The sequence below is a fragment of the Durio zibethinus genome, chromosome 23, assembly GCF_047325235.1.
Source record: "Durio zibethinus cultivar Kanyao isolate XHJ-2024 chromosome 23, ASM4732523v1, whole genome shotgun sequence".
In the NCBI taxonomy this organism is placed as follows: Eukaryota; Viridiplantae; Streptophyta; class Magnoliopsida; order Malvales; family Malvaceae; genus Durio; species Durio zibethinus.
The window spans coordinates 15,202,070-15,273,975 of NC_143184.1; the positions used below are offsets into that span (position 1 = coordinate 15,202,070).

The window sequence follows — 71,906 nt, forward strand, 5'->3', positions numbered from 1 at the left end:
AAAGGGTAGGGACGTAGTCAATGCAAGCTGATGACTCACGCTTACTAGGAGTTCCTCGTTGAAGACCAACAATTGCAATGATCTATCCCCATCATGATGAAATTTCAAAGATTACCTGGGCCTGTCGACCAAGGCTATAGACTCATTGAATACATCAGTGTAACGCGCGTGCGGCCCAAAACATCTAAGGGCATCACAGACTTGTTATTGCCTCAAACTTCCTTAGCCTAAGCGGCCATAGTCCCTCTAAGATGCTAGCCATGAAGGATCACCTCCGCGTAGCTAGTTAGCAGCTGAGGTCTCGTTCATTAACGGAATTAACCAGACAAATCGCTCCACCAACTAAGAACGACCATATACCACCACCCATAGAATCAAGAAAGAACTCTCAGTCAGTCAATCCTTACTATGTCTGGACCTGGTAAGTTTCCCCGTGTTAGGTCAAATTAAGCCACAAACTCCACTCCTAGTGGTGCCCTTCCGTCAATTCTTTTAAGTTTCAGCCTTGCGACCATACTCCCCCCGAAACCCGAAGACTTTGATTTCTCATAAGGTGTCGGTGGAATCCTAAAAGTAACATTCGTCGATCCTTGGTTGGCATCGTTTATGGTTGAGACTACGATGGTATCTGATCGTCTTCGAGCCCTCAACTTTCGTTCTTGATTAATGAAAACATCCTTGGCAAATGCTTTCGTAGTTGTTCAACTTTCATAAATCCAAGAATTTCACCTTTGACTATGTAATATGAATGCCCCTGACTGTCCCTATTAATCATTACTCCGATCCCGAAAGCCAACACAATAGGACCGAAATCCTATGATGTTATCCCATGCTAATGTATACAAGCGTAGGCCTGCTTTCAGCACTTTAATTTCTTCAAAGTAACAGTGCTGGAGGAATGACCCGAGCAATTAAGTCCATGAACGCATCGTCGGTAGTAGGGAGGAGTAGATCGATGCTCATTGTGAGGTGGACTGGACGACCCAACCCTAGTTCCAACTACGAGCTTTTTAACTGCAACAACTTAAATATACACTATTGGAGCTGGAATTACCGCGGTTGCTGGCACCGGACTTGCCCTCCAATGGATCTTCGTTAAGGGATTTAGATTGTAGTCATTCCAATTACCAGACTCATAGAGCCCGATATTGTTATTTATTGTCACTACCTCCCCGTGTCAAGATTGGGTAATTTGCACGCATGCTACCTTTCTTGGATGTGGTAGCCGTTTCTCAGGCTCCCTCTTCGGAATTGAACCCTAATTCTCCGTCACCCGTCACCACCATAGTAGGCCACTCTCCTACCATCGAAAGTTGATAGGGTAAAAATTTGAATGGTGCGTCACCGACACAAAGGTCGTGTGATCTGTCGAGTTATCATGAATCATCAGAGCAACAGGCATAGCCTGCGTCGACCTTTTATCTAATAAATGCATCCCTTCCAGAAGTCAAGGTTTGTTGCATGTATTAGCTCTAGAATTACTACGGTTATCGGAGTAGTAGATACCATCAAACAAACTATAACTGATTTAATGAGCCATTCACAGTTTCACAGTCTGAATTAGTTCGTACTTACACATGCATGGCTTAATCTTTGAGACAAGCATATGACTACTGGCAGGATCAACCAGGTAGCATTCCTTCAGGATGTTGGCACCACGTGGGCCTCGACGCATCGATCGAGCAGCGGAGAGAGCCCAACGCGAAGCATAAGCATCGTGCATGTCGAGCACGTAAAATGCATAGCATCGGACGAACGGGGGTTGAGAGCCCGCCCCCGCTAAACGTTTCACATCCAAGAGCACGATCGAACACCGATGCACCAATGCGGCCATGAAGGATTGGGTGGCACGCTTGGAACACCGGCCACAATTGGTGTCCGACCCGTGGCCCCTCGAGACACGAGACAAATGAGGGATGGCGAGACATCTGGTTTCCATCGATTCAGGTATGCAACACAGGATCCCGATCATGCCTCCTGGGTACGACGATCGCATGGGGGGAGATTGAAGAGTATGACGGGTTGACAGTTCGATGGATTGAGCACGGAGCCTGCCAACACTTACAACCATGGCACCACTCATATACCCATTGCGTACAAGTGGCAGCATCCACGTGTGCTGGTCCACAACCCACCCCATCGATTACTCGACGAGCGAGCAAAAGAAACGACGTGCGAGGCCACACCACAACCGCTTGGCACGAGAAAAACATTAGCAAGGGCCACGAGACTGCCCCTGCCATCCGACAAGCAACAACAAAGCGACACCACCAATGCTTGGCTTGGTCGAGACCGCCCGCATGAGCTCCGCTGACACCACCCGATGGGGACGTTACCCAATTCAAGGACTTGTTCCTGGGGTCTCGGGTAGCGTTGGCTGCGTGCACGACCTCATCGAGGCCTAGGCATTTTTGTGGTCGATGAGAAGGGATCGCGAGATCACCAAATACCGAGAGACCTGGCCGAGCCTAGCCCGCAATCGTGGCTTCTGCTTGCACCACCCCAATGAGCCGTTGCTCGATTCAAGGACTTGGTCTGGGGTCTAGGGCCTCATCCATCGTCTGCACGAGCTCGAGCTTAGCTCCCCTTTTTTGTATGCACGCCAACCGGTCGAGGCCATGGGTGCCTGCCAGTCACTGGAGCAACCAGTCGTCGGATAAAATGGTCGAAAAGCATGCACGCCCTGTTTTCGCTCGAGGGACATTACCCTAGGTGTACGCAATGGAAGGCCCATCATGCACACCTAATCCCCCCGTAGGAAGGGGAGAGGGGATGTCGGACCACCACCCCCTAAAGAGCATTAGAGATTTTATAGATATACTACCAGTAGAAGTCAAAGTGTCTGAAACGGGGACACTTTTTTGAAACAGGCATATCCCACACTGAAGGTGAGCAGGTGCCGATGGTGGTTGGGGCATGTGCCCCCACCAAGGGCCAGCGCGTGTCGATGGTGGTCAATGCGACTGCTCGCACCAAGGGCGAGCGTGTGTCGATGGTGGTCGAGGTAACCGCCCACACCAGATTGAGGCATGTGCCCACACCAAGGCCCGACATGTGCCGATGGTGTTCGAGGCAATCGCCCGCACCAAGGCCCTACATGTGCTGATGGTGTTCGACGTAACCGCCCGCACTAGGGGCCATCTTCTACCGATGGTGGTCGAGGCAAGAGCCCGCACCAAGGGTCAGCTTGTGTTGATGGTGCTCGAGACAACCGCCCACACCAAGGGCCATCTTCTGCCGATGGTGGTCAAGGCAACCGCCCGCACCAAGGCCCAGCACGTATCGATGGTGTTCGAGGCAACTGCCTGCACCTGAGGCCAACATGTGCCGATGGTGTTTGAGGTAGCTGCCCACACCAGGGGCCATCTTCTATCGATGGTGGTCGAGGCAAGAGCCTGTACCAAGGACTGGCTTGTGTCGATGGTATTCGAGGTAACCGTCTGCACCAAGGCTCGACATGTGCCGATGGTGGTTGAGGCAACCGCTCGCACCACAGCCCAGCATGTGCCGATGGTGTTTGATGCAACCACCCGTAATAGGGGCCATCTAAAGCCAATGGAGATTGAGGCAACTGTTCGCACCATGGCCCAGCTTGTGCCGATGGTGGTCGAGGCATGTGCCCATACCAAAAGGTAGCCTGTGCCGATGATGGTCGATGCATATGCCATCACCATGCACCATCATGTGCCATTGATGGTCGAGGCCTTGGTCGAAGTTTGATTTTGAGCCACGGTGCACATGCTGGGCTCGGGCATGTGCTGGTGCCATATTTTTTTCGCCCGGGGCACCATCGTTGGAGCATCGTCGGAGCATCGCCAGAGAACCTAACCGACGGCATTGGGGGTTCCAACGATTGGGGGGGTCGGGGGTGCGCAAATGATGTGCAATGGGTGCACGTAGAAAGAGGCATGGGCTAATCCTCGGCTTGCGCATTCTGGCTCTTCGGTCGGCTGAGCGCCCGCACGCTTGTTTCATGGGTTGACTTAGGCATACGTAGTTCATTCCTGGTCTCGACCAACCAAGGGCCAGAGGCTATCGAGAACCTATCCCTTATATTGGCCCCTTATCCCTCATCAAACCTTGAGAACTCACACCCCCTTAAAGAGCATTTGAGATTTTATAGGTTTGCTGCCCGTAGCCATTAAAGTGTCTAAAATGGGGACACTTTTTTCAAACGGTCACAAAATCTTTTCCACTTCGAGTTTTTAGCTGAATGTTTTTGTGCATGCCAAAAAAAATACAAGGATCATGTCTACCAAATTTGGGGCCAAAACTCCTTCTAAAAAAATTTTAAAAAATCCTAAACCGTAAAAAGTTTTAAAAATCGTGAAAAACAGAAAACGAGTCGTCTTGCCACGAAACTTCACATGAAGGCTTAGGGGACCATTGTATGAATTTAGAAGCCATAAAAATGGCATTGGCATGGCAGAAATATGAAGATGTGCTTGAACCCACCTATCACTCGATCGATCCACGGCTTGCGCATCCCGCCTCTTTGGCCGGCGTAGTGCCTGTCCGCTCGTTTCGTGGGTTGACTTAGGCATACGGAGTTCATTCCCAATATAAGATCAGACCGGATCAAGGGTTACGACAGTAGGACCTGCAGCGGGATCGGTAGCACACAGAGGGGAATCAGGTCGATCCTCGGCTTGCACATTCTGCCTCTCTGGCTGCTGAGCGCTCACAAGCTCATTTTATGGGTTGACTTAGGCATACGGAGTTCATCCCCAGTCTAAGCAAGTCTCGTTCATTCCCAATCTAAGATCGAACCGGATCGAGGGTTGCGGCAGTAGGACCAGCAGCAAGATCGACAGCACGCAGGGGGGACCAGGCCCATCCCCGACTTGCGCATTCTGCCTCTCCGATCGGTTGAGCACCCGCATGCTCGTTTCATGGGTTGGCTTAGGCATACCGAGTTCATTCCATGTCTAAGTTCCAGTCCGATCAAGGGTTGTGGTAGCGGGACCGACAGCGGGATCGACAGCACGTAGAGGGGGACCGGGCCGATCCTCGACTTACGCATTATGCCTCTCCGATCGGCTCAGCGCCTGTACACTCGTTTCATGGGTTAACTTAGGCATGCTGAGTTCATTCCCAGTCTAAGCATATGGAGTTCATTTCCAGTCTAAGATCGAACTACCATCGAGATCGGTAGCAAAACGTAGAGGGGGATCGGGCCGATCCTCGACTTACGTATCCTGCCTCTCCGACCGGCTGAGCTCTCGTACGCTCATTTCGTGGGTTGACTTAGGCATGCGGAGTTCATTCTCATTCTAAGCCCCAACCGGACTGAGGGACCCGTAGCGAGATCGACAGCACGTCGAGGGGGGTCAGGTCGATCCTCGGCTTGCGCATTCTAGCTCTGCGGCCAGCTGAGCACTCACACGCTCGTTTCATGGGTTGACTTAGGCATACGTAGTGCGTTCTCGATCTCGACCAACCAAGGGCCAGAGGTTATCGAGAACCAATCCCTTATATTGGCCCCCTATCCCTCATCAAACCTCGAGAACTCACACCACCTTAAAGAGCATTTGAGATTTTATAGGTTTACTGCCCGTAGCCATTAAAGTGTCTAAAATGGGGATACTTTTTTCAAACAGTCACAAAATCTTCTCCACTTCGAGTTTTTAGATGAATTTTTTTGTGCATGCCAACATAAATAAAAGGATCATGTCTACCAAATTTGGGGCCAAAACTCCTTCTAAAAATTTTTTAAAAAATCCTGAACCGCAAAAAGATTTAAAAATCGTGAAAAACAGAAAACGGGTCGTCTTGCCATGAAACTTCACATGAAGGCTTAGGGGACCATTGTATGAATTTACAAGCCATAAAAATGGCATTGGCATGGCAGAAATATGAAGATGTGCTTGAACCCACCTATCACCCGATCGATCCACGGCTTGCGCATCCCGTCTCTTTGGCCGGCGTAGTGCCTGTCCGCTCATTTCATGGGTTGACTTAGGCATACGGAGTTCATTCCCAGTATAAGATCAGATCGGATCGAGGGTTTCAGTAGCAGGACCCGTAGCGAGATCGGTAGCACGTAGAGGGGGATCGAGCCGATCTTGGCTTACACATTCTACCTCTCTGGCCGGCTGAGCACCCACACGCTCGTTTTGTGGGTTGGCTTAGGCATACGGAGTTCGTCCCCAGTCTAAGCAAGTGTCGTTCATTCCCAATCTAAGATCAGACCGGATCGAGGGTTGTGGCAGCAAGACCAGCAACAGGATCGACAGCACGTAGGAGGGGACCAAGCCCATCCCTGACTTGCGCATTCTACCTCTCCGACCGGTTGAGCACTTGCACGCTCGTTTCTTGGGTTGCCTTAGGCATACCGAGTTCATTCCATGTCTAAGTTCCAGCTCGATCGAGGGTTGTGGTAGCGGGACCGACAGTGGGATCGACAGCACGCAGATGGGGATCGAGCCGATCTTTGACTTACGCATTATGCCTCTCCGACCGGTTCAACACCCGCACGCTTGTTTCATGGGTTAACTTAGGCATACGGAGTTCATTCTCAATCTAAGATCGAACTGACAGCGGGATCGACAGCAGCATGCAGAGAAGGACCGGGCTGATCCTTGACTTGCACATCCTGCCTCTTCGGTCGACTGAGCGTCCGTACGCTCATTTCGTGGGTTGACTTAAGCATACGGAGTTCATTCCTGGTCTAAGCCCCAACTGGATCGAGAGACCCGTAGCGAGATTGACAGCATGTCGAGAAGGGTCAGGCCGATCCTCGGCTTACGCATTTTGGCTCTCCGGCCAGCTGAGCGCTCGCACGCTCGTTTCATGGGTTGACTTAGGCATACGTAGTGCGTTCTCGGTCTCGACCAACCAAGGGCCAGAGGCTATCAAGAACCAATCCCTTATATTGGCCCCCTATCCCTCATCAATCCTCGAGAACTCACACCCCATTAAAGAGCATTTGAGATTTTATAGGTTTGCTGCTAGTAGCCATTGAAGTGTCTGAAATGGGGATACTTTTTTCAAACGGTCACAAAATCATCTCCGCTTTGAGTTTTTCGCTGAATATTTTTATGCATGCGAACAAAAATACGAGGATCATGTCTACCAAATTTTGGGCCAAAACTCCTTCTAAAAAATTTTAAAAAAATCTCAAACCGTAAAAAGTTTTAAAAATCGTGAAAAATAGAAAGCGGGTTGTCTTGCCACAAAACTACACATGAAGGCTTAGGGGACCATTGTATGAATGTACAAGCCATAAAAATGGCATTGGCATGACAGAAATATGAAGATGTGCCTAAACCCGCTTATCACCAGACCGATCCATGGCTTGCGCATCCCGCCTCTCTGGGCGACGTAGTGCCCGTCCGTTCGTTTCGTGGGTCGACTTAGGCAACAAAGTTCATTCCTAGTCTAAGATCGAATTGGATCAAAGGTTGCGGTAGTAGGACCCGCAGCGGGATCAGTAGCACGCAGAGGGGGACCGAACCGATCCTCAGCTTGCACATTCTACCTCTCTGGCAGGCTGAGCATCCGCACGCTCGTTTCATGGGTTGACTTAGGCATACGGAGTTCATTCTCAGTCTAAGATCAGACCAAACTGAAAGTTGCGGTAGCAGGACCAGCAGTAGGATCGGTAGCACGTAGGCGGGACCCGGGCCGATCCCCGACTTACGCATTCTTCCTCTCTGGCCGGTTAAGTGCCCGCATGCTCGTTTTGTGGGTTGGCTTGGCATATGAAGTTCATTCCATGTCTAAGCCCTAGTCGAACTGAGGGTTGTGCTAGTGGGACCGGTAGCGGGATTGGCAGCACGCAAAGGGGGATCGGGTCGATCCTCAGCTTACGCATTATGCCTCTTCGACCGACTCAACGCCCGTACGCTCGTTTCGTGGGTTGACTTAAGCATACTGAGTTCATTCCCAGTCTAAGCATACGAAGTTTATTCCCAGTCTAAGATCGGACCGACAGCAGGATCTACAGCAGCACGCAGAGGGGGATCGGATCGATCCTCAGCTTACGCATCCTGCCTCTCAGGTCGATTGAGCGCCTGCACGCTCGTTTCGTGGGTTGACTTAGGCTTGCAGAGTTCATTCTCGGTCTAAGCCCCAACTGGATCGAGGGACCCACAGCGGGATCGGTAGCACGCAGAGGGGGGCCGAGTCGATCCTCGACTTGTGCATTCTTGCTGTTCGATCGGTTGAGCACTCGCATGCTCGTTTCATGGGTTGACTTAGGCATACGTAGTGCATTCTCAGTCTCGACCAACCAAGGGCCAGAGGCTATCGAGAACCTATCTCTTATATTGGCCCCTAATCCCTGATCAAACCTCGAGAACTCACACCCTGTTAAAGAGCATTTGAGATTTTGTAGGTTTGCTGCCAGTAGCCATTAAAGTGTTTGAAATGGAGACACTTTTTTCAAACGCTCACAAAAGCTTCTCCACTTCGAGTTTTTAGCTAAATGTTTTTGTGCATGTGAACAAAAATACAAGGATCATGTCTACCAAATTTGGGCCAAAACTCCTTCTAAAAAAATTTTAAAAAATCTCGAACCGTAAAAAGTTTCAAAAATCGTGAAAAATAGAAAACGGGTCTTCTTGCCATGAAACTACACATGAAGGCTTAGGGGACCATTGCATGAATTTACAAGCCATAAAAATGGCATTGGCACGGCAAAAATATGAAGATGTGCCTGAACCCACCTATCACCCGATCGATCCACTGCTTGCACATCCCGTCTCTCTGACCGGGTCGTTCCTCGACTTACGCATTCTACCTCTCCGGTCGGTTGAGCGCCCGCACGCTCATTTTGAGGGGTTGGCTTAGGCATACTAAGTTCATTCCATGTCTAAGCCCTAGCCGGACCGAGGGTTGTGGCAGCGGGATCGATAGCACGCAGAGGGGAACCAGGCCGATCTCCGGCTTGCGCATTATGCCTCTCCGATCGGTTCAATGCCCGTACGCTCGTATCGTGGGTTGACTTAGGCATACGAAGTTCATTCCCATTCTAAGCATACGAAGTTCATTCCCAGTCTAAGATCGGACAGGCAGTGGGATCGACAGCAGCACGCAGAGGGGGACTGGGCTGATCCTAGGCTTACACATCCTGCCTCTCCAACCGACTGAGTGCCCGCACGCTCATTTCGTGGGTTGACTTAGGCATACAGAGTTCATTCCTGGTCTAAGCCCCGGTCGGACCGAGGGACCCGCAGTGGGATCGATAGCACACAGAGGAGGGGTGAGCCAATCCTCGACTTGGGCATTCTGGCTCTCCGATCGGCTGAGTGCCCGCACGCTCGCTTCATGGGTTGACTTAGGTATACATAGTGCACTCCCAGACTCGACCAACCAAGGCTCAGAGGCTATCGAAAACCTATCCCTTATATTGGCCCCCTATCCCTCATCAAACCTCGAGAACTTACACCCCCTTAAAGAGCATTCAAGATTTTATAGGTTTGCTGCCAGTAGCCATTAAAGTGTCTGAAATAAGGACACTTTTTTCAAACGGTCACAAAATCTCCTTCACTTCGAGTTTTTAGCTGAATGTTTTTGTGCATGCCAACAAAAATACAAGGATCATGTCTACCAAAATTGGGACCAAAACTCCTTCTAAAAAAATTTAAAAAAATCCTGAACCGTAAAAAGTTTTGAAAATCGTGAAAAATAGAAAACGGGTCGTCTTGCCACGAAACTTCACATGAAGGCTTAGGGGACCAATGTATGAATTTACAAGCCATAAAAATGGCATTGGCATGGCAAAAATATGAAGATGTGCCTGAACCCACCTATCACCCGATCGATCATGGCTTGCGCATCCTGCCTCTCTAGTCGGCGTAGTGCCCGTCCGTTAATTTCGTGGGTTGACTTAGGCATACGAAGTTCATTCCCTATCTAAGATTAGATCGGATCGAGGGTTGCGATAGCAGGACCCACAGTGGGATCGGTAGCATGTAGAGGGGAATCGGGCCAAACCCTAGATTGAACATTCTGCCTCTCTGGCTGGCTGAGCACCCGCACGCTCGTTTCATGGGTTGACTTAGGCATACGGAGTTCATCCCCAATCTAAGCAAGTCTCGTTCATTCCTAGTCTAAGATCAGATCGGACCGAGGGTTGCGGCAGCAGGACCAGCAGTAGGATCGACAGCACGCAGGGGGGACCGGATTGATCCTCGACTTACGCATTCTACTTCGGCCGGTTGAGCACCCACACTCTCACTTCATGGGTTTGCTTAGGCATACGGAGTTCATTTCATGTCTAAGCCCCAGCCAGACCGAGGGTTGTGGCAGCAGGACCGACAGTGGGATTGACAGCACGCAAAAGGGGACCGAGCCAATCCCCGGCTTGCACATTATGCCTCTCCGACCGACTCAGTGCCCGCACGCTCATTTCGTGGGTTGACTTAGGTGTGCGGAGTTCATTCCTAGTCTAATATCGGATTGGTAACGAGATCGGTAGCAGCACGCAGAGGGGGATCGAGTCGATCCTTGACTTGCGCATCCTGCCTCTTCGGCTGACTGAGCATCCGTACGCTCGTTTTGTGGGTTGACTTAGGCATGCGGAGTTCATTCTCGATCTAAACCCTAACTGAATCGAGGGACCCGCAGCGGGATTGGCAACACGCAGAGGGGGGTTGGGTTGATCCTCGGCTTGTGCATTCTGGTTCTCCGAGCGACTGAATGCCCGTTCGCTTGTTTCATTGGTTGACTTAGGCATACAGAGTTCATCCCTAGTCTAAGCAAGTCTCGTTCATTCCTAGTCTAAGATCGGATCGGACTGAGGGTTGCGGCAGCAGGATCGGTAGCACGCAGGGGGGACCGGGCCGATACCCGACTTGCGCATTCTCTGCCTCTCCAGTCGGTTGAGCCCCCTCACGCTTGTTTCGTGGGTTGGCTTAGGCATACGGAGTTCATTCCATGTCTAAGCCCCAACCGGACCAAGGGTTGTGGCAGCGGGGTCGACAGCACGCAAAGGGGGACCGGGTCAATCCCTGACTTACGCATCCTACAACTCCGGCTGACTGAGAGCCCGCACGCTCGTTTCGTGTATTGACTTAGGCATGCGGAGTTCATTCCCGATCAAAGCCCCAACGCAGAGGGGGGCCGAACGGATCCTTGGCTTGCGCATTCTGGCTCTCCGGTCGGTTGACCGCCCGTACGCTTGTTTCATGGGTTGACTTAAGCATACGTAGTGCATTCCCGATCACGACCAACCAAGGGCCAGAGGCTATCGAGAACCTATCCCTTATATTGGCACCCTATCGCTCATCAAACCTCAAGAACTCACACCCCTTTAAAGAGCATTTGAGATTTTATAGGTTTGCTACCAGTAGCCATTAAAGTGTCTAAAATGGGGACACTTTTTTCAAATGGTCACAAAATCTTCTCCACATCGAGGTTTTAGCTGAATTTTTTTGTGCATGCCAACAAAAATACAAGGATCTTGTCTACCAAATTTGGGGCTAAAACTCCTTCTAAAACAATTTTAAAAAATCTCGAACCATAAAAAGTTTTAAAAATCGTGAAAAATAGAAAATGGGTCGTCTTGCCACAAAACTTCACATGAAGGCTTAGGGGACCATTGTATGAATTTACAAGCCAGAAAAATGGCATTGGCATGGTAAAAATATGAAGATGTGCCTGAACCCACCTATCACCCGATTGATCCACGGCTTACGCATCCCACCTTTCTGGCCGGTGTAGTGCCCGTCCACTCGTTTTGTGGGGTGACTTAGGCATACGGAGTTCATTCCCAGTCTAAGATTGGATCGAATTGAGGGTTACGGCAACAAGACCCGTAGCGGGATTGACAGAACGCAGAGGGAGATTGAGCCGATCTCTGACTTGCACATTCTGCCTCTCTGGCCAGCTGAGCGCCTGCACGCTCGTTTCGTGGGTTGACTTAGGCATACGAAGTTCATCCCCAATCTAAGCAAGTCTCGTTCACTCCCAGTCTAAGATCGGACCGGACCGAGGGTTGTGACAGCAGGATCGACAGCTCGTAGAGGGGACCGAGCCGATCCCCGACTTATGCATTCTGCCTGTCCGGCCAGTTGAGCTCCCATACGCTCGTTTCGTGGGTTGCCTTAGGCATACGGAGTTCATTCCATGTCTAAGCCCTAGCCGGATCGAGGGTTGTGGTAGCAGGACCGGCAGCGGGATCAACAGCATATAGAGCGAGATCGGGCCGATCCCCAGCTTACGCATTATGCCTCTCCGACCGGTTCAGCGCCCGCACGCTCGTTTCATGGGTTGACTTAGGCATACAGAGTTTCATTCCCAGTCTAAGCATACGAAGTTCATTCCCAGTCTAAGATCGAACGGACAGCAGGATCGACAGTAGCACACAAAGGGGGACCAGATCGATCCTCGGGTTACGCATCCTACCTCTCCAATCGGCTGAGCGCTCGTACGCTCGTTTCGTGGGTTGACTTAGGCATGTGGAGTTCATTCTCGATCTAAGCCCCAATCAGATCGAGAGGCCCACAACGGGATCGACAGTACGCAGAGGGGGGTCGGGCTGATCCTCGGCTTGCGCATTCTGGTTTTTTGATCTACTGAGTGCTCCTACGCTCGTTTCATGGGTTGACTTAGGCATACATAGCGCATTCCCGATCTCGACCAACCAAGGGCCAGAGGCTATCTAGAACCTATCCCTTATATTGGCCCCCTATCCCTCATCAAACCTCGAGAACTTACACCCCCTTAAAGAGCATTTGAGATTTTATAGGTTTGCTGTCAGTAGCCATTAAAGTGTCTGAAATAGGGACACTTTTTTCATACGGTCACAAAATCTTCTCCACTTCATGTTTTTAGTTGAATTTGTTTGTGCATGCCAACAAAAATACAAGGATCGTGTCTACCAAATTTGGGGCCAAAACTCTTTACCGTAAAAAGTTTCAAAAATCATGAAAAATAGAAAACGAGTCATCTTGCCACGAAACTTCACATGAAGGCTTAGAGGACCATTGTAGGAGTTTACAAGCCATAAAAATGGCATTGGCATGGTAGAAGTATGAAGATGTGCCTGAACCCACCTATCACCCGATCAATCCATGACTTACGCATCCCGCCTCTCTGGCCGGCGTAGTGCCGGTCCGTTCGTTTCATGGGTTGACTTAGGCATACGGAGTTGATTTCCAGTCTATGATCAGACCAGATCGAGGGTTGCGACAGCAGGACCCGTAGCGGGATCGACAACATGCAGAAGGGGATCGGTCCGATCCCCAGCTTGCATATTCTACCCCTCTGGCCGGCTGAGCGCCCGCACGCTCGTTTCGTTGGTTGACTTAGGCATACGGAGTTCATCCCTAGTCTAAGCAAGTCTTAGTCATTCCTAGTCTAAGATCGAACCGGACCAAGGGTTGTGACAGTAGGACCAGCAGCAGAATCGACAGCACGCAGGGGGGATTTTAGGTTGGCTTAGGCATATAGAGTTCATTCTATGTCTAAGCCCCAGTCGGATTGAGAGATGTGGCAGTGGGACCAGCAACGGGATCGGTAGCATACAAAAAGGGATCGGGCCGATCCCCGGCTTGCTCATTATACCTCTCCGACCGGCTCAGTGCCCGCACGCTCGTTTCGTGGGTTGACTTAGGCATACGGAGTTCATTCCTAGTCTTAGCATATGGAGTTCATTCCTAGTCTAAGATCGGACTGACAGCGGGATCGACAGCAGCACGCAGAGGGGGACCGAGCCGATCCTCAGCTTGCGCATTCTGCCTCTCCAATCGATTGAGTGCCCGCATGCTCATTTCATGGGTTGACTGAGGCATCCGGAGTTTATTCCTAGTCTAAGCCCCAACAGGACCAAGGGACCCACAACAGGATCAGTAGCATGTAGAGGGGGGTCGAGCTGATCCTCGGCTTGCGTATTCTGGCTTTCTGATCGAGTGAGCGCCCGCACGCTCGTTTTATGGGTTAACTTAGGCATACGTAGTGCATTCCCGATCTCGACCAAGCAAAGGCCAGAGGCTATCGAGAACCTATCCCTTATATTGGCCCCCTATCCCTCATCAAACATCGAGAACTCACACCCCCTTAAAGAGCATTTGAGATTTTATAGGTTTACTGCCAGTAGCCATTAAAGTGTCTAAAATGGGAACATTTTTTTCAAACGGTCACAAAATCTTCTCCACTTCATGTTTTTAGCTGAATTATTTTTGTGCACGCCAACAAAAATACAAGGATCATGTATACCTAATTTTGGGCCAAAACTTTTTCTAAAAAAATTTTAAAAAATCCTAAACCTTAAAAAGTTTTGAAAATCATGAAAAATAGAAAACGGGTCGTCTTGCCACGAAACTTCACATCAAGGCTTAGGGAACCATTGTATGAATTTACAAGCCATAAAAATGGCATTGGCGCAGCAAAAATATGAAGATGTGCCTGAACCCACCTATCAACCGATTGATCCATGGCTTGCGCGTCCCGTCTCTCTGGTCGATGTAGTGCTCGTCCACTCATTTTGTAGGTTGACTTAGGCATACGGAGTTCATTCCCAGTCTAAGATTGGACCGGATCGAGGGTTGCGATAGTAGGACCCGTAACGAGATCGACAGCACGAAGAGGGAGATCAGGCCGATCCTCGGCTTGCACATTCTGCCTCTCTGGCCGGCTGAGTGGCCACACGCTCGTTTCGTGGGTTGATTTAGGCATACAGAGCTCATCCCCAATCTAAGCAAGTCTCGTTCATTCCTAGTCTAAGATCAGACCGGATCGAGGGTTGTGGCAACAGGACCAGCAGTAGGATCGATAGCACGTAGGGAGGGACCGGGCTAATCTCTGACTTGTGCATTCTACCTCTCCGATCGGTTGAGTACCCGCACGCTCATTTCATGGGTTGGCTTAGGCATACGAAGTTCATTCCATGTCTAAGCCCTAGCCGGACTGAGGGTTGTGGCAGCGGGACCAGTAGCGGGAATGGTAGCACGCAGAGGGGGATCGGGCTGATCGTCGGCTTGCGCATTATGCCTCTTCGACTGGCTCAATGCCTGTACGCTCATTTCGTGGGTTGACTTAGGCATACAGAGTTCATTCCCAGTCTAAGATCAGACCGGCTGCGGGATCGACAGCAGCACGCAGAGGGAGACCGGGCTGATCCTTAGCTTGCGCATTCTGCCTCTCCGATCGGCTGAGCTCCCACACGTTCATTTCGTGGTTTGACTTAGGCATGTAGAGTTTATTCCCAGTCTAAGCCCCAACCGAAGCGAGGGACCCACAGCAGGATCGACAGCACGCAGAGGGGGGACGGGTCGATCCTCGGCTTGCGCATTCTGGCTCTCCGGTCGGTTAAGCACCCGTACGCCCGTTTCATGGGTTGGCTTAGGCGTACGGAGTTCATCCCCAGTCTAAGCAAGTCTCGTTCATTCCCAGTCTAAGATCGGCCCGAATCGAGGGCTACGACAGTAAGATCAGTGAAACGTAGGTGGGTATCGAGCCGATCCCTGACTTACGCATTCTATCTAAGCCCCAGTTGGACTGAGGGTTGTGGCAGCGGGATCGGCAAAGGGATCGACAGCACGCAGAAAGGGATCTGGCGGATCCTCGACTTGCGCATTATGCCTCTCTGATCGGCTCAGCGCCCGTACGCTCGTTTCGTGGGTTGACTTGGGCATACGAAGTTCATTCCCAGTCTAAGCATATGGAGTTCATTCCCAGTCTAAGCACACGGAGTTCATTCCCGATCTAAGCCCTAATCGACCGAGGGACCCATAACGGGATCAACAGCACGCAGAGGTGGGTCGGGCTGATCCTCAGCTTCCGTATTTTGGCTCTCTGGCCGGCGGAGCGCCTGTACGCTCGTTTCATGGGTTGACTTAGGCATACGAAGTTCATTCCCAGTCTAAGCATATGGAGTTCATTCGCAGTCTAAGATCTGACCAGTAGCAGGATCGATAGCAGCACATAGAGGGGGACCGAGCTGATCCTCGGCTTGCGCATCCTGCCTCTCCGGCCGGCTGAGCGCCTGTACGTTCGTTTCGTGGGTTGACTTAGGCATGCGGAGTTCATTCCCGGTCTAAGCCCCAACCAGACCAAGGGACCCACAGTGGGATCGACAGCACGCAGATAGGGGTTGGGTCGATCCTCGCCTTGCGCATTCTGGCTCTCCGACCGGTTGAGCGCCCATACACTCGTTTCATGGGTTGACTTAGGCATACGTAGTGCATTCTCGGTCTCGACCAACCAAGGGCCAGAGGCTATCGAGAACCTATCCCTTATATTGGGGCCCTATCCCTCATCAAACCTCGAGAACTCACACCCCCTTAAAGAGCATTGAAGATTTTATAGGTTTGCTGCCAGTAGCCATTAAAGTGTCTGAAATAGGGATACCTTTTTCAAAAGGTCACAAAATCTTATCCACTTTGAGTTTTTAGCTGAATTTTTTTGTGCATGCCAACAAAAATAAAAGGCTCGTGTCTTCCAAATTTGGGACCCAAACTCCTTCTAAAAAAACTTTTAAAAAATCCCAAACTGTAAAAAGTTTCAAAAATCGTGAAAAATAGAAAACGGGTCGTCTTGCCACGAAACTTCACATGAAGGCTTAGGGGACCATTGTATGAATTTACACGCCATAAAAATGGCATTGGCATGGCACAAATATGAAGATGTGCCTGAACCCACCTATCACTCGATCGATCCACGGCTTACGCATCCCGCCTCTCTAGCCAGCGTAGTGCCCGTCCGCTCATTTCATGGGTTGACTTAGGCATACGAAGTTCATTCCTAGTCTAAGATCAGACCGGATAGAGGGTTGTGGTAGCAGGACCTACAGCAGGATCTACAGCACGTAGAAGGGGACCAGGCCGATCTTCGGCTTGCACATTCCACCTGAGTGCCCACACACTCGTTTCATGAGTTGACTTAGGCATACGGAGTTCATCCCCAGTTTAAGAAAGTCTCGTTCATTCCCAATCTAAGATCGGATCAGATCAAGGGTTACGGTAGCAAGACCAGCAGTAGGATCGACAGCACGCAGAGGTGGACCGGGTCGATCCCTAACTTGCACATTCTACCTCTCTGGTCGGTTGAGCACCCGTACGTTAGTTTCGTGGGTTGAACTAGGCATACAGAGTTCATTCCATGTCTAAGCCCCAACCAGACCGAGGGTTGTGGTAGCGGGACCGGCAGCGGGATCGACAGCACGCAGAAAAAGATCGGGTCGATCCTCGGCTTACACATTATGCCTTTTCGATCGACTCAACGATCGCACGCTCGTTTCGTGGGATGACTTAGGCATACAAAGTTCATTCCCAGTCTAAGCATACGAAGTTCATTCCCAATCTAAGATCAGACCGGCAGCGAGATCGATAGTAGCACGCAGAGGGGGACCGAGCTGATCCTCGACTTGTGCAACCTGCCTCTTCGATCGACTGAGTGCCTACACGCTCGTTTCGTGGGTTGACTTAAGCATGCAGAGTTCATTCCCTATTAAAGCCCCAACCAGACCGAGGGACCCGCAACGGGATCGGTAGCACGCAAGAGGGGCCGAACCGATCCTCGACTTGTACATTTTGGCTCTCTGGTCGGTTGAGCACCCGCACGCTCGTTTCATGGGTTGACTTAGGCTTACATAATGCATTCCAGGTCTCGACCAACCAAGGGCCAGAATCTATCGAGAACCTATCCCTTATATTGGCCCCCTATCGCTCATCAAACCTCGAGAACTCACACCCTCTTAAAGAGCATTTGAGATTTTATAGGTTTGCTGCCAGTAGCCATTAAAGTGTCTGAAATGGAGACACTTTTTTCAAACGATCACAAAATCTTCTCCACTTCGAGTTTTTAGCTGAATTGTTTTGTGCATGCCACCAAAAATACAAGGATCATGTCTACCAAATTTGGGGCCAAAACTCCTTCTAAAAAAATTTTAAAAATCCCGAACCGTAAAAAGTTTCAAAAATCGTGAAAAATAAAAAATGGGTCGTCCTACCACGAAACTTCACATGAAGGCTTAGGGGACCATTGTATGAATTTACAAGCCATAAAAATGGCATTGGCACGGGAGAAATATGAAGATGTGCCCGAACCCACCTATCACCCGATCGATACACGGCTTGCGCATTCTGCCTCTCTGGCCGGCGTAGTGCCCGTCCGCTCGTTTCATGGGTTGACTTAGTCATACGGAGTTCATTCCCAATCTAAGATCGGACCAGATCAAGGGTTGCGGTAGCAGAATCCACAGCGAGATCGACAACACGCAGAGTGGGATCGGGTCGATCCCCGACTTGCAAATTATGCCCGTACGCTCAGCGCCCGTATGCTCGTTTCATGGGTTAACTTAGGCATACAGAGTTTATTCCCCGTCTAAGATGGTATCGGATCGAGGGTTGTGGTAACAGGACCCGCAGCGGGATCAGCAGCATACAGAGGGGAATTGGGTCGATCCCCGACTTGCACATTCTGCCTCTTTGGCCGGTTGAGCACCTGCACGTTCATTTCGTGGGTTGACTTAGGCATACGGAGTTCATCCCCAGTCTAAGCAAGTCTCATTCATTGCCAATCTAAGATCAGATCAAACCTAGGGTTACGACAGCAGGACCAGCAGTAGGGTCGACAGCATGTAGGGGGACCGGGTCGATACCCGACTTGCGCATTCTACCTCTTCGGTCGGTTGAGCACCCGTACGCTTGTTTCATGGGTTGGCTTAGGCATACAGAGTTCATCCCATGTCTAAGCCCCAGCCGGACCGAAGGTTGTGGCAGCGGGATCGGCAGCACGCAGAGGGGAATCGGGCCGATCCCTGACTTACGCATTATGCCTCTCTGACCGGCTCAGTGCCCGTACGCTCGTTTCGTGGGTTGACTTAGGCGTACGGAGTTCATTCCCAGTCTAAGCATACAGAGTTCATTCCCAGTCTAAGATCAGACTGGCAGTGGGATCGACAGCAGCACGCAGAGGGGGATCGGGTCGATCCTCGGCTTACACATCCTGCCTCTCCGGTCGACTGAGAGCCCGTACACTCGTTTCGTGTGTTGACTTAGGCATGCAGAGTTCATTCCTGATCAAAAGCCCCAACTGGACCGAGAGACTTGCAATGGGATCTGCAGCACGCAGAGGGGGGCTGAGCCGATCCTCGGCTTGCACATTCCGGCTCTCCAGTCGGCTGACCGCCCGTACGCTCATTTCTTGGGTTGACTTAAGCATACGTAGTGCATTCCCGATCTCGACCAACCAAGGGCTAGAGGCTATCGAGAACCTATCCTTTATATTGGCACCCTATCGCTCATCAAACCTCGAGAACTCACACCCCCTTAAAGAGCATTTGAGATTTTATAGGTTTGCTACCAGTAGCCATTAAAGTATCTGAAATGGGGACACTTTTTTCAAACGGTCACAAAATCTTCTCCACTTTGAGTTTTTAGCTGAATTTTTTTGTGCATGCCAAAAAATATACAAGGATCTTGTCTACCAAATTTAGGGCCAAAACTCCTTCTAAAAAAATTTTAAAAAATCCCGAACCATAAAAAGTTTTAAAAATCATGAAAAATAGAAAACGGGTCGTCTTGCCACGAAACTTCACATGAAGGCTTAGGGGACCATTGTATGAATTTACAAGCCATAAAAATGGCATTGGTATGGCAAAAATATAAGAGGGTGGCCGGGTCAATCCTCGGCTTGCGCATTCTGGCTCTCCGTCCGGTTGAGTGTCGCACGCTCGTTTCATAGGTTGACTTAGGCATACGTAGTGCATTCGCGATCTCGACCAACCATGGGCCAAAGGCTATCGAGAACCTATCCCTTATATTGGCCCCCTATCCTTCATCAAACCACTAGAACTCACACCCCTTTAAAGAGCATTTGAGATTTTATAGGTTTGCTGCCAGTAGCCATTAAACTGTCTAAGATGGGGACACTTTTTTCAAACGGTGACAAAATGTTCTTCACTACGAGTTTTTAGCTGACTTTTTTTATGCACGCCAACAAAAATACAAGGCTCATGTCTACTAAATTTGGGGCCAAAACTCCTGCTAAGATCAGATCGGATAGAGGGTTACAACAGCAGGACCAGCAGTAGGATCGACAGCACGCAAGGGGGATCGGGCTGATCCCTGACTTGCACATTCTATCTCTCCGACCGATTGAGCACCCGTACACTCGTTTCGTGGATTAGCTTAGGCATACGGAGTTCATTCCATGTCTAAGCCCTAGCCGGACTGAGGGTTGGGGCAGCGGGACCGACAGCGGGATCCGTAGCATGCAAAGGGGGGCCGGGCTGATCATCGGCTTATGCATTATGCCTCTCCGACCGGCTCAGCGCCCGTACGCTCGCTTAGTGGGTTGACTTAGGTACACGGAGTTCATTCCCAGTCTAAGCATACCGAGTTCATTCCTAGTCTAAGATCAGACCGGCAGCAAGATTGACAGCAGCACGTAGAGGAGGACCGGGCTGATCCTCAACTTGCGCATCCTACCTCTCTGGCCGATTGAGCGCCCGCACGCTCGTTTCTTGGGTTGACTTAGGCATGCGGAGTTCATTCCAGGTCTAAGCCCTAACCGGATCGAGGGACCCGCAACGGGATCTATAGCACGCAGAGGGGGGCTGGGTTGATCTTCGGCTTACGCATTCTGGCTCTCTGGCCGGTTGAGTGGCCGCACTCTCTTTTCATGGGTTGACTTAGGCATACGTAGTGCATTCCCAGTCTAAGCATACGGAGTTCATTCCCAGTCTAAGATCGAACCGACAGTGGGATCGACAGTAGCACACAGAGGGGGATCAGGTCGATCCTTAACTTGGGCATCCTGTCTCTCCGGCCGGTTGAGCACCCACACGCTCGTTTCATGGGTTAACTTAGGCATGCGGAGTTCATTCTCGGTCTAAGCCCCAACCGAACTGAGGGACCCGTAGAGGGGGACCGAGCCGATCCCCGCCTTACGCATTATGCCTCTCCGACCGACTCAGTGCCCACATGCTCATTTCGTGGGTTGACTTAGGCATACGAAATTCATTCCCAGTCTAAGCATACGGAGTTCATTCCCAGTCTAAGATCGAATCGATAGCGGGATCGGTAGCAGCACGCAGAGGGGGACTGGGCCGATTCTCATCTTGCGCATCTTGCCTCTCCGATCAGCTGAGCGCCCACCCGCTTGTTTCGTGGGTTAACTTAGGCATGCAGAGTTCATTCCTGATCTAAGCCCCAAGCAGACCGAGGGACACGTAACGGGATCCTCAGCTTGCGCATTCTGGCTCTCCGGTCGGCTGAGCACCTACACGTTGATTTCATGGGTTGACTTAGGCATACATAGTACATTTTCGGTCTCGACCAACCAAGGGCCAGAGGCTATCGAGAACCTACCCCTTATATTGGCCCTCTATCCCTCATCAAACCTCGAGAAGTCACACCCCCTTAAAGAGCATTTGAGATTTTATAGGTTTGCTGCCAGTAGCCATTAAAGTGTCTGAAATGGGGACACTTTTTTCAAACGATCACAAAATCTTCTCCACTTCAAGTTTTTAGCTGAATTTTTTTATGCACGCCAACAAAAATTCAAGGCTCATGTCTACTAAATTTAGGGCCAAAACTCCTGCTAAGCAAGTCTCGTTCGTTCCTAGTCTAAGATCAGACCGGACAGAGGGTTGCAATAGCAGGACCAGCAGTAGGATCGACAGCACGTAGGGGGGACCGGGCTGATCCCCGACTTGCACATTCTATCTCTTTGACCGATTGAGCACCCGCACGCTCATTTCATGGATTGGCTTAGGTATACGGAGTTCATTCCATGTCTAAGCCCCAGTCGAATCGAGGGTTAAGGGCAACGGGATCGACAGTGGGATCGACAGCACGTAGAGGGGGGTCGGGCTAATCCCCGGCTTGCGCATTATGCCTCTCCGACCGGCTCAGCGCCCGCACGCTCACTTCGTGGGTTGACTTAGGCATACGGAGTTCATTCCCAGTCTAGGCATACCGAGTTCATTCCCAGTGTAAGATCAGACCGGCAGCGGGATGACAGCAGCACGTAGAGGAGGACCGGGTCGGTCCTTGGCTTACGCATCCTGCCTCTTCGGTCGACTGAGTGCCCGTACGCTCATTTCGTGGGTTGACTTAGGCATGCGAAGTTCATTCCTAGTCTAAGCCCCAATCGGATCGAGGGACCCACAGCGGGATCGGTAGCCCGTAGAGGGGGACCGGGCCGACTGAGCGCCCGCATGCTCGTTTCATGGGTTGACTTAGGCATACATAGTGCATTCCCAGTCTAAGTATACAGAGTTCATTCCCAATCTAAGATCAAACCAACAGTGGGATCGGTAGCAGCATGCAGAGGGGGATCGGGTCGATCCTGAACTTACACATCCTGCCTCTTCGGTCGACTGAGCGCCCGCACACTCGTTTCGTGTGTTGACTTAGGCATGCAAAGTTCATTCCTGATCAAAAGCCCTAACTGGACCGAGGGACCTGCAACGGGATCTGCAGCACGCAGAGGGGGGCCGAGCCGATCCTCGACTTGCGAATTCTGGCTCTCCAGTCGGCTGACCGCCCGTACGCTCATTTCTTGGGTTGACTTAAGCATACGTAGTGCATTCCCGATCTCGACCAACCAAGGGCCAAAGGCTATCGAGAACCTATCCTTTATATTGGCACCCTATCACTTATCAAACCTCGAGAACTCACACCCCCTTAAAGAGCATTTGAGATTTTATAGGTTTGCTACCAGTAGCCATTAAAGTATCTGAAATGGGGACACTTTTTTCAAATGGTCACAAAATCTTTTCCACTTCGAGTTTTTAGCTGAAATTTTTTGTGCATGCCAAAAAATATACAAGGATCTTGTCTACCAAATTTAGGGCCAAAACTCCTTCTAAAAAAATTTTAAAAAATCCCGAACCATAAAAAGTTTTAAAAATCATAAAAAATAGAAAACGGGTCGTCTTGGCATGAAACTTCACATGAAGGCTTAGGGGACCATTGTATGAATTTACAAGCCATAAAAATGGCATTGTTATGGCAAAAATATAAGAGGGTGGTCGGGTCAATCCTCGGCTTGCGCATTCTGGCTCTCCGTCCGATTGAGTGTCGCACGTTCGTTTCATAGGTTGACTTAGGCATACGTAGTGCATTCGCGATCTCGACCAACCATGGGCCAAAGGCTATCGAGAACCTATCCCTTATATTGGCCCCCTATCCTTCATCAAACCACTAGAACTCACACCCCTTTAAAGAGCATTTGAGATTTTATAGGTTTGCTGCCAGTAGCCATTAAACTGTCTAAGATGGGGACACTTTTTTCAAACGGTGACAAAATGTTCTTCACTTCGAGTTTTTAGCTGACCGGCAGTGGGATCGACAGCACGCAGACGCATTATGCCTCTCTGACCGGCTCAGCACCTGTACGCTCGTTTCGTGGGTTGACTTAGGCATACGGAGTTCATTCCCAGTCTAAGCATACGGAGTTAATTCCTAGTCTAAGATCAGACCGAAGCGGGATCGACAACAACATGCAGAGGGGGACCGAGTTGATCCTCGGCTTGAACATCCTGCCTCTTCGACAGGCTGAGCGCCCGCACGTTTGTTTCGTGGGTTGACTTAGGCATGTGGAGTTCATTCCCGGTCTAAACCCCAACCGAACCGAGAGACCCGCAGCGGAATCAGTAGCACGTAAAGGGGGTTCGGGCCGATCCTCAGCTTGCGCATTCTGGCTCTCCACTCGGCTGAGCGCCCGCACGCTTGTTTCATGGGTTGACTTAGGCATATGTAGTGCATTCCCGGTCTTGACCAACCAAGGGCCAGAGGCTATCGACGGTGTTTAGGGCAACAACCGAGGGGGACCAACAGCGGGATCCTCAGTCGGCTCATGCATCCCTTCCCCAACGGTCTGTTCGGTGCCCGCACACTCTATTAGAGGGCCGATCGGGGCGAGCGAAGTTCCTTCCCAATCGGGATCGGGGGACGGGGGGCTCCGGGTCACACCTAACCTCGAAAGGGGGCGGCATGAAAAGAAGGAAGGTCAGTGAGGGGAGGGACGAATCGAAGTGACAAAGGGCTGAATCTCAATGGATCATGGCAGCAAGGCCACTCTGCCACTTACAATACCCTCTCGCGTATTTAAGTCGTCTGCAAAGGATTCTACCCACCGCTCTGTGGGAATTGAGCTCCAAGGAGGCTTGCGCGACTCGTCTGCCGCAGGGGCTGCACCTACGACACGTGCCCTTGGGGGCCATGGGCCCCTACTGCAGGTCGACAATCGAGAGGTAGGCACGGGCGTCGCTTCTACCCCAGATTCTGATTTAGAGGCATTCAGTCATAATCCAGCGTACGATAGCTTCGCGCCACTAGCTTTTCAACCAAGCGCGATGACCAATTATGCGAATCAATGGTTCCTCTCATACTATGTTGAATTACTATCACGATGCCGCCATCAGTAGGGTAAAACTAACCTATCTCACGACGGTCTAAACCCAGCTCACGTTCCCTATTGGTGGGTGAACAATCCAACACTTGGTGAATTCTGCTTCACAATGATAGGAAGAGCTGACATCGAAGGATCAAAAAGCAACATCGCTATGAACGCTTGGCTGTCACAAGCCAGTTATCCCTATGGTAACTTTTCTGACACCTCGAGCTTCAAATCCTGAAGGTTTAAAGGATCGATAGGCCACACTTTCACGGTTCATATTCGTACTGAAAATCAGAATCAAACCAGCTTTTACCTTTTTGTTCCACATGAGATTTTTATTCTCGTTGAGCTCATCTTAGGACACTTGTGTTATCCTTTAACAGATGTGTCACCCCAGCCAAACTCTCTACCTGACAATGTCTTTCGCCCGGATCGACCGATTGAGGTTGACCTTGGGTCCAAAAAAAGGGGTCGTGCCCCACCTTCGATTCACGGAATAAGTAAAATAACGTTAAAAGTAGTGGTATTTCAATTTCGCCTGAGGGCTCCCACTTATCTTACACCTCTCAAGTAATTTCACAAAGTCAGACTAAAATGAAGCTCAACAGGGTCTTCTTTTCCTACTGATTTCGCCAAGCCTGTTCCCTTGGCTATGGTTTCGTTGGATAGTAGATAGGGACAGTGGGAATCTCGTTAATCCATTCATGCACATCACTAATTAGATGACGAGGCATTTGGCTACCTTAAGAGAGTCATAGTTACTCCCACCGTTTACCCGCGCTTGGTTGAATTTCTTCACCTCGACATTTAGAGCACTGGGCAGAAATCACATTACGTGAGCATCCGCAGGGACCATCGCAATGCTTTGTTTTAATTAAACAGTCGGATTCCCCTTGTCCGTACCAGTTCTAAGTCGACTGCTCATCGCCAGGGGAAAGCCCCGAGGGAACCGTTCCTAATTCGTCCCCCGACCAACAAGCGACAACCGCTCTCGTCACGAGAGCAGCTCGAGCAGTGCACCTGCAGCCGACGGGTTTGGGACTGGGACCTCCGTGCCCAGCCCTCAAAGCCAATCTTTTTCCTAAGGTTATAGATCTATTTTGTCGACTTCCCTTACCTACATTGTTGCATCGACCAAAGGCTGTTCACCTTAGAGACCTGATGCGATTATTAGTATGATCGGGTACGGACGACACTCGATCCTTCAGATTTTCAAAGGCCATCGAGGGCACACCGAACACCATGCGACGTGCAGTGCTCTTTCAGTTGCTGGACCTTACCTCCGGCTAAGTCGTTTCCAGGGTGGGCGGGCCGTTAAACAGAAAAGATAACTCTTCCCAAGGCCTTCACCAATGTCTTCGAACTCCCTAACATTGTCGTCAGTCTCGCATCTCGGTTCAAGAATTTTAACTTGATTCCCTTCTGAAGCTCGCGCGGGACGCACTGTCAGACGAGCTTTCCCCGTCCCTTAGGATCGACTAACCCATGTGCAAGTGCCGTTCACATGGAACTTTTCCCCTCTTCGGCCTTCAAAGTTCTCATTTGAATATTTGCTACTACCACCAAGATCTGCACCGACGACCGCTCCGCCTGGACTTATACCCCTAGTTTTACGATGACCGCTGAGCCCTCCTACTCATCGAGGCCTGGCCCTTGCCCAGACGATCGGGTATAGGTCACGCGCTTAAGCGCCATCCATTTTCGGGGCTAGTTGATTCGACAGGTGAGTTGTTACACACTCTTTAGCGGATTTTGACTTCCATGACCACCATCCTGCTGTCTTAATCGACCAACACCCTTTGTGGGTTCTAGGTTAGCATGCAGTTGGGCACCGTAACTCAGCTTCTGGTTCATCCCGCATCATCAGTTTTGCTTACCAAAAATGGCCCACTTGGAGCTCTCGATTCCATGGCGTGGCTTAACGAAGTAGCCGCACCGTCCTACCTATTTAAAGTTTGAGAATAGGTCGAGGGTGTTGCGCCCCCGATGCCTCTAATCATTGGCTTTACCCAATACAACTCGACGGGGGCTCTAGCTATCCTAAGGGAAACTTTGGAAGAAACCAGCTACTAGACGGTTCGATTAGTCTTTCGCCCCTAAACCCAAGTGAAACGAATGATTTGCATGTCAGTATCGCTGCGAGCCTCCACCAGAGTTTTCTCTAGCTTCACCCTGCTCAGGCATAGTTCACCATCCTTCGGGTCCCGACAGGTATGCTTGCAATCGAACCCTTCTTAAAAGATTAAGGTCGATCGGTGGTGCACCCGCGAGGGATCCCGCCAATCAGCTTCCTTGCACCTTATGATTTCTTGGCCTGTTAACTCGCACACATGTCAGACTCCTTGGTCCGTGTTTCAAGACGGGCCAAATGAGGAGCCCGCAGGCCGATGCCTGGAGCACGCTGGTGCTGGGGCACGCCAAGATGGCGCGTGCTGCGTTCCATGATCGCGGTGACGACGTCCCCGCAGGCACATCAAAAGCTCGAGATTGGGCCACCGTCGTGACTTGCATCGGTCCACGCCCCGAGTCGATCGACGGATTAGCTCTCGTCGTTCCACATCCGACCAGGGCACATCACCGGCCCCCATCCGCTTCCCTCTCGATAATTTCAAGCACTCTTTGACTCTCTTTTCAAAGTCCTTTTCATCTTTCCCTTGTGGTACTTGTTCGCTATCGATCTCTCACCCGTATTTAGCCTTGGATGGAATTTACAGCCCTATTGGGGCTGCATTCCCAAACAACCTGACTCGTGGACAGTGCCTAGTGGTGCGATAGGATTCGGGCACAACGAGGCTCTCACCCTCTTCGGTGCCCCTTTCCAAGGGACTTGGGCTCGGTCTGCCGCTGAAGATGCTTTTCCAGACTACAATTTGGATATCGGGGGCACCCGATTCTCAAGCTAGGCTCTTCTCGGTTCACTCACTGTTACTAGGGAAATCCTAGTAAGTTTCTTTTCCTCTGCTTATTGATATGCTTAAACTCAATGGATGATCTCGCCTGACCTGGGGTCACGACGTGAGCATCGACCGAGCGATACTAGGGGTCCAAAGGGGTCCAGGTGGACAACGAGCGCGCGTCACCTGGGACGAGGCACGTCGGGAGCTCTACCACCGATGGTCGCAGCAATGTCATTGTCAGGGACTCACTTTTGGGCCAACCGCGACCCATGGGATCGCAGGAGGCCATCTTCTGCCCGCCCCTTCCCCTGGAGCCCAAAGGGTTGGGGGTCGGAGGGGGGCCGAGGGTGTATGACACCCAGGCAAGCGTGCCCTCAGCCTAATGGCTTAGGGTGCAACTTGCGTTCAAAGACTTGATGGTTCACGGGATTCTGCAATTCACACAAAGTATCGCATTTCGCTATGTTCTTCATCGATGTGAGAGCCGAGGTATCCATTGCCAAGAGTCGTTTCTTTTTTTTTGTGACAAAAGGAGTCACGGCACCGCCCGCGCATGCACCACGGATGGGATGGCAATGACGCTCACGTTCTGTTTTCGTTTCGGTTCCTTGGCGTGATTCACGTCAGGCGTTCATTGTTCGACGGTGGGCGAGATGACGCCGACCATTCTGCCCACCCCGTAGGGGGGACGAAGCGACCGCTGCACCCTCCCGGGGCTAGAGGGGGCTCAGGGCACGGGGGCACCCTTGCCCCTTCGGTGTTTTGTTAACGCGTCCGTGGGTCGTCCGTCGAGCGGGGTTTCGACAATGATCCTTTCGCAGGTTCACCTACGAAAATCTTGTTACGACTTCTCCTTCCTCTAAATGATAAGGTTCAATGGACTTCTTGCGACGTCGCGGGTGGTGGACCGTCCATGTCGTCGTGATCCGAACACTTCACCAGACCATTCAATCGGTAGGAGCGATGGGTGACGTGTACAAAGGGCAGGGATGCAGTCAGCGCGAGCTGATGAGTCGCGCTTACTAGGAATTCCTCGTTGAAGACCAACAATTGCAATGATCTATCCCCATCATGATGAAATTTTAAAGATTACTCGGGCCTGTCGACCAAGGCTATAGACTCATTGAATACATCATTGTAGCGCGCGTGCGGCCTAAAACATCTAAGGGCATCATAGACCTGTTATTGCCTCAAACTTCCTTGGCCTAAGCGGCCATAGTCCCTCTAAAAAGCTAGCCACGAAGGATCACCTCCGCATAGCTAGTTAGCAGGCTGAGGTCTCGTTCGTTAACGAAATTAACCAGACAAATTGCTCCACCAACTAAGAACGACCATGCACCACCACCCATAGAATCAAGAAAGAGCTCTCAGTCTGTCAATCCTTACTATGTCTGGACCTGGTAAGATTCCCCGTATTGAGTCAAATTAAGTCGCAGGCTCCACTCCTGATGGTGCCCTTCTGTCAATTCCTTTAAGTTTCAACCTTGCGACCATACTCCCCCCGGAACCTAAAGACTTTGATTTCTCATAAGGTACCGACGGAGTCCTAAAAGTAACATCCGCCGATCCCTAGTTGGCATTGTTTATGGTTGAGACTAGGACGGTATCTGATCGTCTTCGAGCCCCCAACTTTCGTTCTTGATTAATGAAAACATCCTTGGCAACTGCTTTCGCAGTTGTTCATCATTCATAAATCCAAGAATTTCACCTCTGACTATCAAATACGAATGCCCCTGACTGTCCCTGTTAATCATTACTCCAATCCCGAAGGCCAACACAATAGGACCAAAATCCTATGATGTTATCCCATGCTAATGTATACAAGCGTAGGCCTGCTTTCAGCACTCTAATTTCTTCAAAGTAACAGTGCTGGAGGAACGACCCGGGCAATTAAGTGTAGGAGCACATCATTGACAGTAGGGACAAGTAGACTGGTGCTCATCATGAGACGGACTGGACGACCCAACCCTATTTCCAACTATGAGCTTTTTAACTGCAACAACTTAAATATACGTTATTGGAGCTAGAATTACTGTGGCTGCTGGCACCAGACTTGCCTTCCAATGGATTCTTGTTAAGGGATTTAGATTGTACTCATTCCAAGTACCAGACTCATAGAGCCCGGTATTGTTATTTATTGTCACTACCTCCCCGTGTCAGGATTGGGTAATTTACGCCCCTGTTGCCTTCCTTGGATGTGGTAGCCATTTTTCAGGCTCCCTCTTCGAAATCGAACCCTAATTCTCTGTCACCTGTCACCACCATAGTAGGCCACTATCCTGCCATTGAAAGTTGATAGGGCAGAAATTTGAATGATGCGTCACCGGCACAAAGGCCGTGTGATCCATCAAGTTATCATGAATCATCAGAGCAATGGGCATAGCCCGTGTCGACCTTTTATCTAATAAATGCATCCCTTCTAGAAGTCGAAGTTTGTTGTACGTATTAGCTCTAGAATTACTACGGTTATCCGAGTAGTAGATACCATTAAACAAACTATAACTGATTTAATGAGCCATTCACAGTTTCACAGTCTAAATTAGTTTATACTTACACATGCATGGCTTAATCTTTGAGACAAGCATATGACTACTGGCAGGATCAACCAGGTAGCATTCCTTCGGGAAGTTGGCACCGCGTGGGCCTTGATGCACTGACCGAGCGGCAGAGAGAGCCCGACGTAGAGCACAAGCGTCTTGCGTGTCTAGCACGTACAATGCGTAGCATCGGATGAACGGGGGCCGAGAGCCCACGCTCGCTAAATGTTTCGCATCCGAGAGCACGATCGAACGTCGGTGCACCAATGCAGCCACGGAGGATTGGGTGGCACGCTTGGGATACTGGCCATGATTGACGTCCGACCCGTGGCCCCTCGGGACACGAGACGGATGAGGGATGGTGAGACATCCGATTTCCATCGATTCAGGTATGCAACACAAGATCCCGATAGCGCCCCCTGGGTATGATGATCGCGTGGGGGGAGATTGAAGAGGATGACGGGTCGACAGTTTGATGCATCGAGCATGGAGCCTGCCAACACATACAACCATAGCACCACTCATATACCCATTGCGTACAAGTGGCAGCATCCATGCGCGCCGATCCACAACCTGCCCGAACGATTACTCGATGAGCGAGAGGAGGAAACGACATGCGAGGCCTCGCCACAACCGCTTGGCATGAGAAAAACACGAGCAAGGGCCACGAGACTGCCCCTACCATCTGACAGGCAACAACAAAATGACACCACCAATGATTGGCTCGACCATGACCGCATGCGCGAACTCCGCTGACACCACCCCAGGGGGACGTTGCTCGATTCAGGGACTTGTTCCTGGGGTCTCGGGTAGCGTCGGCTGCGTGCACAGCCTCGTCGAGGCCTACTCGTTTTTGTGGTCGATGAGAAGGGATGTGAGACCGTTAAATACTGAGAGACCTGGTCGGGCCAAGCTCGTAATTGTGACTTCTGCTCGCACCACCCCATGGAGCCGTTGCCCGATTCAAAGACTTGGTCTGGGGTCTAGGGCAGCATCCACCGCGTGCATGAGCTCGAGCTCAGCTCCCTTTTTTCACATGCACACCAATCGATCATGGCCATGGGCGCCTGTCGGTCACCGGAGCAACCAGTCGTCGGATAAAACGATCGGAAGGCATGCACGCCCTGTATTTCGCTCAAGGGACGTTACCCTGGGTGTACATAATGGGAGGCCCATCACGCACACCTACTCCCTCCGTAGGGGGGAGAGGGGATGCCGAACCACCACCCCTTAAAGAGCATTAGAGATTTTACAGATATGCTACCAGTAGACGTTAAAGTGTCAGAAATGGGGACACTTATTCCAAATAGACATATCCCGCATCGAGGGTGAGTAGGTGTCGATGGTGGTTGGGACATGTGCCCACACCAAGGGCCAGCGTGTGCTGATAGTGGTCGAGGCAATCGCTTACTGCTCGCACTAGATCGAGGCATGTGCCCACACCAAGGCTCGACATGTGTCGATGGTGTTCGAGGCAACCGCCTGTACCAAGGCCCGACATGTGCCGATGGTGTTCGACGCAACCGCCCACACCAGGGGCCATCTTCTACCGATGATGGTTGAGGCAACAGCCCATACCAAGGGTCGGCTTATGCCGATGGTGCTCGAGGCAACCGCCCACACCAAGAGCCATCTTCTGCAAATGGTGGTCGAGACAACCGCCCACACCAAGGCCCAGCACGTGCCGATGGTGTTCGAGGCAACCGCCCGCACCAAGGGCCATCTTATGCCGATGTTGGTCGAGGCAAGAGCCCACACCAAGGGTTGGCTTGTGCCGATGGTGTTTGAGGCAACCGCCTGCACCAAGGCTCGGCATGTGTCGATAATGGTTGAGGCAACCGCCTGCACCATGGCCCAGCATGTACCGATGGTGTTCGATGCAACCACCCTCACCAGGGGCCATCTTGTGTCGATGGTGATCGAGGCAACCATCCGTACCAGGGCCCAACTTGTGCCGATGGCAGTCGAGGCAAGTCCCCGTACCAAAGGGTAGCCTGTGCAGATGATGGTCGATGCATGTGCCATCACCATGCGCCATCATGTGCCATTGATGGTCGAGGTCTTGGCCGAAGTTTGATTTTGAGCCACGGTGCACATGCTGGGCTCGGGCATGTGCTGGTGTCACATTTTTTTTGCTCGGGGCACCATCATCGGAGCATCGTCAGAGCATCATCGAAGAACCTAACCAGCGGCATTGGGGGTTTCGACGATTGAGGGGGCTAGGGGGTGTGCGCACATGATGTGTGATGGGTGCTGGTACTTGGCCCTTATATTGGCCCCCTATCCCTCATCAAACCTCAAGAACTCACACCCCCTTGAAGAGCATTTAAGATTTTATAGGTTTGCTGCTAGTAGCCATTAAAGTGTCCGAAATGGGGACACTTTTTTCAAAAGGTCACAAAATCTTCTTCACTTCGAGTTTTTAGCTGAATTGTTTTGTGCATGACAAAAAAAATACAAGGATCATGTCTACCAAATTTAGGGCCAAAAATCCTTCTAAAAAAATATAAAAAAATCCCAAACCGTAAAAAGTTTCAAAAATTATGAAAAATAGAAAACGGGTCGTCTTGCCACGAAACTTCACATGAAGGCTTAGGGGACCATTATATGAATTTACAAGCCATAAAAATGGCATTGGCATGGCAGAAATATGAAGATGTGCCTGAACCCACCTATCACTCGATCGATCCACGGCTTATGCATCCCGCCTCTCTGGCCAACATAGTGCCCGTCCGCTCATTTCGTGGGTTGACTTAGGCATACGGAGTTCATTCCCAATCTAAGATTGGACCAGATCGAGGGTTGCGGTAGCAGGACCCGTAGCGAGATCGACAGCGCGTAGAGGGGGATCGGGCCGATCCTCGACTTGCACATTCTGCCTCTCTAGCCGGTTGAGCGCCCGCACGCTCGTTTCATGCGTTGACTTAGGCATACGAAGTTCATCCCCAATCTAAGCAAGTCTCGTTCATTCCCAGTCTAAGATCGGACCAGACCGAAGGTTGCAGTAGCAGGACCAGCAATAGGATCAGCAGCACGTAAAGGGGCACCGGGTTGATCCTCGACTTGTGCATTCTGCCTCCCCGGCTGATTGAGCCCCCGCACTCTCGTTTCGTGGGTTGGCTTAGGCATACGGAGTTCATTCCATGTCTAAGCCCCAGTCGGATCGAGGGTTGTGGCAGTGGGACCGGTAGCGAGATCGATAGCACGCAGAGAGGGATCGGGCCGATCCCCGGCTTATGCATTATGCCTTTCCGACTAGCTCAGTGCCCGCACGCTCGTTTCATGGGTTGACTTAGGCATACGAAGTTCATTCCCAGTCTAAGCATACGGAGTTCGTTCCTAGTCTAAGATCGGACTAACAGTGAGATCGACAGCAGCACGCAGAGGAGGACCGGGCTGATCCTTGGCTTGCGTATCCTACCTCTTCGACCAACTGAGCACCCGCACGCTCGTTTCGTGGGTTCACTTAGGCATGCAAAGTTCATTCCCGACGTAAGCCCCAATCGGACTGAGGGACCCACAACGGGATCGATAGCGCGCAGAGGGGGGCCGAACCGATCCTCAATGTTCGCATTCTAGCTGTCCGACTGGCTGACCACCCGCACGCTCGTTTCATGGGTTGACTTATCCCGATCTCGACCAACCAAGGGCCAAAGGCTATCGACGGCGTTTGGGGCAACAACCAAGGGGGACTAGCAGTGGGATCCTTGGTCTGCTCGTGCATCCCTCCCCCAAAGGTCAGTTCGATGCCCGCATGCTCATTTTGATGGTCGATCAGGGAGAGCAGAGTTCATTCCTAGTCGGGACCGAAAGACGGAGGGCCTCGGGTCACACCCAATCTCGGAGGGAGGCGACATGAAAAGAAGGAAGGTTGGCGGGATGAGGGACGAATCAAAGCGACAAAGGGCTAAATCTCAGTAGATCGTGGCAGCAAGGCCAATCTGCCACTTACAATACCCCGTCGCGTATTTAAGTCATCTACAAAGGATTCTACCCATTGCTCGATGGGAACTGAGCTTCAAGGAGGCTCGTACGACTCATCCGCTGTAGGGGTTGCACCTACGACACGTGCCCTTGGGGGCCATGGGCCCCTACTACGGGTCGGCAATCGGGCGGCAAGCGCGTGTGTCACTTCTAGCTCAAATTCTGACTTAGAGGCATTCAGTCATAATCCAGTGCATGGTAGCTTCACGCCATTGGCTTTTCAACCAAGTGCAATGACCAATTGTGCGAATCAGCGGTTCCTCTCGTACTAGGTTGAATTACTATCACGACGCCACCATTAGTAGGGTAAAACTAACCTGTCTCACGACGGTCTAAACCCAGCTCACGTTTCCTATTGATGGGTGAACAATCTAACACTTGGTGAATTTTGCTTTACAATGATAGGAAGAGCCAACATCGAAGGATCAAAAAGCAACGTCGCTATGAATGCTTGGCTGCCACAAGCCAGTTATCCCTATGGTAACTTTTCTGACACCTCTAGCTTCAAATCTCAAAAGTTTAAAGGATCGATAGGCCACGCTTTCACAGTTCGTATTCGTACTGAAAATCAAAATCAAACGAGCTTTTACCTTTTTGTTCCACACGAGATTTCTATTCTCGTTAAGCTCATCTTAGGACACTTGCATTATCTTTTAATAGATGTGCCACCCCAGCCAAACTCCCCACCTGACAATGTCTTCCGCCCGGATCGACCAACTGAGGCCGACCTTGGGTCCAAAAAAAGGGGTCGTGCCCCACCTCCAATTCACGGAATAAGTAAAATAACGTTAAAAGTAGTGGTATTTCAATTTCGCTCAGGAGCTCCCTCTTATCCTACACCTCTCAAGTCATTTCACAAAGTCAAACTAGAGTTAAGCTCAACAGGATCTTCTTTCCCCGTTGATTCTACCAAGCCCGTTCCCTTGGCTGTGGTTTCATTGGATAGTAGACAGGGACAGTGGGAATCTCGTTAGTCTATTCATGCACGTCACTAATTAGATGACGAGGCATTTGGCTACCTTAAGAGAGTCATAGTTACTCCCACCGTTTACCCACACTTGGTTGAATTTCTTCACTTTGACATTCAGACCACTGGACAGAAATCACATTGTGTGAGCATTCGCAGGGACCATCGTAATGCTTTGTTTTAATTAAATAGTCGAATTCCCCTTATCCGTACTAGTTTTGAGTCGACTGCTAGTCGCCCGAGGAAGGCCCTCGAGGGAGCCATTCCTAGTCCATCCCTCGACTGACACGCGGTAACCGCTCCCATCGCGAGAGTAGCTCGAGCAGTGCACCAGTAGCTGATGGGTTTGGGACTGGGACCCCCGTGCCCAGCCTTCAGAGCCAATCCTTTTCTCGAGGTTACGAATCCATTTTGTAGACTTCCCTTGCCTACATTGTTCCATCGACCAGAGGCTGTTCACCTTGGAGACCTGATGAGGTTATGAGTACGATTGGGTGCGGACGGTACTCGGTCCTCTGGATTTTCAAGGGCTGTCGGGGGTACACCGGACACCACGCGATGACGGTGCTCTTCCAGCCACTAGACCCTACCTCCGACTAAGCCATTTCCAGGGTGGGCGGGCCGTTAAACAGAAAAGATAACTCTTCCCGAGGCCCCTGCCGATGTCTTCAGACTCTTTAACGTTGTCGTCAGCCGTCGCATCTCGGTTCAAGAATTTTAACCCGATTCCCTTTCGAAACTCGCACGAGACGCACTGTCAGATGGGCTTCCCTCGTCTCTTAGGATCGACTAATCTATGTGCAAGTGCCGTTCACATGGAACTTTTCCCTCTTCGGCCTTCAAAGTTCTCATTTGAATATTTGCTACTACCACCAAGATCTGCACCGACGGTCGCTCCGCCCAGGCTCGTGCCTCGGGTTTTACGGTGATCGTGGTGCCCTCCTACTCATCGAGGCCTGGCCCTTGCCTCGACGGTCGGGTATAGGTCACACGCTTAAGCACCATCCATTTTTGGGGCTAGTTGATTCGACAAGTGAGTTGTTACACACTCCTTAGTAGATTTTGACTTCCATGACCACCGTCCTACTGTCTTAATCGACAAACACCCTTTGTGGGTTCTGGGTTAGCATGCAGTTGGGCACCGTAACCTGACTTTTGGTTCATCCCACATCGCCAATTTTGCTTACCCAAAATGGCCCACTTGGAGCTCTCGATTCCGTGGAACGGTTCAACAAAGCAGTCGCGCCATCTTACCTATTTAAAGTTTGAGAATAGGTCAAGGGCATTGCGCCCCCGATACCTCTAATCATTGGCTTTACCTTATAGAACTAGACGGGGGCTCCAGCTATCCTGAGGGAAACTTTAGAGGGAACCAACTACTTGACGGTTCGATTAGTCTTTCGCCCCTACACCCAAGTCAGATGAATGATTTACACGTCAGTATCGCTGCGGGCCTCCACCAGAGTTTTCTCTGGTTTTGCCCCGCTCAGGCATAGTTCACCATCTTTCGGGTCCCGACGGGCATGCTCACACTCGAACCCTTCCCAGAAGATCAAGGTCGATCGACGGTGCACCCGCGAGGGATCCCGCCAATCAGCTTCCTTGCACCTTACGAGTTTTTCGGCCCGTTGACTCACACGCATGTCAAACTCTCTGGTTCGTGTTTCAAGATGGGCCGGATGGAGAGCCCACAGGTCGACGCCTAGAGCACGCTGGTGCCGGGGCACACCGAGACGGTGCGTACTGCCTTCCACGATCATGGTGATGACATCTCCGTGGGCAGATCGAAAGCCCAGGCTTGGGTCGCCGTCGCGACCTGCATCAGTCCATGCCCTGAGTCGATCAATGGATCAGCTCTCGTCATTCCACATCCGACCGGAGTGCATTGCCGACCCCCATCCGCTTCCCTCCCGACAATTTCAAGCACTCTTTGACTCTCTTTTCAAAGTCCTTTTCATCTTTCCCTCGTGGTACTTGTTCGCTATCTGTTTTCTGCCCGTATTCAGCCTTGGACGGAATTTATCGCCCGATTGAGGCTGCATTCCCAAACAAACCGACTTGCGGACAGTGTCTCGTGGTGTGATAGGGTTAGGGCACAACGGGGCTCTCACCTTCTCTAGTGCCCCTTTCCAGGGGACTTGGGCCCAATCCGCCGCTGAGGACATTTTTCCAGACTACAATTCAGACGTCGGGGGTGTCTGATTCTCAAGCTAGGCTCTTCTCGGTTCGCTCACCGTTACTAAGGGAATCTTGGTAAGTTTCTTTTCCTCTGCTTATTGATATGATTAAACTCAACGGGTGATCCCGCCTAACCTGGGGTCACGACGTGAGCATCAACCGAGTGATACAGGGACCGAGTGATACGGGGGGTCTGAAGGGGTCTGGATGGACAACGAGTGCGCGTCACCGGGGACGAGGCATGCCGGGAGCTCTACCACCAACGATCGTGACGCTGTCATTGTCGGGGACTCATTTTTGGGCCAATCGTGACCCATGGGATCGCGGGAGGCCATCTTCCGCCCGCCCCCTTCCCCCAGAGCCCGAAGGGCGGAGGGTCGGAGGGGGGGCGACGGTGCATGACACCCAGCCAAGCATGCCCTTGGCTTAATGGCTTGGGGTGCAACTCACGTTCAAAGACTTGATAGTTCACAGGATTCTGCAATTCACACCAAGTATCACATTTCGCTACGTTCTTCATCGATATGAGAGCCGAGATATTCGTTGCCAAGAGTCGTTTCATTTTTTCGTGACAAAAGGAGTCGCGACGCCCCCCGCGCACGCACCGCAGATGGGATGGCGACAACTAGCGCGCTCCATTTTCGTTTCGATTCCTTGGCGCGATTCATGTCAGGGGTTCATTATTCGACGGTGGGCGAGATGACACTGATCATTTCGCTCGCCCCGTAGGGGGGACGAAGCGACTGTCGCACCCTCCTGGGGCCAGAGGGGGCTCGGGGCATGGGGGCACCCTAGCCCCCTCGGTGTATCGTTAACGCATCCGTGGGTCATTCGTCGAGCGGGGTTTCGACAATGATCCTTTCGCAGGTTCACCTACGGAAACCTTGTTACGACTTCTCCTTCCTCTAAATGATAAGGCTCAGTGGAATTCTCGTGACGTCGCAGGCGGTGGACCGTCCACATCATCGCGATGTGAACACTTCATCAGACCATTCAATCGGTAGGAGCGACGGGCGGTGTGTACAAAGGGTAGGGACATAGTCAACGTGAGCTGATGACTCGTGCTAACTAGGAATTCCTCATTGAAGACCAACAATTGCAATGATCTATCCCCATCACGATGAAATTTCAAAGATTACCCAGGCCTGTCGGCCAAGGCTATAGACTCGTTGAATACATCAGTGTAGCGCGCGTGTGGCCCAGAACATCTAACGGCATCACAAACCTGTTATTGCCTCAAACTTCCTTGGCCTAAGCGGCCATAGTCCCTCTAAGAAGCTAGCCACGAAAGATCACCTTCGTGTAGCTAGTTAGCAGGCTGAGGTCCATTCGTTAATGGAATTAACCAGACAAATCACTCCACCAACTAAGAACGGCCATGCACCACCACCCATAGAATCAAGAAAGAGCTCTCAGTCTGTCAATCCTTACTATGTCTGGACTTGGTAAGTTTCCCCGTGTTAAGTCAAATTAAGTCACAGGCTCCACTCCTGGTGGTGCCCTTCCATCAATTCCTTTAAGTTTCAACCTTGCGACCATACTCCCCTCGAAACCCAAAGACTTTGATTTCTCATAAGGTGCTGGTGGAATCCTAAAAGTAACATCTGTCGATCCTTGGTCGGCATCGTTTATGGTTGAGACTAGGATGGTATCTGATCATCCTCGAGCCCTCAACTTTCATTCTTGATTAATGAAAACATCCTTGGCAAATGCTTTCGCAGTTGTTCGTCTTTCGTAAATCCAAGAATTTCACCTCTGAATATGAAATACAAATGCCCTCGACTGTCCCTGTTAATCATTACTTCGATCCCGAAGGCCAACACAATAGGACCGAAATCCTATGATGTTATCCCATGCTAATGTATACAAGCGTAGGCCTGCTTTCAGCACTCTAATTTCTTCAAAGTAACAGAGCTGGAGGAATGACCTGGGTAATTAAGTCCAGGAGTGCATCGTCGGTAGTAGGGACGAGTAGACCGGTGCTCATCATGAGGTAGATCGGATGACCCAACCCTAGTTCCAACTACAAGCTTTTTAACTGCAACAACTTAAATATACGTTATTGGAGCTGGAATTATCGTGACTACTGGCACTAGGCTTGCCCTCCAATGGATCCTCGTTAAAGGATTTAGATTGTACTCATTTCAATTACCAGACTCATAGAGCCCGATATTGTTATTTATTATCACTACCTCTCCGTGTCAGGATTGGGTAATTTACGCATCTGCTGCCTTCCTTGGATGCGGTAGCTGTTTCTCAGGCTCCCTCTTCGAAATCAAACCCTAATTCTCTGTCACCCGTCACCACCATAGTAGGCCACTATCCTACCATCGAAAGTTGATAGGGCAGAAATTTAAATGATAAGTCGTTGGCACAAAGGCCGTGCGATCCGTCGAGTTATCATGAATCATCAGAGCAACGGGCATAGCCCGCGTCGACCTTTTATCTAATAAATGCATCCCTTCCAGAAGTCAAGGTTTGTGCATGTATTAGCTCTAGAATTACTATGGTTATCCGAGTAATAGATACCATCAAACAAACTATAACTGATTTAATGAGCCATTCGCAGTTTCACAGTTTGAATTAGTTCATACTTACACATGCATGGCTTAATCTTTGAGACAAGCATATGACTACTGGCAGGATCAACCAGGTAGCATTCCTTCGGAACGTTGGCACCACGTGGGCCTCGATGCACCGATCGAGCGGCGGAGAGAGCCCGACACATAGCGCAAGTGTTGTGTATGTTGAACACGTAAAATACGTAGCATCGGACGAACGGGGGCCGAGAGCCCACGCCCACTAAACATTTTGCATCCGAGAGCACGATCGAACGTCGGTGCACCAATACGGCCATGGAAGATTGGGTGGCACGCTTAGGACACCGGCCATGATTGACGTACAACCCGTGGCCCCTAGGGACACGAAACGGATGAGGGATGGAGAGACATTTGGTTTCCATCTATTCAGGTATGCAACATATGATCCCAATCGCGCCCCCTGGGTACGACGACCACATGGGGGGAGATTGAAAAGGATGACGGGTCGACAATTTGATGCATCGAGCACGGAGCCTGCCAACACGCACAACCATAGCACCATTCATATACCCATTGCGTACAAGTGGCAGTATCTACGCGCGCCGATCCATAACCCACCCAATCGATTACTCGACAAGCGAGCGGAGGAAACGACGTGCGAGGCCATGCCATAACCACTTGGCACAAGAAAAACACGAGCAAAGGCACGAGACTGCCCCTGCCATCTGATAGGCAACAACAAAGTGACACCACCAATGCTTGGCTCAACCGGGACCGCACGCGCGAGCTCTGCTGACACCACCCCAAGGGGACATTGCCCGATTCAGGGACTTATTCCTGGGGTCTCAGGTAGCATCGACTGTGTGCACGGCCTCGTCGAGGCCTAGGCATTTTTGTGGTCGATGATAAGGGATCGTAAGACAGTCAAATATCGAAAGACCTGGCTGGGCTAAGCTCGCAATCATGGCTTCTGCTCGCACCACCCCAAGGAGTCGTTGCTCGATTCAAGGACTTAGTCTGGGTTCTAAGGCAGCATCCACCATGTGCACGAGCTCGAGCTTAGCTCCTCTTTTTCGTATGCACGCCAACCGATCGAAGCCATGGGCGTCTGCTAGTCACTAGAACAACCAATCGTTGGACAAAATGGTCGGAAGGCATGCATGCCCTGTATTTCACTTAAGGGATGTTACCCTAGGTGTACGTAATGAGAGGCCCATCACGCACACCTACTCCGCCCGTAGGAGGGGGAGAGGGAATGTCGGACCACCACCCCCTAAAGAGCATTAGGGATTTTACAGGTATGCTACCAGTAGACATTAAAGTGTTTGAAATGACAAACAGGCATATCCCACACCGAGGGTGAGCAGGTGCCAATGGTGGTTGGGGCATGTGCCCGCACCAAGGGCCAGCGCGTGCCGATGGTGGTCGATGCCACTATCCGCACTAAGGGTCAGCGTGTGCTGATAGTGGTCGAGGCAACCGCCTGCACCAGATCGAGCCATGTGCCCACACCAAGGCCCGGCATGTGCCAATGGTGTTCAAGGCAACCGCCCGCACCAAGGCCCGGCATGTACCGATGGTGTTCGATGCAATCGCCAGCACCAAGGGCTATCTTCTATCGATGGTGGTCGAGGCAAGAGCCCGCACAAAGGGCTGGCTTAGTTGACGATGCTCGAGGCAACCACCTGCACCAAGGGCCATCTTCTGTCGATGGTGGTCGAGGCAACCACCCGTACCAAGGCCCAGCACATGCCGATGGTGTTCAAGGCAACTGCCTGCACCAGGGGCTAGCATGTACCGATGGTGTTCGAGATAATCGCTCGCACCAGGGGCCATCTTTTACCGATGATGGTCGAGGCAGGAGCCCGCACCAAGGGTCGACTTGTGTCGATGGTGTTCGAGGCAACTGCTCGCACCAAGGCTCAACATGTGCCGTTGATGGTCGAGGCAACCGCCCGTACCATGGCCTAGCATGTGCCGATGGTGTTCGATGCAACTGCCCGTACCAGGGGCCATCTTGTGTCGATGGTGATCGAGGCAATCGTCCGCACCAGGGCTCAGCTTATGCCGATGGTGGTCAAGGTAAGTGCCCATACCAAAAGGCAGCCTGTGCCGATGATGGTCAATGCATGTGCCATCACCATGCGCCATCATGTGCCATTGATGATTGAGGCCTTGGTCAAAGTTCAATTTTGAGCCACGGTGCACATGCTGGGCTCGGGCATGTGCTGGTGCCACATTTTTTTCGCCCGGGGCACCATCGTCGGAGAACCTAATCGGTGGCATTGGGGGTTCCAGCGATTGGGGGGGCAGGGGGTACGCACATGATGTATGATGGGTGCTAGTACTTGGCCCATCTATTGGCCCCCTATCCCTCATCAAACCTCTAGAACTCACACCCCCTTGAAGAGCATTTGAGATTTTATAGGTTTGCTGCCAATAGCCATTAAAGTGTCTGAAATGGGGACACTTTTTTCAAACGGTCACAAAATCTTCTCCACTTTGAGTTTTTAGCTGAATATTTTTGTGCGTGCCAACAAAAATACAAGGATCATGTCTACCAAATTTCGGGCCAAAACTCCTTCTAAAAAAATTTTAAAAAATCTCGAACCGTAAAAGTTTCAAAAATCATGAAAAATAGAAAATGGGTCATCTTGCCAAGAAACTTCACATGAAGGCTTAGGGGACCATTGTATGAATTTACAAGCCATAAAAATGGCATTGGTACGATAGAAATATGAAGATGTGCCTGAACCAACCTATCACCCGATCGATCCATGGCTTGCGCATCCAGCCTCTCTGGCCGACGTAGTGCTCATCCGCTCGTTTCGTGAGTTGACTTAGGCATACAGAGTTCATTCCCAATCTAAGATTGGATCGGATCGAGGGTTGCAGCAGCAGGACCAGCAGCGGGATCGACAGCACGCAGAGGGGGACTGGGTCGATCCCCGGCTTGCACATTCTATCTCTCTGGTCGAATAAGTGCCCGCATGCTCTTTTCATGGGTTGACTTAGGCATACGGAGTTCATCCCTAGTCTAAGCAAGTCTCATTCATTCCCAATCTAAGATCAGACCAGACCGAGGGTTGTAGCAGCAGGACCAGCAGCAGGATTGGCAGCACGCAAGGAGGGACCGGATCGATCCCCGACTAGAGCATTCTGGCTCTCCGACCGGTTTAGCACCCGCACGTTCATTTCTTGGGTTGGCTTAGGCATACGGAGTTCATTCCATGTCTAAGCCCTAGTTAGACTGAGGGTTGTGGCAGCGGGATCAACAGCACGCAGAGGGGGGCCGGGCCGATCCTCGGCTTGAGCATTCTGGCTCTCCGATCGGTTGAGAACCCGTATGCTCGTTTCATGGGTTGACTTAGGCATACGTAGTGCATTCCCGATCTCAACCAACCAAGGGCCAGAGGCTATCGAGAACCTATCCCTTATATTGGCCCCCTATCCCTCATGAAACCTCGAGAACTCACACCCCCTTAAAGAGCATTTGAGATTTTATAGGTTTGTTGCAAGTAGCCATTAAAGTGTCTGAAATAGGGACACTTTTTTCCAACGGTCACAAAATCTTCTCCACTTCGAGTTTTTAGCTGAATTTTATTATGCTTGCCAACAAAAATACAAGGATCATGTCTACCAAATTTGGGGCCAAAACTCCATCTAAAAAAATTTTAAAAAATCTCGAAACTTAAAAAGTTTCAAAAATCATGAAAAATAGAAAATGGGTCGTCTTGCCACAAAACTTCACATGAAGGCGGAAGGCTTAGGGGACCATTGTATGAAGATGTGCCTGAACCAACCTATCACCCGATCGATCAATGGCTTGCGTATCCCTCCTCTCTGGCCGACGTAGTGCCCATCCGCTCGTTTCATGGGTTGACTTAGGTATACGGAGTTCATTCCCAGTCTAAGATCAGACCGGATCAAGGGTTGCAGTAGCAGGACCCGTAGCGGGATCAACAGCACGCAAAGGGGGACCGGACCAATCCCCGACTTGCACATTCTGCCTCTCTGGCCGACTGAGCGCCCGTACGCTCGTTTCGTGGGTTAACTTAGGCATACGGAGTTCATCCCCAGTCTAAGCAAGTCTCGTTCATTCCCAGTCTAAGATCGGACCAAACCGAGGGTTGCGACAGCAGGACCAGCAGCAGGATCGGCAGCACGCAAGGGGGACCAGGCCGATTCCTGACTCGTGCATTCTACCTCTCCGGCTGGTTGAGCGTCCGCACGCTCGTTTTGTGGGTTGGTTTAGGCATACGAAGTTTATTCCATGTCTAAGCCCCAGTCGGACCGAGGGTTGTGGTAGTGGGACCGACAGCAGGATCGGTAGCGCGTAAAGAGGGACCGGGCTGATCCCCGACTTACGTATTATGCCTCTTCGACCAGCTCAGCGCCCGCACGCTCGTTTCATGGGTTGACTTAGGCATACGGAGTTCATTCCCAGTCTAAGCATACGGAGTTCACTCCCAGTCTAAGATCGGACCAATAGCGGGATTGACAGCAGCAAGCAGAGGCGGACTGGGCCGATCCTTGGCTTGCGCATCCTGCCTCTCCGATCGGTAGAGCGCCCGCATGCTCGTTTCGTGGGTTGACTTAGGCATGTAAAGTTCATTCCCGATCTAAGCCCCAACCGAGGCGAGGGACCCGCAGCGGGATCGACTGCACGTAGAGGGGGGCCGACTGGATTCTCGGCTTGCGCATTCTAGCTTTCTAGCCGGCTGAGTGCCCGCACGCTCGTTTCGTGGGTTGACTTTGGCATGCGGAGTTCATTCCTGGTCTAAGCCCCAATCGGACTGAGGGACCCGCAGTAGGATCAGCAGCACGCAAAGGGGGACTGATCGATCCTCGACTTAGGCATTCTGGCTCTCCGACCGACTGAGCGCCCGCACGCTTGTTTCATAGGTTGACTTAGGCATACGTAGTGCATTCCCGATCTTGACCAACCAAGGGCCAGAGGCTATCGAGAACCTATCCCTTATATTGGCCCCTTATCCCTCATCAAACCTTGAGAACTCACACCCCCTTAAAGAGCATTTGAGATTTTATAGGTTTGCTGCCAGTAGCCATTAAACTGTCTGAAATTGGGACACTTTTTTCAAATGGTCACAAAATCTTCTCCACTTCAAGTTTTTAGCTGAATTTTTTTATGCATGCCAACAAAAATACAAGGATCATGTCTACCAAAATTGGGGCCAAAACTCCTTCTAAAAAAATTTAAAAAATCCCAAACCATAAAAAGTTTTAAAAATCATGAAAAATAGAAAACGGGTCATCTTGCCACGAAACTTCACATGAAGGCTTAGGGGACCATTGTATGAATTTACAAGCCATAAAAATGGCTTTGGCACGGCAGAAATATGAAGATGTGCCTGAACCCACCTATCACCCAATCGATCGACGGCTTGCGCATCCCACCTCTCTGGCCGACGTAGTGCCCGTCCTCTCGTTTAGTGGGTTAACTTAGGCATACGGAGTTCATTCCCAGTCTAAGATCAGACCAGATCAAGGGTTGCAGTAGGAAGACCCGCAGCGGGATCGGCAGCAGGCAGAGGGGGATCGGGCCGATCCCTAGCTTGCACATTCTGCCTCTCTGGCCGGTTGAGTGCACGCACACTTGTTTCATGGGTTGACTTAGGCATACGGAGTTCATCCCCAGTCTAAGCAAGTCTCGTTCATTTGTAGTCTAAGATCGGACAGGACCGAGGGTTGCGGCAGCAGGACCGGACCGAGGGTTACGGCAGCACGTAGAGGGGGATCGGGTTGATCCCCGACTTGCACGTTCTGCCTCTTCGGTCGGTTCAGCGCCCGCATGCTCGTTTTGTGGGTTGACTTAGGCATACGGAGTTCATTTCATGTCTAAGCCCCAGTCGGACCGAGGGTTGTGGCAGCGGGATCGACAGCATGCAGAGGGGGACCAAGCCGTTCCCCGGCTTGCGCATTATGCCTCTCCAACCGGCTCAGTGCCCGCACGCTCGTTTCATGGGTTAACTTAGGCATACGGAGTTCATTCCCAGTCTAAGATCAGACCGACAGCGTGATCGACAGCAGCACGCAAAAGGGGATCGGGCTGATCCTCGGCTTGCGCATCCTGTCTCTTCAACCGACGGAGTGCTCGCCCAGTCTAAGCCCCAACTGGATCAAGGGACCCGCAGCGGGATCGGTAGCACGAAGGGGGGCCGAGCCGACCCTCGGCTTGCGTATTCTGGCTCTCCGACCGATTGAGCGCTCGCACGCTCGTTTCATGGGTTGACTTAAGCATACGTAGTGCATTCCTGATCTCGACCAACTAAGGGCCAGAGGCTATCGAAAACCTATCCCTTATATTGGCCCCCTATACCTCATCAAACCTCGATAACTCACACCCCCTTAAAGAGCATTTGAGATTTTATAGGTTTGCTGCCAGTAGCCATTAAAGTGTCTGAAATGGGGACACTTTTTTCGAACGGTCACAAAATCTTCTCCACTTTGAGTTTTTAGCTGAATTGTTTTGTGCATGCCAACAAACATACAAGGAACATGTCTACCAAATTTAGGGCCAAAACTCCTTCTAAAAAAATTTAAAAAAATCCCGAATCGTAAAACCTTTTGAAAATCATGAAAAATAGAAAACGGGTCGTCTTGCCACGAAACTTCACATGAAGGCTTAGGAGACCCTTGTATGAATTTACAAGCCATAAAAATGGCATTGGCAGAGTAGAAATATGAAGATGTGCCTGAACCCACCTATCACCCGATCGATCCACGGTTTGTGCATCCCGCCTCTCTGGCCGACGTAATGCCCGTCCGCTCGTTTCGTGGGTTGACTTAGGCATACGAAGTTCATTCCCAGTCTAAGATCAGACCGAATCGATGGTTGCGGTAGCAGGACCCACAGCAAGATCGGTAGCACGTAGAGGGGGACCGAGTCGATCTTCGGTTTGCACATTCTGCCTCTCTAGCCGGTTGAGCCCCCGCACGCTCGTTTTGTGGGTTGACTTAGGCATATGGAGTTCATCCCCAATCTAAGCAAGTCTCATTCATTCCTAGTCTAAGATCGGATTGGATCGAGGGTTGCGGTAACAGGACCAGCAGCAGGATCGACAGCTCGTAGGGGGGACCGGGCTAATCCCCGACTTGCGCATCTGCATCTCCAGCCAGTTGAGCACCCGCACACTCGTTTCGGGGGTTGGCTTAGGCATACGGAGTTCATTCCATGCCTAAGCCCCAGTCGGACCGAGGGTTGTCGCAGTGGGACCAGATGCGGGATCGACAGCACGCAGAGGGGGACTGGGCTGATCCCCAGCTTGTGCATTATGCCTCTCCGACCGGCTCAGCACCCGCATGCTTGTTTCATGGGTTGACTAAGGATACGGAGTTCATTCCCAGTCTAAGCATACGGAGTTCATTCCCAGTCTAATATCAAACCGATAACGGGATCAGCAGCAGGATGTAAAGGGTGACCGGGTCAATCCTCGGCTTGCCCATCCTGCCTCTTCGATCGACTGAGCGTCTGCACGCTCGTTCTGTGGGTTGGCTTAGGCATATAGAGTTCATTCCATGCCTAAGCCCCAGTCGGACCGAGGGTTGTGGCAGCGGGACCGGTAGCAGGATCGATAGCACGCAGAGGGGGATCGGGCCGATCCCCGGCTTACGCATTATGCCTCTCCGACCGGCTCAGAGCCCGCACGCTTGTTTCGTGGGTTGACTTAGGCATACGGAGTTCATTCCTTATCTAAGCATACGAAGTTCATTCCCAGTCTAAGATTGAACCGACAGTGGGATTGGCAGTAGTACGTAGAGGGGGACCGGGTCGATCCTTGGCTTGCGCATCGTGCCTCTCTGACTGGCTGAACGCCCGTACGCTCGTTTCGTGGGTTGACTTAGGCATGCAGAGTTCATTCTCGATCTAAGCCCTAACCAGACTAAGGGACTCACAGCGGGATCGATAGCACATAGAGGGGGGCCGGGCTGATCCTCGACTTGCACATTCTGGCTCTTCGACTAGCTGAGCGCCCGTACGTTCATTTCCTCGATTAACTTAGGCTTACGTAGTGCTTTCCCGATCTCGACCAACCAAGGGCCAGAGGCTATCGAGAACCTATCCCTTATATTGGCCCCTTATCCCTCATCAAACCTCGAGAACTCACACCCCCTTAAAGAGCATTTGAGATTTTACAGGTTTGCTGCCAGTAGCCATTAAAGTGTCTGAAATGGGGACACTTTTTTCAAATGGTCACAAAATCTTCTTCACTTCTACTTTTTAGCTAAATTTTTTTGTTCCTACCAAAAAAAGTACAAGGATCATGTCTACCGAAATTGGGGCCAAAACTCCTTCTAAAAAAATTTTAAAAAATCCCGAACCACAAAAAGTTTCAAAAATCATGAAAAATAGAAAACGGGTCGTCTTGCCACGAAACTTCACATGAAGGCTTAGGGGACCATTGTATGAATTTACAAGCCATAAAAATGGCATTGGCATGGCAGAAATATGAAGATGTGCCTGAACCCACCTATCACCCGATCGATCCACGGCTTGCGCATCCTGCCTCTCTGGGCGATGTAGTGACCGCACGCTTGTTTCGTGGGTCGGCTTAGGCATAAGAGTTCATCTCCAGTCTAAGGAAGTCTCGTTCATTCCCATTCTAAGATCAGACCGGACTGAGGGTTGCAACAGTAGGACCAGCCGCAGGATTGACAACACGCAGGGGGGATCGGGCTGATCCTCGAGTTGGGCATTCTGCCTCTTCGGTCGGTTGAGCGTCGGCACGCTCATTTCGTGGGTTGGTTAGGCATACGGAGTTCATTCCATGTCTAAGCCCCAACCGGACCGAGGGTTGTGGTAGCGGGACTGGCAGTGGGACCGGTAGCACGTAGAGGGGGATCGAGCCGATCCCCGACTGGTGTATTATGCCTCTCTGATTGGTTCAGGGCCCGTACGCTCGTTTCGTGGGTTGACTTAGGCATACGGAGTTCATTCCAGTCTAAGCATATGGAGTTTATTCCCAGTCTAAGATCAGACCGATAGCGGGATCGGTAGCAGCATGCAGAGGGGGACTGAACCGATCCTTGACTTGCACATCCTGCCTTTTCGACAGGCTGAGCGTGTGCACGCTCCTTTCGTAGGTTGACTTAGGCATGCAGAGTTCATTCTCGGTCTAAGCAATAACTAGATTGAGGGACCCACAACGAGATCTGCAGCACGTAGAAGAGGGCTGGGCCGATCCTCGGTTTACGTATTCTGGCTCTCCGACCGGTTGAGTGCCCGCACGCTCGTTTCATGGGATGACTTAGGCATACGTAGTGCATTCCTGGTCTTGACCAACTAAGGGCTAGAGGCTATCGAGAACCTATCCCTTATATTGGCCCCCTATCCCTCATCAAACCTCGAGAACTCACACCCCCTTAAAGAGCATTTGAGATTTTATAGGTTTGTTGCTAGTAGCCATTAAAGTGTCTGAAATGGGGACACTTTTTTCAAACGGTCACAAAATCTTCTCCACTTCGAGTTTTTAGCTGAATTTTTTTGTGCATGCCAATAAAAATACAAGGATCAAGTCTACCAAATTTGGAGGCAAAACACTTTCTAAAAAAATTTTAAAAAATCTCAAACCGAAAAAAGTTTTAAAAATTATGAAAAATAGAAAACGAGTCGTCTTGCCACGAAACTTCACATGAAAGCTTAGGGGACCATTGTATGAATTTACAAGCAATAAAAATGGCATTGGCATGACAGAAATATGAAGATGTGCCTGAACCCACCTATCACCTGATCGATCCACGACTTGTGCATCCCGCCTCTTTGGCCGGCGTAGTGCCCGTTCATTCATTTCGTGTGTTGACATAGGCATACAAAGTTCATTTCCAATCTAAGATTAGACCGGATCGAGGGTTGCACAGTAGGACCCGCAAAGGGATCGACAGCACGCAGAGGGGGATCGGGTCGATCCTCGGCTTGCACATTCTGCCTTTCTGGTCGATTGAGCGCCCGTACGCTCGTTTCATGGGTCGACTTAGACATACGGAGTTCATCCCCAGTCTAAGCAAGTCTCGTTCATTTCCAGTCTAAGATCAGATCGGACCGAGGGTTGCGGTAGCAGGACCAACAGCAGGATCGACGGCAGGCAGGGGGGGACCAAGTCGATCCCTGACTTGTGCATTCTTCCTCTCTGTCCAGTTGAGAGCCCGTACACTCGTTTTATGGGTTGGATTAGGCCTACGGAGTTCATTTCACGTCTAAGCCCCAGTCGGACTGAGGGTTGTGGCAGCGGGACCGACAACGGGATCGGCTACACGTAGAGGGGGACTGGGCCTATCCCTGGCTTGCGCATTATGCCTCTCCGATCTGCTCAGCGCCTGCATGCTCGTTTCGTGGGTTGACTCAGAGTTCATTCCCAGTCTAAGCATACAGAGTTCATTTCCAGTCTAAGATCGGATCAGCCGTAGATCCGCAGTAGCACGCAAAAGGGGACCGGGTCGATCCTCAGCTTGCGCATCCTGCCTCTCCAATCGGCTGAGTGCCCGCACGCTTGTTTCGTGGGTTGACTTAGGCATGCGGTGTTCATTCTTGATCTAAGCCCCAACCGGACTGAAGGACTCGCAGCGGGACCGGTAGCACGTAGAAAGGGGTCAGGTCGATCCTCGGCTTGCGTATTCTGGCTCTTCGATCGACTGAACGCCCATACGCTCGTTTCATGGGTTGACTTAGGCATACGTAGTGCATTCCCGGTCTCAACCAACCAAGGGCCAGAGGCTATCAAGAAGCTATCTTTTATATTGGCCCCCTATCCCTCATCAAACCTTGAGAACTCACACCCCCTTAAAGAGCATTTGAGATTTTATAGGTTTACTGCCAGTAGCCATTAAAGTGTCTAAAATGGGGACACTTTTTTCAAACGGTCACAAAATCTTCTCCACTTCGAGTTTTTAGCTGAATTTTTTTATGCGTGCCAACAAAAATACAAGGATCATGTCTACCAAATTTGGGGCCAAAACTCCACCTAAAAAAATTTAAAAAAATCTCAAACCGTAAAAAGTTTTAAAAATCATGAAAAATAGAAAATGGGTCATCTTGCCACGAAACTTCACATGAAGGCTTAGGGGACCATTGTATGAATTTACAAGCCATAAAAATGGCATTGGCATGGTAGAAATATGAAGATGTGCCTAAACCCACCTATCACCCGATTGATCCACGGCTTGCGCATCCCACCTCTCTGGTCGGCGTAGTGCCCGTCCACTCATTTCGTCGGTTGACTTAGGCATACGGAGTTCATTCTCAGTCTAACATCGGATCGGATCAAGGGTTGTGACAGCAGGACCTACAGTGGGATCTACAGCATGCAGAGGGGGATCGGGCTGATCCCCGACTTATACATTCTACCTCTCTGGCTAGCTGAGCGCTCGCATGCTCGTTTCATGGGTTGACTTAGGCATACGGAGTTCATCCCCAGTCTAAGCAAGTCTCGTTCATTCCAATCTATGATCGGATCGGATCGAGGGTTGCGACAGCAGGACCAGTAGTAGGATCGACAGCAAGCAGGGGGATCAGGTCGACCCCAACTTACGCATTCTACCTCTTCGGTCAATTGAGCACCCGCACGCTCGTTTCGTGGGTTAGCTTAGGCATACGAAGTTCATTCCATGTCTAAGCCCCAGTTGGACTGCGGGTTGTGGTAGTGAGACCGGCAGCGGGATCAGCAGCACACAGAGGGGGATCGAGCCGATCCTTGGCTTGAGTATTATGCCTTTTCGACTGGCTGAGTGCTCGCACGCTCGTTTCATGGGTTGACTTAGGCATGCAGAGTTCATTCCCGGTCTAAGCCATAACCAGATCAAGGGACCCACAGTGAGATCGATAGCACGTAAAGTGGGGTCAGACCGATCCTCAGCTTGTGCATTCTGGCTCTCCGATCGACTGAGCACCCGTACGCTCGTTTCATGGGTTGATTTAGGCATACGTAGTGCATTCCCGGTCTCGACCAACCAAGGGCCAGAGGCTATCGAGAGCCTATCCTTTATATTGGCCCCCTATCCCTCATCAAACCTCGAGAACTCACACCCCCCTTAAAGAGCTTTTGAGATTTTATAGGTTTGCTGCCAATAGCCATTAAAGTGTCTAAAATGGGGACATTTTTTGCAAATAGTCACAAAATCTTCTCCACTTTGAGTTTTTAGCTGAATTTTTTTGTACATGCCAAAAAAAATACAAGGATCATGTCTACCAAATTTGGGGCCAAAATGCCTTCTGAAAAAATTTAAAAAAATCCCGAACCGCAAAGAGTTTCAAAAATCGTGAAAAATAGAAAACGGGTCGTCTTGCTATGAGACTTCACATGAAGGCTTAGGGGACCATTGTATGAATTTACAGGCCATAAAAATGGTATTGGCATGGCAAAAATATGAAGATGTGCCTGAACTCACCTATCACCCAATCGATCCACGGCTTGCGCATCCCGCCTCTCTAGCCGGTGTAGTGCCTGCCCGCTCGTTTTATAGGTTGACTTAAGCATACGAAGTTCATTCCCAGTCTAAGATCAGACCGGATCGAGGGTTGTGGTAGCAGGACCCGTAGCAGGATCGACAGCACACAGAGGGGGATCGGACCGATCCTCGGCTTGCACATTCTGCCTCTCTGGTCGGCTGAGCGCCCGCATGCTCGTTTTGTGGGTTGACTTAGGCATACGGAGTTCATCCCCAGTCTAAGCAAGTCTCATTCATTCCCAGTCTAAGAACAGACTGGGTCGAGGGTTGTGACAACAGGACCAGTAGTAGGATCGGTAGCACGCAGGAGAGGACCGAGTCGTTCCCTGACTTGCGCATTCGGCGTCTCTGGCCGGTTGAGCGCCAGTATGCTCGTTCCGTGGGTTGGCTTAGGCATACGGAGTTCATTCCATGTCTAAGCCCCGGTCGGATCGAGGGTTGTGGCAACGGAACCCGCAGCGAGATCGACAGCATGCAGATGAGGGCCAGGCCAATCCTCAACTTACGCATTTTCGCTCTCCGGCCGACTGAACGCTCGCACGCTCGTTTCATGGGTTGACTTAGGCATACGTAGTGCATTCCCGGTCTCGACCAACTAAGGGCCAGAGGCTATCGAGAACCTATCCCTTATATTGGCCCCCTATCCCTCATCAAACCTCGAGAACTCATAGCCCCTTAAAGAGCATTTGAGATTTTATAGGTTTGCTGCCAGTAGCCATTAAAGTGTCTAAAATGGGGACACTTTTTTCAAATGATCAAAAAATCTTCTCCACTTCGAGTTCTTAGCTGAATTTTTTTGGGCATGCCAACAAAAATACAAGGATCATGTCTACCAAATTTGGGGCCAAAACTCTTTAAAAAATTTTAAAAAATCCTGAACATCAAAAAGTTTCAAAAATCAAGAAAAATAAAAAACGGGTCGTCTTGCCATGAAACTTCACATGAAGGCTTAGGGGACCATTGTATGAATTTACAAGCCATAAAAATGGCATTAGCATGGCAGAAATATGAAGATGTGCCTGAACCCACCTATTATCCGATTGATCCATGGCTTGTGCATTCCGTCTCTTTAGCCGGCGTAGTGCACATCCGCTCGTTTTGTGAGTTGACTTAGGCATACGAAGTTTATTCCTAGTCTAAGATCGGACCGAATCGAGGGTTACGGCAGCAAGACCCACAACAGGATTGGCAGCACGCAGAGGGGGACCGTGTCGATCCCCGACTTGCACATTCTATCTCTCTGGCCGACTGAGCGCCCACACGCTCGTTTCGTGGGTTGACTTAGGCATACGGAGTTCATCCCCTGTCTAAGCAAGTCTCATTTATTCCCAGTCTAAGATTTGATCGGACAGAGGGTTATGGCAGCAGGACCAACAGCACGATCGATAGCATGTAGGGCGGACGGGCCGATGCTCGACTTGCGCATTTTGCCTCACTGGCCGGTTGAGCGCCCGCACGCTCGTTTCAGGGGTTGGCTTAGGCATACGGAGTTCATCCCATGGCTAAGCCCCAGCTGGACCGAGGGTTGTGGTAGCAGGACTGACAGCGGGATCGACAGCACGTAGAGGGGGGCCAGGTCGATCCCCGGCTTGCGCATTATGCCTCTCTGACTGGCTCAGCACCCGCATGCTCGTTTCATGGGTTGAATTAGGCATACGGAGCTCATTCCCAGTCTAAGATCGGACCGGCAGCAGCACGTAAAGGGGGACCGGGCCGATCCTTGGCTTACGCATCCTGCCTCTCCTGCTGGCTGAGAGCCCGTACACTCGTTTCGTGGGTTGACTTAGGCATGCGGAGTTCATTCTCGCTCTAAGCCCCAACCAGACCAAGGGACCCATAGTGGGATCAACAGCACGTAGTGGGGGGTCAGACCGATCCTCGGCTTGCGCATTCTGGCTCTCTGATCGGCTGAACGTCCACACGCTCGTTTCATGGGTTGACTTAGGCATACGTAGTGCATTCCCAGTCTCGACCAACCAAGGGCCAGAGGATATCGAGAACCTATCCCTTATATTGGCCCCCTATCCCTCATCAAACCTCGAGAACTCACACCCCCTTAAAGAGCATTTGAGATTTTATAAGTTTGCTGCCAGTAGCGATTAAAGTATCTGAAAAGGGGACACCTTTTTCAAACGGTCACAAAATCTTCTCCACTTTGAGTTTTTAGCTGAGTTTTTTTCTGCATGCCAACAAAAATACAAGGATCATGTATACCAAATTTGGGGCCAAAACTCCTTCTAAACAAATTTTAAAAAATCCCGAACCGTAAAAAGTTTCAAAAATCGTGAAAAATAGAAAACGGGTCATCTTGCCATGAAACTTCACATGAAGGCTTAGGGGACCATTGTATGAATTTACAAGCCATAAAAATGGCATTGGCATGGCAGAAATATGAAGATGTGCCTGAACCCACCTATCACCCGATCGATCCACAACTTACGCATCCTGCCTCTCTGGCCGACGTAGTGCCTGTCCGCTCGTTTCGTGGGTTGACTTAGGCATACGGAGTTGATTCCCAATCTAAGATCAGACCGGATCAAGGGTTGCGCAGCAGGACCCGCAGCGGGATCGGCAACACGTAGAGGGGGATCGGGGCGATCCTTGGCTTGCACATTCTACCTCTCTTGTCGGTTGAGCATCTGTACGCTCGTTTCGTGGGTTGACTTAGGCATACGGAGTTCGTCCCCAGTCTAAGTCCCAACCGAATCGAAGGACCCACAGCGGGATCGATAGCATGCAGCTGGATCGATCCTCGACTTGTGCATTCTGGCTCTTCGGTCGGCTAAAAGCCCGTACGCTCGTTTAATGGGTTGACTTAGGCATACGTAGTGCGTTCCCGATCTCAACCAACCAAGGGCCAGAGGCTATCAAGAACCTATCCCTTATATTGGCCCCCTATCCCTCATCAAACCTTGAGAACTCACACCCCCTTAAAGAGCTTTTGAGATTTTACAGGTTTACTGCCAGTAGCCATTAAAGTGTCTAAAATGGGGACACTTTTTTCAAACGATCAAAAAATCTTCTCCACTTCGATTTTTTAGCTGAATTTTTTTATGCATGCCAACAAAAGTACAAGGATCATGTCTACCAAATTTGGGGCCAAAACTCCTTCTAAAAAATTTTTAAAAAATCCCAAACCGTAAAAAGTTTCAAAAATCGTGAAAAATAAAAAATGGGACGTCTTGCACGAAACTTCACATGAAGGCTTAGGGGACCATTGTATGAATTTACAAGCCATAAAAATGGCATTGGCAAGGCAAAAATATGAAGATGTGCCTAAACCCACCTATCACCCGATCGATCCACGGCTTGCGCATCCCGCCTCTCTAGCCGACGTAGTGCCCGTCTGCTCATTTCGTAGGTTGACTTAAGCATACGAAGTTCATTCCCAGTCTAAGATTGGACCGGATCGAGGGTTGCGATAGCAGGACTCGTAGCGGGATCATCAGCACGCAGAGAGGGACCGACCCGATCCTCGACTTGCACATTCTGCCTCTTTGGCCGGCTGAGCACCCGCACGCTTGTTTCATGGGTTGACTTAGGCATACGGAGTTCATCCCTAGTCTAACCAAGTCTCGTTCATTCCCAGTCTAAGATCGGATCAACCGAGGGTTACGACAGTAGGACCAGCAGTAGGATCGATAACACGCAGGAGGGGACCAAGCTGATCCTCGACTTACGCAATCTGCCTCTACTATCGTTGAGTGCCCGTACGCTTGTTTCATGGGTTAGCTTAGGGATACGGAGTTCATTCCATGTCTAAGCCCCAGCCAGACCGAGGGTTGTGGTAACGGGATCGACAGCACGCAGAGGGGGACCGAGTCGATCCTCGGCTTGAGCATTATGCCTCTCCGACCGTCTCAACGCCCGCACGCTCGTTTCATGGGTTGACTTAGGCATACGGAGTTCATTCCCAGTCTAAGCATACGAAGTTCATTCCTAGTCTAAGATCGGACCGACAGCAGGATCGACAGCAGCATGCAGAGGGGGATCGGGCTGATCCTCGGCTTGCGCATCATGCCTCTTCGGTCGGTTGAACGTCCGCACGCTCGTTTCATGGGTTGACTTAGGCATGCAGAGTTCATTTTCGATCTAAGCCCCAACCGTACCGAGGGACCCACAGCAGGATCGACAACACGCAGAGGGGGGCCAGGCCGATCCTCGACTTGTGCATTCTGGCTCTCCGATCGGCTGAACGCCCGCACGCTCGTTTCATAGGTTGACTTAGGCATACGTAGTGCATTCCCGGTCTTGACCAACCAAGGGCCAGAGGCTATCGAGAACTTATCCCTTATATTGGCCCCCTATCCCTCATCAAACCTCGAGAACTCACACCCCTATAAAGAGCTTTTGAGATTTTATAGGTTTGCTGCCAGTAGCCATTAAAGTGTCTAAAATGGGGACACTTTTTTTAAATAGTCATAAAATCTTCTCCACTTTGAGTTTTTAGCTGAATTTTTTTATGCATGCCAAAAAAAATACAAGAATCATGTCTACCAAATTTGGGGCAAAAACTCCTTCTAAAAAAATTTTAAAAAATCCCGAACCGTTAAAAGTTTCAAAATTTATGAAAAATAGAAAAAAGGGTCATCTTGCCACGCAACTTCACATGAAGGCTTAGGGGACCATTGTATGAATTTACAAGCCATAAAAATGGCATTGGCATGACAGAAATATGAAGATGTGCCTGAACCCACCTATCACCCGATCGATCTACAGCTTGCGCATCCCGTCTCTTTGGCTGGTATAGTACCCGTTCCCTCGTTTTATGGGTTGACTTAGGCATACAGAGTTCATTCCCAATCTAAGATCAGATCGGATAGAGGGTTGCGGTAGCAGCACCTGTAACGAGATTGGTAGCACACAGAGGGGGATCGGGTCGATCCCCGACTTGCACATTCTGCCTCTCTGGCCGGTTGAGCGCCCGCATGCTCATTTCATAGGTTGACTTAGGCAACACGACCGACAGCGGGATAGGTAGCAGCACGCAGAGGGGGATCGAGCCAATCCTCGGCTTACGCATCCTGCCTCTTCGACCGACTGAGCGTTCGCACACTCGTTTCCTGGGTTGACTTAGGCATGCGGAGTTCATTCCAGATCTAAGCCCCAACCGGATCGAAGGATCGTAGCGGGATCGACAGCACGCAGAGGGGGGTTGGGCTGATCTTCGGCCTACGCAATATGCCTCTTCGACCGGCTCAGCACCCGTACGCTAGTTTCATGGGTTGACTTAGGAATACGGAGTTCGTTCCCAGTCTTAGCGTACGGAGTTCATTCCCAATCTAAGATCGGACCGGATCAAGGGTTATGGTAGTAGGACCCGCAGCGAGATTGGCAGCACGCAGAGAGGGACCGGGCTAATCCTCGACTTATGCATTTTGGCTCTCCGACCGGATGAGCGCCCGTACGCTCATTTCATGGGTTGACTTAGGCATACGTAGTGCATTCTCGATCTCGACCAACCAAGGGCCAGAGGCTATCAAGAACCTATCCCTTATATTGGCCCCCTATCCCTCATCAAACTTCAAGAACTCATACCCCTTTAAAGAGCATTTGAGATTTTATAGGTTTGCTGTCAGTAGCCAATAAAGTGTTTGAAATGAGGACACTTTTTTCAAACAGTCACAAAATCTTCTCCACTTCGAGTTTTTAGCTGAATTTTTTTGTTCATGCCAACAAAAATACAAGGATCATGTCTACCAAATTTGGGACCAAAACTCCTTCTAAAAAATTTTAAAAAATCCCGAACTAGTAAAAGTTTCAAAAATCATGAAAAATAGAAAACGGGTCATCTTGCCACGAAACTTCACATGAAGGCTTAGGGGACCATTGTATGAATTTACAAGCCATAAAAATGGCATTGGCACGGCAAAAATATGAAGATGTGCCTAAACCCACCTATCACTCGATCGATCCACGACTTGCGCATCTCACCTCTCTGGTCGGCGTAGTGCCCATCTGCTCGTTTCATGGGTTGACTTAGGCATACGGAGTTCATTCCCAATCTAAGATCAGACTGGATCGAAGGTTACGGTAGTAGGACTCGCAGCGGGATTGGCAACACGCAGAGAAGGACCGAGTCGATCCGCGGTTTGCACATTCTGCGTCTCGGGCTGGCTGAGCGCCCGTACGCTCATTTCGTGGGTTGACTTAGGCATACGGAGTTCATCCCCAATCTAAGCATGTCTCGTTCATTCTCAGTCTAAGATCGGACCGGACCAAAGGCTGCGACAGCAAGACCAGCAGCAGGATCGACAGCACGTAGGGAGGACCGGGCCAATCCTCGACTTGTGGATTCTACTTCTCCGACCTATTGAGCGCCCGCATGCTCATTTCGTAGGTTGGCTTAGGCATACGGAGTTCATTCCATGTCTAAGCCCTAGCCGAACCGAAGGTTGTGGCAGCGGGACCGATAGCGGGATCGGTAGTACGCAGAGGGGGATCGAGCCCGATCCCCGGCTTGCGCATTATGCCTCTTCGACTGGCTCAACGCCCGTACGCTCGTTTCGTGGGTTGACTTAGGCATACGGAGTTCATTCCCAGTCTAAGCATACGAAGTTCATTCCCAATCTAAGCATACGAAGTTCATTCCTAGTCTAAAATCAGACCGACAGCGGTATCGACAGTAGCACGCAGAAAGGGACCAAGTCGATCCTCAACTTGCGCATCCTACCTCTCTAGTCGGCTGAATGGCCGTATGCTCATTTCGTGGGTTGACTTAGGCATACGGAGTTCATTCTCCATCTCAGCCCCAATCGGATTGAGGGACCCATATGGAATCGATAGCACGTAGAGGGGGGCCGAGTCAAGCCGACTGAGCGCCCGTACGCTCGTTTCATGGGTTGACTTAGGCATACGTAGTGCATTCCCGGTCTCGATCAACCAAGGGCCAGAGGCTATCGAGAACCTATCCCTTATATTGGCCCCCTATCCCTCATCAAACCTCAAGAACTCACACCCCTTTAAAGAGCATTTGAGACTTTATAGGTTTGCTGCCAGTAGCCATTAAATTGTTTGAAATGGGGACACTTTTTTCAAACGGTCACAAAATCTTCTCCACTTCGAGTTTTTAGCTTAAGTTTTTTGTGCATGTCAACAAAAATACAAGGATCATGTGTACCAAATTTGTGGCCAAAACTCCATCTAAAAAAATTTTAAGAAATCTCGAACCACAAAAAGTTTTAAAAATTGTGAAAAATAGAAAACGGGTCGTCTTTCCACGAAACTTCACATGAAGGGTTAGGGGACCATTGTATGAATTTACAAGCCATAAAAATGGAATTGGCACGATAGAAATATGAAGATGTGCCTGAACCCACCTATCACCCGATTGATCCACAGCTTGCGCATCCCGCCTCTCTGGCCGGCATAATGCCCGTTAGCTCGTTTCGTGGGTTGACATAGGCATACGGAGTTCATTCCCACTCTAAGATCAGATCGGATTGAGGGTTGCGACAATAGGACCCGTAGCGGGATCGACAGTACGTAGAGGGGGACCGAGCCGATCCTCGGCTTGCACATTCTGCCTCTTGAGCCAGTTAAGCGCCCGCACGCTTGTTTCGTGGGTTGACATAGGCATACGAAGTTCATTCCCAATCTAAGCATTCAGAATTCATTCCCAGTCTAAGATTAGACTGACAGCAGGATCGACAACAGCACGCAGAGGAGGATCGGGCCGATCCTCGGCTTACGCATCCTGCCTCTCCGACCGGCTGAACGCCCACACGCTCGTTTCGTGGGTTGACTTAGGCATACGAAGATCATTCTCGATCTCAGCCCCAATCGGACCGAGGGACCCACAGCGAGATCGATAGCATGTAGAAGGGGGCCGAGTTGATCCTCGATTTACGTATTCTGGCTCTCCGACCGACTGAGCTCTCGTACGCCCATTTTATGGGTTGACTTAAGCATACGTAGTGCATTCCCAATCTCGACCAACCAAGGGCCAGAGGGTATCAAGAACCTATCCCTTATATTGGCCCTCTATCCCTCATCAAACCTCCAGAACTAACACCCCTTTAAAGAGCATTTGAGATTTTATAGGTTTACTGCCAGTAGCCATTAAAGTGTCTGAAATGGGGACAATTTTTTCAATAGGTCACAAAATCTTCTCCACTTTGAGTTTTTAGGTGAATTTTTTTTGTGCATGTCAACAAAAATACAAGGACCATGTCTACCAAATTTGGGGCCAAAACTCCTTCTAAAAAAATTTTAAAAAATCTCGAACCGTAAAAAGTTTCAAAAATTATGAAAAATAGAAAACGGGTCGTCTTGCCACGAAACTTCAAATGAAGGCTTAGGGGACCATTGTATGAATTTACAAGCCATAAAAATGGCATTGGCAATACAAAATATGAAGATGTGCCTGAACCCACATATCACCCGATCGATTCACGGCTTACGCATCCCGCCTCTCTGGTCGACGTAGTGCCCGTCCGCTCGTTTCGTGGGTTGACTTAGGAACGGATTTCAGTCCTAGTCTAAGATTGGACCGGATTGAAGGTTGCGATAGCAGGACCCGTAGCGGGATCAGTAGCACGCAGAGAGGGATCGGGCCGATCGTCGACTTTCACATTCTGCCTCTCTGGCTTACTGAGTGCCCGCACGCTCGTTTCATGGGTTGACTTAGGCATACGGAGTTCATCCCCAGTCTAAGCAAGTCTCATTCATTCCTAGTCTAAGATCGGATCGGATCGAGGGTTGCGACAGTAGGACCAGCAGTAGGATAGGCAGCACGCAAGGGGGATCGGGCCGATCCCCGACTTGCGCATTCTACCTCTCTGGCCGGTTGAGTGCCCGCACATTTGTTTCATGCGTTGGCTTCAGCATACAGAGTTCATTCCATGTCTAAGCCCCAGTCGGATCGATGGTTGTGGCAGCGGGACTGGTAGCGGGATCGATAGCATGCAGAGGAGGACCGAGCCGATCCTCGGCTTGCGTATTATGCCTCTCCAACTGACTCAGCGCCTGCATGCTCGTTTCATGGGTTGACTTAGGAATACGGAGTTCATTCCCAATCTAAGCATACGGAGTTCATTCCTAGTCTAAGATCGAACCGACAGCAGGATCGATAGCAGCATGCAGAGGGGGATCGGGTCGATCCTCGGCTTGCGCATCCTGCCTCTCTGATCGGTTGAGTGCCCGCATGCTCGTTTCGTGGGTTGACTTAGGCATGCGGAGTTTATTCCTGGTCTAAGCCCCAACCGGACCGAAGGACCCGTAGCAAGATCGGCAGCACGCAGAGGGGGGTTGGGTCGATCCTCGACTTGCACATTCTGGCTCTCCGACCGACTGAGTGCCTGCACGCTTGTTTCATGGGTTGACTTAGGCATACGTAGTGCATTCTCGGTCTCGACCAACCAAGGGCCAGAGGCTATCGAGAACCTATTCCTTATATTGGCCCCTTATCCCTCATCAAACCTTGAGAACTCACACCCCCTTAAAGAGCATTTGAGATTTTATAGGTTTGTTACCAGTAGCTATTAAAGTGTCTGAAATAGGAACACGTTTTTCAAACGATCACAAAATCTTCTCCATTTTGAGTTTTTAGCTGAATTTTTTTGTGCATGCCAACAAAAATACAAGGATCATGTCTAAAAAATTTGGGGCCAAAACTCCTTCTAAAAAAATTTTAAAAAATCTCGAACCATAAAAAGTTTTAAAAATCATGAAAAATAGAAAACGGGTCGTCTTGCCACGAAACTTCACATGAAGGCTTAGGGGACCATTGTTTGAATTTACAAGCCATAAAAATGGCATTGGCATGGCAAAAATATGAAGATGTGCCTGAACCCACCGATCACCCGATCGATCCACGGCTTGCGCATCCCACCTCTTTGGTCGGCGTAGTGCCCGTCCGCTTGTTTTGTAGCTTGACTTAGGCATATGAAGTTCATTCCCAATCTAAGATCAGACTGGATCAAGGGTTGCGGTAGCAGGACCTGCTGCAAGATCGATAGCACGTAGAAGGGGACTGAGTCGATCCCCAGCTTGCACATTCTGCCTCTCTGGCTGGCTGAGCGCCCGCACGGTCATTTCATGGGTTGACTTAGGCATACGAAGTTCATCCCCAGTCTAAGCAAGTCTCGTTCATTCCCAGTCTAAGATCGGACCGGACTGAGGGTTACGGCAACAGGACCAGCAGCAGGATCCACAGCACGTAGGAGGGGACCGGGCCGATCTTCGACTTACGTATTCTGCCTCTCCTACCGGTTGAACACCCGCACACTCGTTTAGTGGGTTGGCTTAGGTATACGGAGTTCATTCCATGTCTATGCCCCAACCGGACCGAGGGTTGTGGTAGCGGGATCAGCAGCACGCAGAGGGGGATCGGGTCAATCCCTGGCTTACGCATTATGCCTCTTTGATCGGTTCAGCACCCGCACGCTCTTTTCGTGGGTTGAATTACATACGGAGTTCATTCCCAGTCTAAGATAGGACCAGCAACGGGATCAATAGCCGCAAGCAGAGGGGGACCGGACCGATCCTCAGCTTGCACATCTTGCCTCTCCGGTCGACTGAGCGCCCGCATACTCGTTTCGTGGGGTGACTTAGGCATGCGAAGTTCATTCCCGGTCTAAGCCCAATGGGACCGAGGGACCCACAATGGGATCAATAGCACGCTGAGGGGGGTCGAGTCGATCCTCGACTTGTGCATTCTGGCTCTTCGACCGGCTGAGCGCCCGCACGCTCGTTTCTTGGGTTGACTCAGGCATACGTAGTGCATTCCCGATCTCGATCAACCAACGGCCAGAGGCTATCGAGAACCTATCCCTTATATTGGCCCCCTATCCCTCATCAAACCTTGAGAACTCACACCCACTTAGAGAGCATTTGAGATTTTATAGGTTTGCTGCCAGTAGCCATTAGAGTGTCTGAAATAGGGACACTTTTTTCAAACGATCACAAAATCGTCTCCAATTCAGATTTTTAGCTGAATTTTTTTGTGCATGCCAATAAAAATACAAGGATCATGTCTACCAAATTTGGGGCCAAAACTCCTTCTAAAAATTTTTTAAAAAATCCTGAACCGTAAAAAGTTTCAAAAATCGTGAAAAATAGAAAACGGATCGTCTTGCCACGAAACTTCACATGAAGGCTTAGGGGACCATTGTATGAATTTACAAGCCATAAAAATGGCATTGGCATGGCAGAAATATGAAGATGTGCTTGAACCCACCTATCACTCGATCGATCCACGGCTTGCGCATCTCGCTTCTCTGGTCGGCGTAGTGCCCGTCCGCTCGTTTCATGGGTTGACTTAGGCATACGGAGTTCATTCCCAGTCTAAGATCAATCCGGATCAAGGATTGCAATAGCAGGACCCACAGCAGGATCGACAACACGTAGAGGGGGACCGGGCCGATCCTCGACTTGCACCTTCTGCCTCTCTGGTCGGCTAAGAGCCCGTACGCTCGTTTCGTGGGTTGACTTAGGCATACAGAGTTCATCCTCAGTCTAAGCAAGTCTCGTTCATTCCCAGTCTAAGATCAGACCGGATCGAGAGTTGTGCCAGCAGGACCAGCAGTAGGATCGGCAACACGCAGGGAGGACTGGGTCGATCCTCGACTTGCGCATTCTACCTCATTCTACCTCATTCTGCCTCTCCAACCGGTTGAGCACCTGCACGCTCATTTTGTGGGTTGGCTTAGGCATATGGAGTTCATTTCATGTCTAAGCCCCAGCCGGACCGAGGGTTGTGGCAACGGGACCGACAGCGGGACCGACAGCGGGATCGACAGCACACAGAGGGGGACTGGGCCGATCCCCAGCTTGCGCATTATGCCTCTTCGACCGACTTAGCGTCCGCACACTCATTTCATGGGTTGACTTCGATCGGATCGAGGGTTGAGGCAGTAGGACCTGTAGCGGGATCGACAGCACGCAGAGGAGGACCGAGTCAATCCCTGGCTTGCACATTCTGCCTCTCTGGTCGGCTGAACGCCCGTATGTTCATTTTGTAGGTTGACTTAGGCATACGGAGTTTATCCCCAGTCTAAGCAAGTCTCGTTCATTCCCAGTCTAAGATCAGACCGGATCGAATGTTAAGGCAGCAGGATTGGTAGCACGCAGGGGGGATCGGGCCGATCCCCGACTTACGCATTCTACCTTTCTGGCCGGTTAAGCGCCCATACGCTCGATTCATGGGTTGGCTTAGGCATACGGAGTTCATTCCATGTCTAAGACCCAGTTGGATCGAAGGTTGTGGCAGCGGAATCGATAACGGGATTGGCAGCACGAAGAGAGGGACCAGTCCGATCCCCAGATTACACATTATGCCTCTTCAATTGGCTCAGCGCCCGCACGCTCGTTTAATGGGTTGACTTAGGCATACGGAGTTTATTCCCAGTCTAAGCATACGAAGTTCATTCCCAGTCTAAGATCGAACCGACAGCGAGATTGGCAGCAGCACGCAGAGGGGGAACGGGCTGGTCATTGGCTTACGCATCCTGCCTTTTCGATCGACTGAGCGCCCGCACACTCATTTCGTGGGTTGACTTAGGCATACGGAGTTCATTCTTGGTCTAAACTCCAATTGGACTGAGGGACCCAGTGTAGGATCATTAGCACCTAGAGGGGGGCCGGATCGATCCTTGACTTGCGCATTCTGGCTCTCCGATCGGTTGAGCGCTCGTACGCTCGTTTCATTGGTTGACTTAGGCATACGTAGTGCATTCCCGGTCTCGGCCAACCAAGGGCCAAAGGCTATCGAGAACCTATCCCTTATATTGGCCCCCTATCCCTCATCAAACCTCGAGAACTCACACCCCCTTAAAGAGCATTTGAGATTTTATAGGTTTGCTGCCAGTAGCCATTAAAGTGTCTGAAATGGGGACATTTTTTTCAAACGATCACAAAATCTTCTCCACTTCGAGTTTTTAATTGAATTTTTTTGTGCATGCCAACAAATATACAAGGATCCTGTCTACCAAATTTGGGGCCAAAACTCCTTCTAAAAAAATTTTCAAAAATCTTGAACCGTAAAAAGTTTCAAAAATCATGAAAATAGAAAACGGGTCGTCTTGCCGTGAAACTTCAGATGAAGGCTTAGGGTACCATTGTATGAATTTACAAGCCATAAAAATGGCATTGGCATGGCAAAAATATGAAGATGTGCCTGAACCCACCTATCACCCGATCGATCCACGGCTTGCGCATCCCACCTCTCTGGCCGGCGTAGTGCCCGTCCACTCGTTTCGTGGGTTGACTTAGGCATATGAAGTTCATTCCCAGTCTAAGATCAGACCGGATCGAGGGTTGCGGTAGCAGGACCCGCAGCGGGATTGACAGCACGCACAGGGGGACCAAGTCGATCCTCGGCTTGCACATTCTGCCTCTTCGGCCGACTGAGCACCCGTACGCTCGTTTCATGGGTTGACCTAGGCATACGGAGTTTATCCCCAGTCTAAGCAAGTCTCGTTCATTCCCAGCCTAGCATCAGACTGGATCAAGGGTTGTGACAGCAAGACCCGCAATAGGATCGACAGCACGCAAGGGGGGATCGGGTCGATCCCCGACTTACACTTTCTGGCTCTCTGACCTGTTGAGCACCCGCACGCTCATTTTTTGGGTTGGCTTAGGCATACGGAGTTCATTCCATGTCTAAGCCCCAACCGGACAGAGGGTTGTGGCAGTGGGACCGATAACGAGATCGACAGCACGCAGAGGGGGATCTGGCTAATCATCGGCTTGCATAGTGCCCCACGCTCATTTCGTGGGTTGACTTAGGCATACGGAGTTCATTCCCAGTCTAAGCAAACAGAGTTCATTCCCAGTCTAAGATCAGACCGACAGCGGGATCGGCAGCAGCAAGCAGAGGGGGACCGGGCCGATCCTTGACTTGCGCATCCTACCTCTCCGGTCGACTGAGCGCCCGCACGCTCGTTTCGTGGGTTGACTTAGGCATGCAGAGTTCATTACCAATCTAAGCCCCAACCAGACTGAGGGACCCGCAACGGGATCGGCAGCACGCATAAGGGGGCTGAATCGATCCTCGTCTTGCGTATTCTGGCTCTTCGACCGGCTGAGTGCCTGTACGCTTGTTTCATGGGTTGACTTAGGCATACGTAGTGCATTCTCGATCTCGACCAACCAAGGGCCAGAGGCTATCAAGAACCTATCCCTTATATTGGCCCCCTATCCCTCATCAAACCTCGAGAACTCACACCCCCTTAAAGAGCATTTGAGATTTTACAGGTTTGCTGCCAGTAGCTATTAAAGTATCTGAAATGAAGACACTTTTTTCAAACAGTCACAAAATCTTTTCCACTTCGAGTTTTTAGATAAATTTTTTTATGCACACCAATAAAAATACAAGGATCATGTCTACCAAATTTCGGCCCAAAACTCTTTCTAAAAAATTTTAAAAAATCCAGAATCGTAAAAAGTTTTGAAAATCATGAAAAATAAAAAACGGGTAATCTTGCCAGGAAACTTCACATGAAGTCTAAGGGGACCATTGTATGAATTTACAAGCCATAAAAATGGCATTGTCACGACAGAAATATGAAGATGTGCCTAAACCCACCTATCACCCGATCGATCCACGGCTTGCACGTCCCGTCTCATTGGCCAGTGTAGTGCCCGTCCGCTCAGCTCATGAGTTAACTTACGCATATGGAGTTCATTCCCAGTCTAAGATCAGATCGAATCGAGGGTTATGATAGTAGGACCCGCAGTGGGATCGACAGCATGCAGAGGGGATCAAATCGATCCCCGGCTTGCACATTCTACCTCTCTAGCAGGCTGAGCGCCCACACGCTCGTTTCACGGGTTGACTTAGGCATATGGAATTCATCCCCAGTCTAAGCAAGTCTCTTTCATTCCCAGTCTAAGATTGGACTGGACCGAGGGTTGCGACAGTAGGACCAGCAGCAGGATCGACAGCACGCAAGGGAGGATCGGGCCGATCCCTGACTTGCGCATTCTGCCTCTTCGGCCGGTTGAGTGCCCGCACGCTCGTTTTGTGGGTTGGCTTAGGCATACGAAGTTCATTCCATGTCTAAGCCTAGCCGGATCGAGGGTTGTGGCAGCAGGACTGGCAGTGGGATCGACAGCACGCAGAGGGGGATCGGGTCGATCCCCAGCTTGCGCATTATACCTCTCTGATCGGCTTAGTGCCCGTACGCTCATTTCGTGGGTTGACTTAGGCATACGAAGTTCATTCCCAGTCTAAGATCAAACTGATAGCGGGATCGACAGTAGCACGTAGAGGGGGATCGGGCCTATCTTCAGCTCGTGCATCCTGCTTTCCGGTTGACTGAGCGTCCGTATGCTCGTTTCGTGGGTTGACTTTGGCATGCGAAGATCATTCTCGGTCTAAACCCCAACCGGACCTAGGGACCCGCCGTGAGATCGACAGAACATCGAGGGGGGTCGAGCTGATCCTCGGCTTGCGCATTCTGGCTCTCTGGCCGATTGAGCGCCCGTACACTCATTTCATGGGTTGACTTAGGCATACGTAGTGTATTTTCGATCTCAACCAACCAAGTGCCAGAGGCTATCGAGAACCTATCCCTTATATTGGCCCCCTATCCCTCATCAAACCTTGAGAACTCACACCCCCTTAAAGAGCATTTAAGATTTTATAGGTTTGCTGCCAGTAGCTATTAAAGTGTCTAAAATGGGGACACTTTTTTCAAACGGTCACAAAATCTTCTCCACTTCAAGTTTTTAGGTGAATTTTTTTGTGCATTCCAACAAAAATACAAGGATCATGTCTGTCAAGTTTGGGGCCAAAATTCCTTCTAAAAAAGTTTTAAAAAATCTCGAACTGCAAAAAGTTTGAAAATTAGTGAAAAATAGAAAACGGGTTGTCTTGCCACGAAACTTCACATGAAGGCTTAGAGGACCATTGTATGAATTTACAAGCCATAAAAATGGCATTGGCATGGCAGAAATATGAGGATGTGCCTGAACCCACCTATCATCCGATCGATCTACAGCTTACGCATCCCGTCTCTCTGGTCGGTGTAGTGTCCGTTCGCTCGTTTCATGGGTTAACTTAGGCATACGGAGTTCATTCCCAGTCTAAGATCAGATTGGATTGAGGGTTGCGGTAGCGGGACCCATAGCGAGATTGGTAGCACGTAGAGGGGGACCGGGTCAATCCCCGGCTTGCACATTCTGCCTTTCTGGCCGACTGAACGCCTGCACACTCGTTTCGTGGGTTGACTTAGGCATACGGAGTTCATCCCCAGTCTAAGCAAGTCCTGTTCATTCCCAGTCTAAGATCGAACTGGACTGAGGGTTGCGACAGCAAGACCAGCAACAGGATCGACAGCACGTAAGGGGGATCGGGCCGATCCCTGACTTGCACATTCTGCCTCTTCGGTCGGTTGAGTGCCTGCATGCTCGTTTCGTGGGTTGGCTTAGGCATAATGAGTTCATTCCATGTCGAAGCCCTAGCCAGACCGAGGGTTATGGCAGCGGGATCGGCAGCATGCAGAGGGGGTTCAGGCCGATCCCCGGTTTACGTATTATACCTCTCCGACCGACTCAACCTACGCATGCTCATTTCATGGGTTGACTTAGGCATATGGAGTTTATTCCCAGTCTAAGCATACAAAGTTCATTCCCAGTCTAAGACCGGACTGGATCGAGGGTTGCGACAGCAGGACCAGCAACAAGATCGACAGCATACAGGGAGGGACCGGGCTAATCCCCTACTTGCGCATTCTGCCTCTCTGGCCGATTGAGCACCCGCATGCTCGTTTCGTGGGTTGGCTTAGGCATACGGAGTTCATTCCATGTCTAAGCCCCAGTTAGACTGAGGGTTGTGGTAGCAGGACCGGTAGCGGGATCCGCAGCACGCAGAAGGGAATCGGGCCGATCCCCAGCTTACGCATTATGCCTCTCCATCCAGTTCAGCGCCCGCATGCTCGTTTAGTTGGCTGACTTAGGCATACGGAGTTCATTCCCAGTCTAAGCATACGAAGTTCATTCCCAATCTAAGATCGAACAGGCAGCGGGATCGACAGTAGCATGCAGAGGGGGACTGGGTTGATCCTCAGCTTCGTATCCTGCCTTTTCGATCGACTGAGCGCCCGTACGCTCGTTTCGTGGGTTGACTTAGGCTTGTGGAGTTCATTCCCGATCTAAGCCCCAATCGAACTGAGGGACCACAGCCGGATTGGCAGCACGTAGAGGGGGGATAAGTCGATCCTTGGCTTGCGCATTCTGGCTCTCCGACCGGCTGAGCGCCCGTACGCTCGTTTCATGGGTTGACTTAGGCATATGTAGTGCATTCCCAGTCTCGACCAACCAAGGGCCAGAGGCTATCGAGAACCTATCCCTTATATTGGCCCCCTATCCCTCATCAAACCTCGAGAACTCACACCCCCTTAAAGAACATTTGAGATTTTATAGGTTTGCTGCCAGTAGGCATTAAAGTGTCTGAAATGGGGACACTTTTTTCAAACGGTCACAAAATCTTCTCCACTTTAAGTTTTTAGCTGAATTTGTTTTTACATTCCAACAAAAATACAAGGATCTTGTCTACCAAATTTGGGGCCAAAACTCCTTCTAAAAAAATTTTAAAAAATCCCAAACCGTAAAAAGTTTCAAAAATCGTGAAAAATAGAAAACGGGTCGTCTTGCCACAAAACTTCACATGAAGGCTTAGGGGACCATTGTATTAATTTACAAGCCATAAAAATGGCATTGGCATGGTAGAAATATGAAGATGTGCCTGAACCCACCTATCACCCGATCGATCCACAGCTTGCGCATCCTGCCTCTCTGGCCGGCGTAGCGCCCGTCCGTTCATTTCATTGCTTGACTTAGGCATACAGAGTTCATTTCCAATCTACAATCGGACCGGATCGAGGGTTGCGATAGCAGGACCCACAGTGGGATCGACAGCACGCAGAGAGGGACTGGGTCGATCTTCGACTTACACATTCTACCTCTCTAGCCGATTGAGCACCCGCACGCTCGTTTCGTGGGTTGACTTAGGCATACGGAGTTCATCCCTAATCTAAGCAAGTCTCGTTCATTCCCAGTCTAAGATCAGATCAAACCGAGGGTTACAACAGCAGGACCCGCAGTAGGATCGACAGCATGCAAGAGGAGATCGGGTCGATCCCTGACTTGTGCATTCTGCCTCTCTGATTGGTTGAGTGCCCGCATGCTCGTTTCACGGGTTGGCTTAGGCATACGAAGTTCATTCCATGTCTAAGCCCCAGAAGGACTAAGGGTTATGACAGTGAGACTGACAGCGGGATCGATAGCACACAGAGGGGCATCGGGCTGATCCTCAGCTTACACATTATGCCTCTCCGACCGACTCAATGCCCGCATGGTTGTTTCGTGGGTTGACTTAGGCATACAGAGTTAATTCCCAGTCTAAGCATACGGAGTTCATTCTCAGTCTAGGATCAGACTGGCAACGGGATCGGCAGCAGCACGCAGAGGGGAACCAGGCTGATCCTCGGCTTACGCATCCTGCCACAACCTTTATTTTATGGGTTGACTTAGGCATAAGGAGGTCATTCTCGATCTAAGCCCCAATTGAACCAAAAGACCCGCAACGGGATTGGTAGCACGTAGAGAGGGGCTGGGCCAATCCTTGACTTGCGCATTCTAGCTCTTGTTTCATGATTGACTTAGGCATACATAGTGCATTCCCAGTCTCGACCAACCAAGGGCCAGAGGCTATCGACGACGTTTGGGGTAACAACCGAGGGGGACCAGTAGCAGGATCCTCGGTCGGCTCGCGCATCCCTCCCCCAGCGATCTGTTCGGTGTCTGCACTCTCATTTTGAGGGTCGATCGAGGCGAGCGAAGTTCATTCCCGATCGGGATTGAGGGATGGGGGGCCTCGGGTGATGCCCAACCTCGGAGGGGGGTGGCGTGAAAAGAAAGAAGGTCGGCCGGAGGAGGGACGAATCGAAGCGACAAAGGGTTGAATCTCAATGGATCGTGATAGCAAGGCCACTCTACCACTTGCAATACCCCGTCACGTATTTAAGTCATCTACAAAGGATTCTACCCATCACTCGATGGGAATTGAGCTCCAAGGAGGCCCGCACGGCTCGTCCGCCGTAGGGGCTACACCTACGACACGTGCCCTTAGGGGTCATAGGCCCCTACTGCGGGTCGGCAATCGGGAGGTGGGCACGCGCGTCGATTGTAGCCCAGATTCTGACTTAGAGACATTCAGTCATAATCTAGTGCATGGTAGCTTCGCACCACTTGCTTTTCAACCAAGCGCGATGACTAATTGTGCGAATCAATGATTCCTCTTGTACTAGGTTGAATTACTATCGTGATGCCACCATTAGTAGGGTAAAACTAACCTGTCTTATGACGGTCTAAACCCAGCTCACGTTCCCTATTGGTGGGTGAACAATCCAACACTTGGTGAATTCTACTTCACAATGATAGGAAGAGCCAACATCGAAGGATCAAAAAGCGACGTCGCTATGAACGCTTGGCTGCCACAACCCAGTTATCCCTGTGGTAATTTTTTTGACACCTCTAGCTTCAAATCCCTAAGGTCTAAAAGATCGATAAGCCACGCTTTCACAGTTCGTATTCGTACTAGAAATTAGAATCAAACGAGCTTTTACCCTTTTGTTTCATATGAGATTTCTGTTCTAGTAGAGCTCATCTTAGGACACCTGCGTTATCTTTTAACAAATGTGTCACCCCAACCAAACTCCCCACCTGACAATGTCTTCTGCTCGGATCGACCGACTGAGGCTGGCCTTGGGTCTAAAAGAAGGGGTCGTGCCCCATCTCTGATTCACGGAATAAGTAAAATAACGTTAAAAATAGTGGTATTTCAATTTCACCTGGGGGCTCCCACTTATCCTACACCTTTCAAGTCATTTCACAAAGTCGGACTAGAGTCAAGCTCAACAGGGTCTTCTTTCCCTATTGATTTTGCCAAGCCTGTTCCCTTGGCTGTGGTTTCGTTGGATAGTAGACATGGACAGTGGGAATCTCGTTAATCCATTCATGCGCTCACTAATTAGATGATGAGGCATTTGGCTAACTTAAGAGAGTCATAGTTACTCCCGTCGTTTACCCGTGCTTGGTT

At 50.5% G+C, this 71,906-nt stretch overlaps 8 non-coding genes across 8 annotated transcripts in view; all 8 read right to left on the reverse strand.

The window, feature by feature from the left end:
* Nucleotides 1-1,633, reverse strand: part of LOC149512339 (18S ribosomal RNA) — a 1,807-nt gene extending 174 nt beyond the window's left edge. Inside the window, exon 1 of the ribosomal RNA XR_016332913.1 lies at nucleotides 1-1,633. This exon is cut by the window's left edge and continues 174 nt beyond it. This is a non-coding gene — a ribosomal RNA (18S ribosomal RNA).
* Nucleotides 1,634-23,922: 22,289 nt separating this feature from the next.
* On the reverse strand, nucleotides 23,923-27,308 carry LOC149512340 (25S ribosomal RNA). Its single transcript, XR_016332957.1, has one exon. It is a non-coding gene; the product is annotated as a 25S ribosomal RNA (ribosomal RNA).
* Nucleotides 27,309-27,546: 238 nt separating this feature from the next.
* LOC149512341 (5.8S ribosomal RNA) lies at nucleotides 27,547-27,702 on the reverse strand. The gene has a single exon (XR_016333016.1). It is a non-coding gene; the product is annotated as a 5.8S ribosomal RNA (ribosomal RNA).
* Nucleotides 27,703-27,998: 296 nt separating this feature from the next.
* Nucleotides 27,999-29,806, reverse strand: LOC149512342 (18S ribosomal RNA). The gene has a single exon (XR_016332896.1). It is a non-coding gene; the product is annotated as an 18S ribosomal RNA (ribosomal RNA).
* Nucleotides 29,807-33,617: 3,811 nt separating this feature from the next.
* LOC149512343 (25S ribosomal RNA) lies at nucleotides 33,618-37,004 on the reverse strand. Its single transcript, XR_016332953.1, has one exon. It is a non-coding gene; the product is annotated as a 25S ribosomal RNA (ribosomal RNA).
* Nucleotides 37,005-37,259: 255 nt separating this feature from the next.
* LOC149512344 (5.8S ribosomal RNA) lies at nucleotides 37,260-37,415 on the reverse strand. Its single transcript, XR_016333001.1, has one exon. It is a non-coding gene; the product is annotated as a 5.8S ribosomal RNA (ribosomal RNA).
* Nucleotides 37,416-37,710: 295 nt separating this feature from the next.
* LOC149512345 (18S ribosomal RNA) lies at nucleotides 37,711-39,516 on the reverse strand. The gene has a single exon (XR_016332921.1). It is a non-coding gene; the product is annotated as an 18S ribosomal RNA (ribosomal RNA).
* Nucleotides 39,517-70,745: 31,229 nt separating this feature from the next.
* LOC149512346 (25S ribosomal RNA) overlaps nucleotides 70,746-71,906 on the reverse strand; it is a 3,373-nt gene continuing 2,212 nt past the window's right edge. The window contains exon 1 of the ribosomal RNA XR_016332970.1: nucleotides 70,746-71,906. This exon is cut by the window's right edge and continues 2,212 nt beyond it. This is a non-coding gene — a ribosomal RNA (25S ribosomal RNA).